Raw genomic sequence first — 72,089 nt, 5'->3', positions numbered from 1 at the left:
CTCACAGTCTTAATCCCCATTTTACAGGTGAGGAAACTGAGGCATAGAGAAGTGAAGTGACTTGCCCAAGGTCATATAGCAGACAGGTGGCAGAATTGGGATTAGAACCCAGATCCTTCAGACTCTCAGGCCCGTCCTCTATCCACTAGGCCATGCTGCTCAGATTTCTTGATGATCACAGTACTATGAAATGTGGGAAAATGAGAAACAACGGTCATTCTTCTAATAGGGAGTCAGGGAAAGGATGGGTCTTTCAAACTACAGCATTGTACAGAAAGAGAACCAAAGTGGCAGAACCACAAGCAGTCTAGGATCTATTTAATGACAAACTAATGAAAATAAAATGTTTTAAATGGTTGTCAAAGGGAAGGATGGAGAGAAACACAGAGACTGACAGGGTGGAGAGATAAAGAAAGAGGGAGTGAGGGAGAAAGAGAGAAGGAGGGGGGGAGAGACCAGAATTCATTGCTCTTTTGTCCTCTTTCCATACCTTCCTCTCATGACTGGATCTCAGTCCTACCTGTCCTATGGAAAGGAAAGTTCTCCAATAAGGCCACTCGAGGACACAATCATGCCTTGTATTTCTTCTGTATCTTCCCTAAACTATTAGGACAATGACCTGCCCTTAGAGAAGGTGCCCAGTCAGTATTGTTCAATGACTGATTAGCACCCCATGATTTCCCCTCCTTCCCTCTATCTCTGCCTGATTCTTCCCTCTGTCCCATCCGGCCCGGCACATGGCTGGGTTGTATGCTTCCATTTCCCCCATCCCTTCTTCAATCAATCAGTCAATCGTATTTATTGAGCACTTACTGTGTGCAGAGCACTGTACTAAGCGCTTGGGAAGTACAAGTTGGCAACATATAGAGACAGTCCCTACCCAACAGTGGGCTCACAGTCTAAAAGTCTTCTTCAGCAATAACCCCTGGAGTTAGCCAGACTGGGGAGCCTGTTCACGCTTCTTATGGTTAATGTGATATGTGCAAGTGCATTTAGTAATATTTTCCCTGTATTTATAAAGAAAAACACTGGGTGAAGCATCTCTTATTCTTTAAAATGCATTGCCAACCCAGGGTCTAATCTATAATTGGGAATGGAGAAACATAACCGTTTATTTTATGTGTCACAGTGAACACAAGAGAAAAATAAAGCAACAAAATGGATTGTAGCAAAAACTGAAAACAAAAATAGAAAAAACAGCATTTTGCATTCATAAGCATGTCCAGGCTTTGTCTGCTCTTTGAAAATGCATAACCATCTTGCTGTTAACTGGAAAGAGAAAAACCAGTCTCATCACTGATATGGTAACTCCCTTTAAGACTCTCGTTACAGAGTATGACCGCAACAACAATATATCTCTATGTTCCAGATACAAATTAGACACTTTTGGCTGAATTAGTTAACTCTTCTTACTTAACTTAGAATTTGTTTCTAAAACAAAATGAAAAACAATTTATCTTTTGATTATTTTTAAAGTTTTGCTCACTCTGCCTTTTGTTTGGTGATAGATAGTGCATTTTAAACACATTTGCTGAAGTTCTTCAAAAGTCTACCGTCATCCACTATTCTTTCTCCTACATTGTGCTAAAACTTAATGTAATTGACTGAGAAGAGATGTAAGACAGAAAAAGTATTCTTTGCTGATGTCTATGGTCTTTTCTGTGCCGTATTTACTTATAAGTGTAATTTTCTACCAGAAGAACTGGCTTCAGTCAGCTTTTCTGAATGATCATATTTGTGTTCGTATCTGCAAATGTAAGCTGTAGAACGAGGTAACTTAAATTGGCTCAAGCCCAGATCTACTGCAGCTACTGTGAGCCCGTTGTTGGGTAGGGACCGTCTCTATATGTTGCCAACTTGTACTTCCTAAGTGCTTAGTACAGTGCTCTGCATGCAGTAAGCGCTCAATAAATACGATTGAATGAATACAGTAAGCACTCAATAAATACGATTGAATGTAAGAATGAATGAAGATGAGCATTTTGGAGAATATTCAGATAATACAAGCCATCCAACACTGCAGACTCACTTATTGAGGCATTTAAGAGCACCATGGAGGGTTTGCATCTGAATTCTCTAATCTGCAATGGAAGACTTAACAAAATGACATCATCCATAGAAGTGATGATAAATGAATACTGGGTGTTTTGTTCTTTAATTTCCAGTAGGTTGATTCAGTTTCAATTAACTTTTTTTAATTAGCAGAACTTGATGACAGAACATTTTCCATAAAAGAAAGGCCAAAGAACCCAATTCCCTTTTCCCTCAAGCTCGAGATTCTGCATCAAGAGAGTTCCACATTTAAGACCAAAGGAAAGTGAAGAAACTAGTAATCTTCCTGGGAGGGAGGGCAGGTGCTTCTCGAAAAGAAGAATTCAGGGAAGGGATAGCGAGTGTGATCATTTTCACTGTCATCTGAAAAAGTAATCTAAACATGTAGGCTTTAACTGATCCTGTCTCTAGTTTCAGTAATAATAATAGTGGTATTTGTTAAGCACTAACTGTATTCCAAGCAAGGGCTATATTCAATGGTGCAGTAGAACTGACACAGTTCCTGTCTCCCATGGAGCTCACACATTAAAGGGGAGGCAAGCCAGTTATTGAATTGCCATTTCACAGATGAGGAAACTGAGTCAGAGAGAGAGAGAGAGACAGTCAAGCCCTTTTTTCCTCACCTCCCACTCCTTTCTGTGTCACACTGATTTGCTCCTTTTATTTCCCACCCCCAGCCTTACAATGCTTATGTACATATTTGTGATTTATTTATTCATATTAATGTCCGTCTGCCCATCTAGACTGTTAGGATGTTATGGGCAGGGAATGTGTCTATTGTTGTACTGTACTCTCTCAAGCACTTAGTACAGTGCTCCACACACAATAAACATTCAGTACATGCAAATGAAGGAATGAATGAATGAATGAAAGTGTCAGAGCCAGGTTTAGAACCCAGGTCTTCTGATTCCCGGACCCTTATTCTTTTAAGTAGGCCCCACTTCTCGGTATTTCTGTTTCGTAATTCTCAGTTTTTAATTTTGTCCTTTTTTTTGTTCTTTCAGAAGAGTGAGATAATAATAATGATGGCATTTGTTAAGCACTTACTATGTGCTAAGCACTGTTCTAAGGTAAGCAGGTTGTCCCACGTGGCGCTCACAGTCTTAATCCCCATTTTACAGATGAGGGAACTGAGGCACAGAGAAGTCAAGTGACTTGGAAGGAGAAGCTTAGGGCATAAGGGATCACATCATCAAGGCTTCAAGCTAAGGGAACGCTAGGGTAGTAAGTGAGATTGTAAGTCCTGAAGAGCCCAGTGATATGGAAAAAGAACAATAATTTAGGATACATCTGGTTAGAAAGGTCTACTGAGTAGTGAGCAGAGAAGATACGTTACTAAAAATGCAAAACAACATTATGAAGAGCAGCATTCCGTGGTCCATGCTCAGGTGAGATTCTCAAAGAGTGTTCCTGACTTCACGATGGAATTTTAATAGTTTTATTCAAAGTCCTTTCATTAGCACGATCCAATGCTTTGTATTGTATTATATCCTTTAACTTTGGTAAAGAAGTTCAGCACTTTTTCTAGTTCAAAAAACACAGTGGGTCATTTAAATTAAACCTAGGAAGCTGACACTCTACTCTTTATATCCTTTTTATTATGTTCTTTTGGAAATCACCATTTCTGAACTTCAATATGCAGTTTTCTCTAATTGGAAGTAAAAGCAAAAGCAATCCCACAAAGCAATATCTAGACGCATCACTTAGAAGCATGGGGTTACATTTCATTATGGTTAATTTAGAAATTGCATTTAGTCATAAAGAAGTAACATGTTGAGCGCTGGCACAGAAGAGCCTGGTATTTGAAGAGAAACCCTGAAGTGCCCGCAGTGGATTACTGATGGAAGAGGTTTAAACTCTCGAGTAACCGCTGTGTTTTGGGCACATGACTCGAAAACATTTGGGAATCTGTTATGGGTTCTATAGTAGAGTAACAGACTCTCTGTCGTGCCAAGCCATCTGGAAACTCCCTTCCCTTATAATCTTTGCTCTTATCTGTTTCCTCAATTATTGGTATAACAATAACACGCCACACACCTCACTCCTCTAACAGCTTTCTGTCTGCTGATCTCTTGCCTAAGTCCTGCCTCTAGCCTGAAATGCCCTTGCTCTTTATATCTGGCAGACAATTACTCTCCCTTGCCTTCAGAGTCGGAGTCAGAGGACGTGGGTTCTAATCCCGGCTCCGCCGCTCGTCTGCTGTGTGACTCTGGGCAAGCCGCTTAACTTCTCTGTGCATCTGTAAAATGGGGATTAAGACTGTGAGGCCCACGTGGGACAAGCTGATCACCATGTATCCCCCCAGCACTTAGAACAGTGCTAGGCACAGAGTAAATGCTTAACAAATGCCAACATTATTATTATTATTATCATTATTATTGTATCTACCCCAGTACTTAGAACGGTGCTTGGCACAAATACCATTATTGTTATTATTATTTCCTCCTAGAGGCCTTCCCTGACTAAACCCTCATTGTCTTTTCTCTAATTCTCTTCTGTGTCACCCTTGCATCTGGGTGTGCACCCTTTATTCACCCCTCCCTCAGTCCCGCAGTACTTATGTACATAGCTACAATTTATTTATTGAGATTAATGTCTGTGTCTCCCTCTAGATTGTAAGCTTGTTGTGGTCAGGGAACATGTCTACAAACAGTGCTATCTTGTACTCTCCTAAGTGCTTAGTACGGTAAACTGCATTCAGTACACTTACAGTACACTAAATAAATGTGATTGGCATGTTCCATATTTAGTTCTGGAAGGAGAAGATTGGAAAGGGGCCCGATCAGTTGACAAAAGCATAAAATGGTTACATAAAATAAACACAAAATTGTTGTTCACCAAATCCTGTGATGTCAAGATAAAGAAGTACTCACTAAAGATTGTTGGGGAAAGCCCCCAAAAGAAAGCTGTCTTTATCCTTCGGACGATAAATATACAGATTTGTAAGACAGGAAGTGTTTGCAGGCCATAAAAACCTGAGAGCACCTTGGCTGAGTCTGTGGACAAGTGACTCATAATAATGGGTTATGAGAGGGAAAGTTAGAGATATCTTTGGGATTTTTGTCGAAATCTGTTTGGGATAAAGCCAGAATTCAGTGTGAAATGTTATTTTTTTAAAAAAATGGCTCTGCCTCTTTTAGGCTTCAAAGGATGTCCTTTGACTTGGCATTTGGTGAATAGCATTTTTTTTCCTTGTGTGTAAATCAGTTGTGTTCAGTCTTCTATATGTGAGACATGAACATGCACAAACACATACACACATTTTGAGGACAAAAGAAACTTTTGGCTATGTCATCTAACATCTCAAGTAACATTTCTGTATTTGTCCATTTTTCCCTCTAGTAACTAATTCTGGACCTTCGGTCTTTGCATTTTTCCAAACCTCTCTCTACCCTATTGTTATTTTTCACAACAAAATTTATTGTGTGAGCTCATGTGGGAAGGGACTATGTCTAACAACTCCATTATATTGTAATAATAATAATAATAATAATAATTTTGGTATTGTTAAACTCTTACTATGTGCAAAGCACTGTTCTAAGCACTGGGGAGGATACAAGGTGATTGGGTTGTCACGTGGGGCTCACAATCTTAATCCCCATTTTACAGATGAGGTAACTGAGGCCCAGAGATGTTAAGTGACTTGCCCAAAGTCACACAGCTGACAAGCGGAGGAGCCGGGATTTGGACCCATGACCTCTGACTCCCAAGCCTATGCTCTCTCCACTGAGACACACTGCTTCTTTGTACTCACCCAAGCACTTTGTACAGTGCTCTGCACACAGTAAGTGCTAAATAAATACAACTGATTGATTGATCAAACACATTCCATGCATTTATCCCTGTTACAAAATGAGGTGTTTAGGTTGTTTTGCAAAACTTCAATCATACTCCTCCCTCAGTTTTTGCTTTCCAGGCTGAAGAATCTTATTGATTCTTGGACTATCCTTATAAAGATCATTTTCTCCACCGAAATCCTATATAATGAGACAAAACCCACCATTGCAACTGTTTGGGGAAAAAAAAGGTAGCGAACATTGGCAAGCATTTGCACATCTAATAAATGCTGGAATTTAAGTTACATTTTTCAAACAAATGTTTGTTTTGCTTGAGTCACATGATTACCAAGAGATGGGCTGGCAGATGCAAAGATGAGGCAATTTTTCAGTTTCCAGCCAAATTTCCAGTCTCCCTTTTGTCAATTTCACTTTCCCCATTTTTGAATTAGTTGGAAATGCTTTCTAGGCACTTGGGTATGAGTAATCCCATTTCATAATTCTATTCAAGTCCCCCATGTAGATTTACAAGACTACTTCAGAAAATTAGAATAACTTAGCCAAAGTTTAGAAAATTGGAAGTCCTGTACAACTGATTGGTCAGAGCTGAGAGGATTCATTTCCTAGCCACATCATCAGTATGGCAAGGTAAAAAATAATGCATTTCCTAAATATTTGCTCAATGGATATCAGCCAACCTTTAGCAAAATCTCTGAGTAAAAATGCTTGCCTCGTTTGACGTAAAAAAAACGTTGAATAATGGACAATCCCAGGTGAGGAATATTCATTCAGTCGTATTTACTGAACACTTACTGTGTGCACTAAGGAGAGACAAGACAGGAGACAGGTGCCCATCTGGATTTGCTTAGGCTCACCAGCCTGGGAGTCAAAAAGTCATGGGTTCTAACCCCGGCTCTGCCACTTGTCTGCTGTGTGACCTTGGGCAAGTCACTTAACTTCTCTGTGCCTCAGTTACCTCATCTGTAGAATGGGGATTAAGACTGTGGGCCCCACATGGGACAACCTGATTACCTTGTATCTACTCCAGTGCTTAGAACAGTGTTTGGCACCTAGTAAGCACTTAATAAAAGCCATTATTCTTGTCTGTAAAATGGGGATTAAGTCTGTGAGCCCCACCTGGGACAACCTGGGACAACCTGAATGCCTTGTATCTACTCCAGTGAACCATTCAGCTAGAGCAAGAGATGCTTGACTGGGAGCAATCTTAGGTCATAATGGGACGCTGCTGTGCCTCCGAAAGTCTATAAATAAGATAAGATTATTTATTTCTTCTTTTTGGGATACTCATTTCTCTACCTCAAAGGAGAAACAGCTTGTATTTGGATTGAAAACTTTCCCACCTGCCTGGAAGCAGTTACAATACCTGCGGTGTAACCTACAAATGGTCCACTTTAACGGCACCAGTAGACTATTAACCTCTAAAAATAAATGCAGGTTGGAAAGTTTATTTCCCCCATAGAAAGAAAAAAAAAATCAATAAGAACTTGGATTCTATCTGTGAGCTAAAGTGCTTAGCCTGCTAAATAAAGCTTATCTCATAGAATATGACAGGCTATACCAGACTTAATGGGTCAGGCCTGAAGTCTGAACAGATCTTGCTTCTCATGTCAATGACCCTGGAGAAATGCTAGCAGTTAAACCACTGTGGCATAAAAATGAAGAATGGAAAATATGAGAAAATATAATTTCAGGTCATTAATATTGGGTGCACATCTATACGTAACGCTATATTCATATGGGGAATATGTACATATATACGAAGTCCTGGGTTGGGTGAATGGGAGAGTAGTAGATCCAGAGAAAGGTGGTTTGAACAAGATTTGTCTGCATTTGTTACCTCAATAAGAACATATTGAGTATTGTTAGGATCTCGGATCTTGGTGTTTGTCTGCAGGAGAGACTACAGGAGAACCTCTGAGAGCTGGGGAGATGTGTGGACCTGACAAGCCACATAAGTGGGAGGAAACACTGTGTCCTAAGACTTCCTGCAGCCAGACCACGTCGGGGGGTAGTAGACTAGTCCCTAAAAACCCCTACACCTTGGGGAAGATGCCACTATTTCAGCCATAGGATGGTAATGGCAACAGTGGGTGTGGGCACTTGGGGAGCACTGAACAGATAATGTCCCCAACCTGCCTTGGAAGAACAGAAAGGGGGTTTTAAGATTGACAGAATCCAGACTTTTCCAGATTGACTCTGGATTTTGGCTGGGATTTAGGGCTAGGAACCTTCAGGAAAGTCACACAGCACCATCCTGCTTCTTGGTTGGCACCGGAGTCCAGTGAAAAGAAAAAAAAGTTGAGTTCATGGGACTGGGCAGGGAGGGAATGTGGCGGGGATCAATGGAGATTATAATGGACTGTGTACTCCTTGAGGGCAAGGATCATGTGTACCAACTCTATTGTGTGGAGTCCCTTGTTCAAATTGGTGAAAGGTTGATACTGCTTAAGTTTGGGGCCATGCCATCTAACTTACAGTCTAGAGGAGGAGACAGTGTGCTCTGTACAAAGTAAGTGCTCAATAAATACAATTGAGTGACATAAATAAATTACGGATACGCACATAAGTGCTGTGGGGCTGAGAGGGGCATGAATAAAGGGAGCAAGTCAGGATGATGCAGAAGATAGTGGAGGAAAAGGAAAAGACGGCTTAGTCAAGGAAGGCCACTGGAAGGAGTTGTGCCTTCAATATGGCTTTGAAGGGGACAGAGTAATTGCCTGTCAGATATGAAGAGGGAGGGTATTCCAGGCCAGAGGCAGGTTGTTGGTGAAAGGAGGTCTGTGGTGAGACAGATTAGATGGAGGTTCAGTGAGTTGGTATTAGAGGAATGAAGTGATGGGCTGGGTTGTAGTAGTGATGTGAGGTGGGAGGGAACAAAGAGCTTCTGTTTGATGTGGAAGCATCTAGGCAACCACTGGAGGTTGCTTTGGAGAGAGAGGGGCCCTACTGAGAGCTCACCTACTCCAGGAGGCCTTCCCAGACTGAGCCCCTTCCTTCCTCTCCCCCTCGTGCCCCTCTCCATCCCCCCATCTTACCTCCTTCCCTTCCCCACAGCACCTGTATATATGTATATATGCTTGTACATATTTGTTACTCTATTTATTTTACTTGTACATATCTATTCTATTGATTTTATTTTGTTAGTATGTTTGGTTTTGTTCTCTGTCTCCCCCTTTTAGACTGTGAGCCCACTGTTGGGTAGGGACTATCTCTATATGTTGCCAACTTGTACTTCCCAAGCGCTTAGTACAGTGCTCTGCACACAGTAAGTGCTCAATAAATACAATTGATGATGATGATGATGATGATGAGACATGGACTGAAGGTTTTTTTAGAAAAATCATCCCGGCAGCAGACTGAAGTATGGACTGGAGTGGGGAGAGACAGGAGACAGGGAGTTCAGAGAGGAGGCTGATACACTAATCAAGATGGGATCAGGGAAGTGCTTGGATTAACATAGTAGCAGCTTGGATGGAGGGGGAAGGGCAGATTTTGACAATGCCGTGAAGGTTGAACTGATAGGACTTAGTGATAGATCCAACGTAATCGATTGAATGTGAGAGAGGAGCCAAGGATAATGCTGAGGTTATGGGCTTGGGAAACAGGAAGGATAGTGGTACTGTCTACAGTGATGGGAAAGTCAGGGGAAGAACATTATTCTTCAACTGTAATTTCAGTGTGTTTAACCCAGACTGAACTAGCTTCTCGATGAGCATTTGTTTCCGTAGGAGGCCTAGGCTATTTGAAAAAGCATGGGCGGTGGAATTTCATTATGCATGCTCCAGTTCTTAAAAGTTTCTCCTATTTTAGAGTTGAGACAAGCACACCATGAACAGTACTGCTAGATATAAACAAAGAAGTGTTTATTTAGGGGCCCACCAAAACACATCTTATTTAGTGTACCAGGTTTCCATAACAATTACAAATAGGGGATTCACAGTGGATTTTAGAAATATCTCACATGTAAACGTAAATGGCAGCTGCAACTATGAAATGCACAGCACATATATTTACAATCCTGGCTTTACTGGTGGGAAAGACTTATGTTTTGGCTCTTAGTAATTTTAGCTGTGTTTACTGAAATTTCCTATATGTTTTCTCCTTTTTTTAACACCTTATAGTGAAACCCTCAAAAAGTTGTAATTCATAACTTGTTTTGGAGTTCAACTGAGAGGTAATAAATAATACAACTATTCCATTCATTATCTTCCTGTTTTTAACTGGAATAATAGCTAATCAATTAAATACAAAATAAACCAGATTATCTAATTGTGTTACATTGGGGAGACCTGTCTCATGTTCCCTCAAATAGATAACAGGTTTGACCTGCCTAGTCATCATTTGATTGACAAGATTTTTTTTTAAGCAGCGTCCTTTGGAAATTGAATAATAGCTCACAAGTAACACCGATGAAATGTTCAATCAATCAATCAATCGTATTTATTGAGCACTTACTGTGTGCAGAGCACTGTACTAAGCGCTTGGGAAGTACAAGTTGGCAACATATAGAGACAGCCCCTACCCAACAGTGGGCTCACAGTCTAGAAGACTAGATGATATATGTATATATGTATATATGTATGTACCAGTATATATGTATGTATGTATGTATATATGTTTGCACATATTCATTACTCTATTTTACTTGTATGTATTTATTCTATTTATTTTATTTTGTCAATACATTTTGTTGTGTTGTCTGTCTCCCCCTTCTAGACTGTTAGCCCGCTGTTGGGTAGAGACCGTCTCTATACGTTGCCAACTTGTACTTCCCAAGCGCTTAGTACAGTGCTCCGCACACAGTAAGCACTCAATAAATATGATGGAATAAATGAATGAATGAATGAAAATGGGGATGAAGACTGTGAGCCCCCGTGGGACAACCCGATCACCTTGTAATCTCCCCAGTGCTTAGAACAGTGCTTTGCACATAGTAAGCCCTAATAAATACCATCATTATTATTATTTATACAGCAGTTCCCAGGTGAATATTGCAAACATAGTCAATCATGTTTACAATATTTAATTTGATCTACTTGTCAGAGTAACACCTTATCGTGGCAGGAGAGTTTGTATTTGCTGATGAAGCTTAGAGCTACGCCATATACAGCTACCCATAATGGAAAGGTCTAAGCTGAAGAATTAGACAAAGTTGATTCATCTGTGCTGGGCAGCAGTGGTATGGGAAAGAAACTAAAGCTGATGATCATTCGTTCATTCATTCATGCAGTAGTATTTATTAAGTGCCTACTGTGTGCGGAGCACTGTACTAAGCACTTGGGAAAGTATTCTATAGCAATAAAGAGTGATAATCCCTGCCCACAACAAGCTCACAGTCTAGAGGGAGGGAGACAGATATCAATACAAATAAACAGACATCAATATAAATATGTAAATTTACAGATATATACATAAGGGAGTAAGGGTAAGACAGTAGGGGGTGGGAGATGAGGAAAAGTGGGGCTGAGTTTGGGAAGGCCTCTTGGAGGAGGTGAGCCATCAGTAAGGCTTTGAAAGGTGGGAGAGTCATTGTCCGGCAGACTGGAGGAGGGAGGACATTGTAGGCGAGATGTAGGATGTGGACCAGGGGTCGGTAATGAGACAGGTGAGATAGAGGCCCGGTGAGAAGGTTAGCACCCGAGGAGTAGTATGTGTGCACTCGGTTGTAGAAGGAAAGAAGCGAGCTGAGGTAGGAGGGGACAAGGTGATGGTCTGCTTTAAAACCAATGTGAGGAGTTTTCGTTTGATAAAGAGGTGGATAGGTAACCACTGGAGATTTTGGAGGAAGGGGATGACACATTCTGAATGTAAGAATTGATCAAAGACAAAGGCGGAGTCAAATTTATATTGCATGGAAGAAAGCAGTGGTAAACCACTTCCATATCTTTAGCAAGAAAAGTCTATAGAGACACATACCAGAATGACCTTATGACAGAGGATGGGATGTACTGAAGAGGGTGTGACCATGGAGTCGAACTCAACGGCATTTGAAGAAGTTGTCAGAGTGCTAGGATGTGACTGCCAGTGTAGAGAAGTGAGATCCCTGATAGTTTTAGTGTTTATCAAGTTATTTCCTCTGTTAAGCACTGATCCAAGCTTTGGAAGAGATAAAATATGTTGTACTGTACTCTCCCAAGCATCTAATACAGTTCTCTCTGTACACAGTAAGTCCTCAGTAAATACCATCGATGATGATGATAATCAGATTGGACTCAGTCTCTGTCCCACTTGGGGCTCACAATCCAAGAGATAGGAAGACCGTGAGAGCGTTCTTATCATATAATAATAATAATAATAATAATAATAATAATAATAATAACAATGGCATTTATTAAGTGCTTACTATTTGCAAGGCACTGTTCTAAGCTCTGAGGAGGTTACAAGGTGATCAGGTTGTCCCACAGGGGGCTCACAGTCTTCATACCCATTTTTCAGATGAGGTAACTGAGGCACAGAGAAGTGACTTGCCCAAAGTCACACAGCTGACAATTGGCGGAGCTGGGATTTGAACCCATGACCTCTGACTCCAAAGCCCGGGCTCTTTCCACTGAGCCACACTGCTTCTCTGATATTTACGACATATATATATATATATATATATATATATATATATATATATATATGATATATATTTATATACGGCAGCCAAAACTATAAAATACACAGCACGTGCATTTCACACATAACACATAGTAGTCTGGGTAGTAGCTCCCTCAATAGTTCTAAAATCGCCCAGGTTGACTGATCTTGCAGAACAGAAAAGCAGCGTGCCCAAGGGGAAAGAGCATTTACCTGGGAGACAGAGGACCTGGGTTTTAAGTCTGTTCTACCACTTCCCTGCTGTATGAATTTGTGCATTGTGCTTCAGTTTCTTCATCTTTAAAATGGGTGGAAAATCCGTGTTCTCCCTCTCTCTTGGACTAATGTAGGTCTTGGAGCCTCATGTAGGTCAGAGACTGCCCAAACTGAATTACATGTATCTATGCCAGCACTTAAGACAGTGCTCAAGTGCTTAAGACAGCACTCCAGATAATATAGTCACAGAAACAGAGCAAGTGTTAGACATCTCCTGAGTAAATTGTCCCCTTCCTTCCTCTCCCCCTCGTCCTCCTCTCCATCCCCCCATCTTACCTCCTTCCCTTCCCCACAGCACCTGTATATATGTATATATGTTTGTACGTATTTATTACTCTATTTATTTATTTATTTTACTTGTACTTATCTAGTCTATTTATTTTATTTTGTTAGTATGTTTGGTTTTGTTCTCTGTCTCCCCCTTTTAGACTGTGAGCCCACTGTTGTGTAGGGACTGTCTCTATATGTTGCCAATTTGTACTTCCCAAGCGCTTAGTACAGTGCTCTGCACACAGTAAGCGCTCAATAAATACAATTGATGATGATGATGATACTTGTACTTCCCAAGCGCTTAGTACAGTGCTCTGCACACAGTAAGCACTCAATAAATTCGATGGAACGAATGAATGAATTACATAAGCTAAATTTCGATGAGAGACTTTGGGAGAGATTCTCTGGACTCATCACTGAAACTCAAACTTTGAGGGAAATATTAGGAAAAGGATCAGGTCCTGGGGTGACGTGAGAGACAAGGAGACAAAGGAAGATTTAGAGTTGTTAATTCTGTCTTTGGAGTGGTACTATTATTTTCCTCCACTCCAGTTCCCTAGTTGAAGTATATGTTAACATTGAGGATGTTATAAAAACCGTGAAGATTTTTTTTTGCATGTGTGTTTTATAGGACTTTTTTAAAATTTAAAAATGGCAAAAGTTTCGGGGTATTTCAGTTCAGGCTTAAGCATCTGTGTTCTCTGTACTCAATTTTGACCATTACTCAGTTTAAAGCATAGTATTTTATCTTTCTAGGAGACAAACCTGTTGTTTCCCTGTTTCACATGGACTTAATAATGCATGCCTTTTTCAAGCTGCATTGTGTTAAGTTACAGTGATGGAAAAGTAATGAGTGACAAAAACAACTCAGAAATAAGATGTTTTTCAATAAAAGTCTGTTGTGTCACATAGTTTTCCAAATTATCACCAAAACAACACTTTAGAGAAACATGTTATTATTAAAGAAAGTTCAAGATCCTAAACAATAAATCAAAAGAAAGAATCCTTGTAGATGATAATGCATTCTTGTTCAGATAGTAAAATTGATGTCAACCCTTTAATGGTTCTTCTAGAATAACAAAGGTAAATGCTTTGCTAATATAATACAGTTTTAACTTTCTTGAATTCTATTTGCCCTGTTTGGAAAGGAAAATAATTCTTGAGGACAAAACTTGAATCCTCTGTAATGCACAAATACTGACCATGAATTGTGTCCAATAAATAGAGAATCTAAAGTGCTTTATTATGGGAGAATATCATCTATAAAGGGCTGGTTTATTCACTGGCTAAACCAGGTCTTCATTTTATTTGAAGAATCATTACTGTATTTAGAAAATACATGAAATGCCTAGAAATGTGAATACTTTTGTTGCTTATAATTAGGTTGCAGGTGTGATTTTTCCTTACCCATTTTCAAGTTTATTTTAATTATCAATCTTCCCCATATTATCATCATTTATTTTGAAAGAGTCTTTCTGGCAGATGAGCTGGCTTTAAAAAGTCATTTTTGGCAGGAAAGTGATCAAGGAAGGCATGATACAAGTCTTCTATTACCATCATATTGATTTCAATTATGCATTTATCTTGTCAGAGTTCAAAATGAAATTAACTTCATTATTTTTTCCTAATCAATTGCTGTGTGTTACTTTCACTTCTGTTTCTTCCATCTATCTAATCGCTAGAAGTACTAGGAGCAAATAAATTTACTTCTCTTTAATAACACACTGAAAAAAACTAATGAGAACTTTCTACTCTTCCTGTTAATCTTTAAATTTAGGATTTAAGGATTCTAAATTACCCAAGATTGAGCTTGGGCTACAATTTTGGAAGACATATTTCTACGACTTCTAGTGACTATAACTTACTTTGAACTGCCCAAGTCTATAGATACGGTTATCCACAACTGTTTGAGCAAGGACTGATTACTGGATTGCATTTATTTCTACTCCAAACTACTACCATAGAAGTTGTCTTTAGGAACATAAATTAATTAGCAAAATTTAAGGTCATTTCTCTCAGCGTGGGAAGTTTGAGGGGAAAACTGCCTGGTTCAAGGGCTTCATTTATCCATATCTAAACTTGTCTCCTCACGGATAAATACACATCTTCCTCTTGGGACATACCTAATCCTGGGAGAATTTCCAGCAGAACCACTGTCTCAAAAAAGGAACTGACCTCGAAAATCATGGATCTCCTTCCTGCCACCAAATATTCCTCTTCTTCTTCTCCGTTCCCTAAAGCACTCAGGAAATGACCATGCTCTAGGACACACTTAGAGTGTCTCTTCTGCTAAATCATAAGCTCCGGGAGGCTACCAACTCTACTGAACTCTCCCAAATGCTCTGCATAAAGTAGTGTGCAATATGTTCTACTAATTGTTATTTCTAGACATTCTAGTTTATAGAAATAGGCTGTTAAAGATTCAGGTAGCTATTTTCCAGGACACCGGCCGATACTTCTTACCCAAACTACTATCCCCATGTAAGACTTCCTATTCAGCCTAGCACATAATAATGATGGCATTTGTTAAGCACTTACTGTGTACAAAGTACTGTTCTAAGCGCTGGGGGGAATACAAGGTGATCAGGTTGTCCCACGTGGGGCTCACAGTCTTAATCCCCATTTTACAGATGAGATAACTGAAGCTCAGAGAAGTGACTTGCCCAGGGTCACACAGCAGACATGTGGCGGGGCCAGGATTAGAACCCATGACCTCTGACTCCCAAGCCCATGCTCTTTCCATTGAGCCACAAACTCTTGCCTTGATTATCATGCATTCTCTGACATTAAGTGCAAATTAATTGTATTAGGGTATGGCCCTTCTTGGTCACCTGTTGACTTTCTTAGAAATATTTTATATCAATCTCAAGTATTCAGTCCAAAACTTCACACTTCCCAAAGCTTTAAATACTCAATTTTGGAGACAAAACAATGGTGACCTGCCAGATAAAACTAATACAAAATACATATTTTGTGTAATTTTAAAGGATTATGTCTTCCAAATATCCCATTAAAATGCACAGTGATTCAGGTGGTGAGAGCGAAAATGTTGATCCTTTAGTCCAGAAATTCATTCAATCGTATTTATTGAGCACTTACTGTGTGCATTCATTCATTCATTCATTCAATCAATTGTATTTATTGAGCACTTACTGTGTACATAGCACTGTACTAAGAGCTTGGGAAGTACAAGTTGGCAACATATAGAGACGGTCCCTACCCAACTGTGGGCTCACAATCTAGAAGCACTAGAAGTACAGAGCACTGTACTAAGCTCTTAGCATTAAATGTGCTATGTTGACTTTCTGACCATGACATACTTAAAATGGATTTGTAAATTGACTTAAACCCACTTTGACAGTAAAAAATCTTAAAAATCAAACCGCTCCCCCCGACTTCAAAGCCATGCTAAAATCGCATCACCTCCAAGAGGCCTTCCATGACTAAGTCCACATTTCCACTAATCCCTCTCTCTTCTGCATCACTTAGGCATTTGAGATTGTACCCCATAAGCATTTGATATTCACCCCACCTTCAGTCCCACAGCACTTATGCACATATCTTTAAACCCTGCCAATTCGCTACCTGTAATCTATTTCAGTCTCACCTTTCTAGATTATAATCTCTTTGTGGGCAGTAATTTTGCCTACCAGTATTATGCTCTCGCAAACTCTTAGCACTCTGTACACAGTAAGCACTCGCTAAATACTAATGATTGATTGATTGAAGAGAAACCAGAATTTCTATAACCAGTGCACACCGTAAGCGCTCAATAAATACGATTGAATGAATGAATGAATTCACCTAAGCAGTTCTGTGCATCTCCACTAAGCATTTTGATATCCACCCAATCCCACAGCACTAACGGACATATCCTTAGTTTCTGTTGTGGAGCCCTAAAACAAATCAAGTCGCAGGAACACAGCACAAGGTTCTTTTTATTATTATTCTAATATTTAATACAGATCTGTATAGGTGAGGATGGGCATAGTCTGTTGCCCTAATATCAGGCTTAACCTCATCACAGAGGGGTGGAAGAGGTAGCTAGTTATGTCCTGTGTGATGTTCTTTCACACCAACCACAGATTTCAATTAAGTGTTGCTCTCCAGTTTTCTTAACTGACTGGTTGTGGCTGAAATTGCCAGGGGAAGGATGCAGCTGAAGTATGATTTAGGAAAACAAGGTAATTTAATGAAAAATGGACACTGGAAAAAAAATGGAGTAAGGCTAGTTAAGAGTTGGTTTCCACACTGTTACTTCCACAATCTGTAATTTATTTTAAAGCTCTTTCCTCTGCTAGATTGTAAAATCCTTGTGGCAGGGATTGTTCGTAGCCTATTTTATTCTCCCAGTTACTTAGTACAGTGCTCTGCATGTGATAATTGTTCAATAGATAATTATATTAGCAACAAAAACAGTAATAATAATTGTATTTAAGTGCTTACTATGTGCTACGCACCGTATTAGGCACTGGAGTAGATCCAAGCTAGTCAAATTGGACACAGTTGGAGGGTGTTTGGGTATTGGGTAGTTATTGAATAGATATAAGTGACTGGAAGATTGATTCTTGGTGTACTTAGTGACACCAGCATAGAGGTCTTGGAAACTACTGTATTTATTTACATTTATTACACTACCTTTTTGCATAATATTACATGGGAAATTAATTACAACAGTCAGGGGAGCAGGAGAATTAAGAGGAAGAAAAAAGGAGGAGGCAAGGAGGGGCTAAGGAAGAGGATGGTAGGAGCACACACCACTTCACTTCTCTGATCCTCAGTTCCCTCATCTGTAAAATGGGGATTAAGACTGTGAGCCCCATGTAGGACATAGACTATGTCCAATTTGATTAGGTTGCATCTATCCCAGGATTTAGTAAAGTGGCTAATTCATAGAAAGCACTTAACAAATATTTATTTAAAAGTACAGGGAAGCTTATAAAAAATTGAGTATACCTATTATATATATACATATTTATATAATAATATAATAATAATGGAATTTATTAAGCACTTACTATGTGCCAAGCACTGTTCTAAGCGCTGGGGGTGATCAGGTTGTCCCACCGGGGCCTCACAGTCAATCCCCATTTTACAGATGAGGTAACCGAGGCACAGAGAAGTGAAATGACTTGCCCAGAGTCACACAGCTGACAATTGGCGGAGCCGGGATTTGAACCCATGACCCCTGACTCCAAAGCCCGGGCTCTTTTCACTGAGCCATGCTGCTTCTCTACACACACACACACACACACACACACACACACACACACACTCTCTCTCTCTCTCTCTCTCTCTCTCTCTCTCTCTCTCTCTCTCTCTCTCTCTCTCTCTCTCCCTCTCCCTCTCCCTCTCCCTCTCCCTGTCCCTCTCCACACACACACACACACACACACACACATATAAGTAGGCTGAGGATGGGCATAAATATATGATGCATGTAGTAAAATAAAATCAGCGAACTCTCCCAGTAGGGGAGCTTAGTTTAGGGAGACAGACATTAATATGAATAAATAAGTCATTTATAATTACTTATTATGACACCCTTTGTATGCTGAAGGAAAGAGGAGCTCCCTCTGCAAAATGAGGCCTTACCCAGAGACTCAAGGAGTTGGTGTTGATTTCTCACTCTTTTGTCCTTCCAGTAATGAGAGGGACGTGTTTTCCTTCAACTTAGGTAGTTTGTGTTCTAGGGTTGACAAAATATTTGTCACTAGCCATCTGCCTTCTCTATTTACTGCAAATGGAAGCTTAATATTTCAGCATAAACAGTCATCTTGAAGAGAATGATTTGCATTCCAAAATATGCCTCCTAAACAGATCACCTTCTCCTTAAAGAAGCCCTCACTGTGGATAAAGTGGCACCACTTTTTTTCCATCACAAAGAATCACTTACCATTTGTCAGTTGATACGATTCTGTTTAACTTCACCCAGTTGGAAATGTCAATCAATACTTGCTTCTACACTATGGGAAAATATGTAATGACAGTTAAATAGAGATCATTTGGAAGACTGCTTCAAATGCATCATTGTTTTCATTTTCTTTTAATTCTAGCACTGTTGTTTAAAATGACCCTTGATGGTGTCAGGCTTTTCTGTATGTGAAAGAAATGTCCATAATCACTTAAATTCCATCAGAAAATAGGTGACTTCCTCCAGTTACGCTTTTATGTATTCAAAGTACTCTCCTTTTATCCAGGTTTTAAATGAATGAATCTCATCAAGCAAAAGTCTTAAAACTCTTCAAAGTGAGCAGTTAGCTGTTTTGCATCAAACTCCCAGCTCTGCCACTGGCCTCTGTGACCCTGGGCAAGTAGCTTAATCCCTCTGGGCCTCAATTTCCCCAGATGTAAAATAGGAATAGATTGTGACCCCTATGTAAGACAGAGACTATTTTTGATCTGATTATCTTGTAGCTGCTCTAGTGCTTAGCACAATGTTTGGCACATAGTATAGTCTTCGCAAATACTATTATTTTTCATAACAATAACAGTAATAACTATATCTTCACATCTATTGCTATTTTTTCAGGGTGAAATACTGTTCTGGCATAGCTACACAGCTAACATTGGCATAACCAGAGAGAAAAAAAACAACCATCTGCAAAGTGCTCAGTAATTAGACTTTGCAGAAATTGATACAAAGTGTATTTTTTTCAATCCTGGCTGAAAATTGGAATTTCATAGGATTTAGAAAGTACAGGCTAGGAAGTAACTTCCTGGAAAACCATCAATTACAAAAATTGACAAATCATAGCAGATAAGACACTTTCCCTAATCTGGGCAGTATCTTACCTGCTCCAAATTCTGAGAGGTGACAATGCAAGTTTGTTAGGAAACGAAATAAAAAGGAATATGCATTTGAGGTTTCGCAAATCATTTGTCCATTTGTGGGTTATCAACTTTGAAATGCTATCGTTTACTCTTTTTCATTTGCCTCTAGGAGAGTCAATTATGGAAATAACGAGCCCAGTAATTTTCTGGGGAGGAGAGAGCAGAATACTGTAAACATTTATAGCCACAGCTAGAATACTCATGTTGAGCAGAGGGGAAGTTCTTTCTTCACCCTTGTGCTTTGTCTCTTGTGTGTAAACTCTGGTTCCTAATCAACCCTGTGCTCTTTCCATTGTACTGCTTACCTGCACTCTCTCTTGTCTTGCTTCATCTCTTGTGAGTCCTCTGTTGTTCACAATCTGCCCTGAGGTCTCTCACTTTGCACTCTCTCCTATGCAGTTTCTCCTGGAGTAGATAATAATGATAATAATAATAATAATAATAATAATGGGGTCTGTTATGCGCTTATTCTATGTCAAGCACCATTCTAAGCACTGAGGCAGATACCAGCTAATCAGGTTGGACACAGTCTCTGTACCAAAAGGGACTCACAGTCTTAATCCCCATTTTAAATATGAGGTAACTGAGGCACGGGGAAGTTGTGACTTGCTCAAGATCACACAGCAGATGAGTGGGAGAGCTGGCATTAGAACCCAGGTACTACCGACTCCTGGACTCATTCTCTTGTCCATTAGGTCATGCTGCTTTGTCAGTTTAACCCAGACCATTTTTTAAAATTGCCGTTGAGTCTTTTCCAATTTGTAGTGACTTTAAGCATGTTCTATCCATAGCGTTTTCTTGGTGTTAAAACGGAACTGTTTTATCATTTCCTTCTTCTGTGCATTCATTCATTCATTCAGTTGTATTTATTGAGCACTTACTGTGTGCAGAGCACTGTACTAAGTGCTTGGGAAGTACAAGTTGGCAACATACAGAGACGGTCCCTACCCAACAGTGGGCTCCCAGTCTAGAAGGGGGAGACAGAGAACAAAACATATTAACAAAATAAAATAAATAGAATAAATATGTACACATAAAATAGTGTAATAAATACGTACAATAAATACGTACGTACATGCAGTAAAACCTAAGTCTCTGCCATTGTCCCTGTTCAGCATTTCGATCACTTGATAATCTGCCATTGAGTCTTTTTCATGCTGCTGCTGCCCAGACCTTGCCACTTTGGCTTAGACCTTTCCATTATGGGTAACCCTGACGAGAGAGTATCTCTGAGTAGCAGAGCTCTAAGCTTCATTGGCATACACCTGCCGCGGTAAGTTGTTGATTCATAAGAGAGCACCCAGACCATAAAGAAAGACCATAAAGAAAGACATTTTGAAACAAGACAGGGATGGACCTATGGGAGAGCATGACAAAACAATTTCACAACAGTTGAGAGGCAGTTGGAAAACTATTGTCCCCTTGCCGCTTCATCTTTTCTGGCCTCTCCACTTCTAAAGATGAAGTCATTTGTTTAGCAGTTTTATTTCTGCTTTTTCAGATTTAAGCTTTAACACAACCGTCAGTTAGTCATCCCACAGTCGGTTGGGGATCCTGATTCACTCTTTGGAATCGACTAATGGTATTTATTCTGTGCAGAGCTCTGTATGAAGCACTCAGGAGAGTATAAGTGGGTACCTTCCCTCAAGGAAAACTTGCTAATTATTGCTACTAATCCACTCATAACAACTGCCCCACTTGAAGAACTACATCCTCCACAGAAAAAAACAAAACAAAACTGTGTGGAGGCACCTTTTGAAAAATGTGTTCTTCAGTTCTTGGTTTCTCTTCTTTCAGATCCATTGATTTAAAAAAGTAAATAAACATTCAAACATTCATTTTACATTTAAATATAATGTACCCTTTATTTCTGCAGACACTTTTCAGAAATCATTTAGGGTTGATACTTTTTTTTTAATGTTTCTTCATAAACTGATATTTTATTTAGAGTTTCCACGTTCTTTCAGGGAGGTCTTGATGCATTTTTTAGTCTCCAACACTTAAAAACTTTGTTGTTTTTTCCATTCGCACACTCCCTGGCGTGAACTGAAAAACAATAAGTGCTATGGTGATATATTTAGTTCACATTTCTTCCTCTTACACTCTTTACAGTCTGATATTGTCACTTGTCCAACTCACACATGCTGAAACTCTGAAAATTATTCTCAGCAGCAGCAAAACCAGTGAAGAAACATATTTCACAGGCCAGTGAACCCTTTTCTTGACTGTGATATACTCAGTCCTTTTAATCATTCTTAAGTGAAAAGCAGTGAAATATGTGAAACGCTAAGTGAAAATTGCTACCTTCAGATATAACTCTACCTACAGCCAAATAATTTTAAACACCATATGATACATTGCTCTCTTTCTGAAACAGGACAGTCAAAGAGTTGTTGTTTCCTAGCTTACGTACGCTTTTGGGAGATACATTTTTCATTTTGGATTAATTATAAAATACTGGATCCTTGTAAGCAGTGGTCTCCAACATTTTTGTGTGCTCTTTTAATTTTGTTGATGAAGTATATTTTTATCAGTCATTCTGCCTGATAAAACAGCTCAAGATCCACTAAGGTATTACATATGCATATCCAGAAAGCTGTATTTGCACATTTTCCAGTTCAAAGGCGGGAAAGCTCTGTAGAGAAGAGAAGCAGCGTGGCTCAGTGGAAAGAGCACGGGCTTGGGAGTCAGAGGTCATGGGTTCAAATCCCGACTCCACCACTTGTCAGCTGTGTGACTTTGGGCGAGTCACTTAGGGAAGGGCAAATTTTAGCTATATTGTAAAGATTGTACCAACAGGCTTTAGTAATAGATGGAATCCGTGGGTTAAATGAGGGAGAAGAGAGAAGGATAATGCCAAAGTTATGGGCTTGTGAGACAGGAAGGGTGGTGGGGGCTGCCTGCAGTCATGGGAACAAGAGGAGAAGAACAAGGTTTGGGTGGAAAGATAACCTCCTCACTGTGCCTCGTTCTCATCTGTCCCACCATTGACCTGGCCCACGTCCTTCCCCAGGCCTGGAATCCCTTCCCTCCACACATCCGCCAAACTAGCTCTCTTCCTTCTTTTAAAACCGTACTGAGAGCTCACCTCCTCCAAGAGGCCTTCCCAGACTGAGCCCCCTCCTTCCTCTCCCCCACCTCCCCATCCCCCCCGCCTTACCTCCTTCCCCTCCCCACAGAACCTGCATATATGTTTCTACAGATTTATTACTCAATTTATTTTACTTGTACGTATTTACTATTCTATTTCATTTTGTTAATATGTTTTGTTTTGTTGTCTCTCTCCCCCTTCTAGACTGCGAGCCCACTGTTGGGTAGGGACCATCTCTATATGTTGCCAACTTGTGCTTCCCAAGCTCTTAGTACAATGTTCTGCACACAGTAAGCACTCAATAAATACGAATGAATAAGTTCTGTTTTAAATGTGTTAAGTGAGGTGACAGTAGGACATCCAAGTAGAGATGTCTTGAAGGCAGAAGAAATGTGAGACGGTAGAGTGGGAGAGAGTTGAGATTTGGAGATGTAGATGCGGTTATCATCCGTATAGAGGTGGTAGTTGAAGCCATTTGGGAGAATGCGTTTTGCAAGGGTGTGGGTGTAGATGGCGAATAGAAGGAGAGCCCGAACTGAACCCTGATGGTCAACCACAGTTTGGAGGTGGGAGGCAGAGGAGGAACGCTTCAGGAATGAGAACTGCATGAAGGAATTGATTATGGTGCTAGAGTTTGGTTCAGGGTCACTCGCGTACTCTCCTCCCAGGAAGTCCCATTTCAACTGGAAAGCGGAGTGCGGTATGAGAGGTTACCAGGCAGGAAAATTTCATCTCCATTTGACAAATGAGGTAACAAGCCTAGAGAAGTTAAGTGACTTGACTGATTCACACAGCAGGAAAGTTTCAGAGCAGGGATTAAGTCCCAGATCCTCTGAGTCCCTAGCCCATGTTCTTTCCTCTGGAATATTTGACCACTTACTGATCCTCGTTCAACTATCGTTATAAAATCCCCATCAGTCGAGCCAGTGCGTAGTCAGGTAGCATGTATTGGGCATACATGACTCAGAGTAAGTAAAACCACTAAGCTTTTCCTTGAAACTTCCCATCTTTCAATCACTTTTTAAGCTACCTAAATTAATGTAATCCAAATATCTCATTTTGCATGTGTCTGATAGGTATGTTCTGAATTAAACTGATAATCTGGTATTTACCTCATTCAGGGTTATAAAATAGCAAATTAAATTTATGAGTTGTGAAGATGGTTATTAGTTCTCATTAAATCTTTCTTATTTAAAACCTGCAGATTGCATAGTAAACCAGAAAGTCATGAAGTGACACAGGCCTCCTAACACTTTTTTTTTGCTCTCTCAGAGAAAGAGCATTTGTGCAGCAAATGGTGGGAAAGAAGAGTTGGGTAAGGGCATGGTATAGCTTGCCCGTATCAGTGTTAAGTGACCAAAATTTAGATTTCACTGTAAAAATTATTGGCTAATACCTCTACTCCTGTTTGTATTTTTAACATCTAGCAACTAACTACTCCTGGGGGAAATAAGCAACTATTATCATTGCATACGATATAGCTTCCTTCCCTATGAATGCCTCTTCCAAAGCATGCAAGCAACCTTTCCTAATCAGTAATTTGTTCTGTTAGCATTTTAATTTTAATAGAAGTTTAGAAAACACCAAATCCATACTGATAAGGTTTCGATCCTGAGCTGAAATAAAAAGCAAATTACCTCAATTAAAGGCATCTTTTTGGTGTGTGTTCTTTTTTTCCCCTTTAAATATGGCAAGACCCGCAACTGTTTTTCTATTTAAGTGGAACTTGTAAATAATGAAGTGTGGCAGAAATATCAATAATTCATGCTCAATCATGTTGCACAGGTAGTTGATAAAAGTAGAGTGCTATGTATTCATTTAGACGTACTATCTGGTAATAATACAATTTGAATCCAAGAGTTATGCTGATTTAGAAGAAGTCACCAGTTTATACAAAGCTGGGCAGGTATTGTTGCAAGTCTATTATAGTAATTTTAAAGCTTTTCAAGATAAGCTTGTGGAAATTATTTTCCAGGTAAAAGTAGTTTTATGTAAGAGAAATAAATCTCACAAGCATAAAACAATTCCTTGGATTTTTCTGTAATTATTAGTGAGGAGTCAAAACTATTGTTTCATACAATCAGACTGCATAAATGCTCTAAGATCCCAACATTAGACTAAACCTTTGGTTTCATGAGGTTGAGATTGGGGTCACTTAGCTTTATTACACCGAGCGATGTCCAAAGTCATACAAAAGTGTACGATTATGGTACGATTATGATTTATGATTGAGTTATGATTAAGATTGAGTTATATGAGTTATGATTTAATCGCTTTTACAACCTGTAAAGCACTGCAATAGAAAAATACCAAAACGGCGGTGTACAAGATGATATAGAGAGGCACTGAGGTTTGGAGCTACAAATGGTAAGTTTCATACACTGATTACCAATCATCTAGTCCTCAACTGCACGGCTATCTGAAAAATTTTTGAGGGGGGATATGGCCAGAAAAAGGGCTCATTTTAAATTAATCCCAAATTAGTTCACTCTAATTTATTTCTATCCCTGGTATAGCTTAAGCAGAGAAAAATATGTGACTATGTGAAGCGTCTTTTGTCGTGTTTCAGTGTAGTGGATAGAGCATGGGCCTGGGCGTTAGAAGGTCATGGGTTCTAATCATTCAATCATATTTATTGAGCGCTTACTGTGTTATATTTATTAGACACATAATATTTATTAGAGCACTGTACTAAGCCCTTATAATCCCAGTTTTGCCACTTGTCTGCGGTGTGACCTTGGGCAAGCCACTGCACTGACTCGCTCTCCCTAACAGGTGAACTCTGAGGATAAAATAAAGTTCATAATGAGATGTAAGTCCTTTGTAAAAAAATTTTGTATTCCGTAAATTCGAAGCATTAGTTTTGTTATTATCATCATCATTGTAGTTATTATTAGGAAAATTCAGTTCAATTAGAAATCAGTGCCTCAGATTTCTTGGCCTAGCTCCCTGAGAGCAAACTTCTGAACTGCCTAGTGAAAATGTGGGTTTTTACCGAACTGGATGTAATTATTAATAACATTTGTTGAGTGCATACTTTGTACGTAATATTATGCCAGATGTTATTATTAGGAAAATTGAGTTCAATTAGAAATCAGTGCCTCAGATTTCTTGGCCTAGCTCCCTGAGAGCAAACTTCTGAACTGCCTAGTGAAAATGTGGGATTTCACTGAACCTGGATATAATTATTAATAACATTTGTTGAGTGCATACTTTGTACGTTATATTATGCCAGATGTATGGTATTTTGCAAAGATGACCTTACTGCTCAACTTGCAATCTAACTGGGTTGCAGAATTGAAGGGCAAAATAACAAGCTTCCATGTTCTGGTGAAGGAGAAGGCTGACAGACCCCACTGGCCTATCCTTGGCTAGTTGACCTGAAAGCATAACGGCCTATGCCAGGACCATTCCACCTCCTCCAGGAGGCCTTCCCAGACTGAGCCCCCTTTTCCCTCTCCTCCTCCCCATCCCCCCCGCCCTACCTCCTTCCCCTCCCCACAGCAACTCTGTATACGTTTGTACAGATTTACTGCTCCATTTGTTTTACTTGTACATATTTACTATTCTATTTATTTTGTTAATGATGTGCATCTAGCTTTACTTCTATTTATTCCTATGACTTGACACCTGTCCCCATGTTGCATTTTGTTGTCAGTCTCCCCCTTCTAGACTGTGAGCCCGTTGTTGGGTAGGGACCGGCTCTATATGTTGCCGACTTGGACTTCCCAAACGCTTAGTACAGTGCTCTGCGCACAGTAAGCGCTCAATAAATACGATTGAATGAATGAATCCAGTCAAAGGCATTCTCGCCCATTCCCCCTCGACTGGGTAGTGTGCCCAGGGGAACCTTAATGAGCAGTTGCTGGTGAAACATTCGTCTTCCTACCACTAGCTGAGTGCATGGGAAAAGGCCCAGCCAGCAGCGGCATAATGACAAGGATGATCTTTTTCTGGACTGCCTCCATCTCCCACTTTAGGACTCAGTTGGCCCACAACAAAACGCTGCCGGTCCATGTTGGAAAAGGAACGCTCAGCGGCATCCAAGAGGTATGTCCAGGAAATAGAGAAAAATAGGAAAAGAATGTCAGCATTTATCCTGACAGCTCCCTGTGATTACACAGTCATTTAGCTCACCAAGAGCTTCATTTCCTCCCCTTTATTCTGGATTTGATCCATGTTCAACCGGTGAATAGAATGGGAAATGAGGAAGGTGCGTGAACAATTTCAAGCTTCTGGGTGTTATTTGTTACACCAAAAAGGATATGTGTGTGGACTGTCAGCTTTTGTGATAAGTTCTGGAACAGGACCTTGAGGGGCATGTGCTGGCTCTATATTTAGGGTGTGAAAATGATGCATCTGATGGTGAAATTGTACTGCTCCATGCCCATATGTGAGTGTGCTTGTGTAGGCTGATTCATAACGGACAAACCTTGATACATCTTGTGCAGCTAAATGGTCTCCTGCTGTTTTGTTACACTGCATGGTTACTTTCTCCTTCTTGGAGTCTCATTCCTTAAAGACCCCAAAGGTATCAGACAATGATCAGACAAGACTGCCAACAATGAGACTTTGGGACATACACAGTTTTTTATGGCATTTATTAAGCACTTACTATGTACAAAGCACTGTTCTAAGCACTGGGGAGGTTACTTCTAGACTGTGAGCCCACTGTTGGGTAGGGACTGTCTCTATATGTTGCCAACTTGTGCTTCCCAAGCGCTTAGTACAGTGCTGGGCACACAGTAAGTGCTCAATAAATATGATTGATTGATTACTAGGTGATCAGGTTGTCCCACGGGGGGCTCACAGTCTTCACCCCCATTTTACAGATGAGGTAACTGAGGTGCAGAGAATAATAATAATACTAATAATAATGATGGCATTTATTAAGCACTTACTATGTGCAAAGCACTGAGGAGATTACAAGGTAATCAGATTGTCCCACAGGGGGTCACAGTCTTAATCCCCATTTTACAGATCAGGTAACTGAGAAGTTAAGTGGCTTGCCCAAAGTCACACAGCTGACAACTGACAGAGCTGGGATTTGAACCCATGACCTCTGGCTCATCCATTCATTCATTCAGTCGTATATATTGAGGGCTTACTGTGTGCAGAGCACTGTACTAAGCGCTCAGCACTGACTCCAAAGCCCGTGCTCTTTCCACTGAGCCACGCTGCTTCTCTGTTCCCAACGTTTAAATTCCTCACAGCAGAACTTCATTGACCAGGTCTTCAGAGGGGAACTGGAGATGAAAGTTTACACAAATCCGTGGCCCAAGGTGTGCCAGAGCGGGGTAGCCACAAACAGGGTGGATGCAATTATTGTGGCCCTAGTGGATAGAGCACAGGCCTGTGAATCAGAAGGACCTGGGGTTCTGCCACTTGTCGACAGTCTGACCTTGGGTAAGTCACTTAACTTCCCTGCGCCTCAGTTACCTCATCTGTAAAAAGGGGAATAAGATTGTGAGGACTGTGTCCAACATGATTAGCTTAAATCTACCCCAGGACTTTGTGGAGAGCCAGCTATATCCTGCTTAGGCCTTTGTTATATAAAAACCCCTCTCCTTCACTACTTTCTTTAGCACTTGCAGATACTGTTCCCTATCCTTGAAATCTTTGAACTGTAACTGCCCCATCTTCAGCATCCTACGATAAGCCTAGTGATAATCCTCTTACCGTAATTGTGAGTACTCCGGAGTTTTGTTCTTTTTGGTAAAACATTACTTCATCTCTTTTCAGGTCCCTGTGCGGACGCCAAATGCCAGCTTCGGCGCTTGTGTCTCCCCCTTTTAGACTGCGAGCCCACTGTTTTGTAGGGACTGTCTCTATATGTTGCCAATTTGTGCTTCCCAAGCGCTTAGTACAGTGCTCTGCACATAGTAAGCGCTCAATAAATACGATTGATGATGATGATGATGAAGAAGCAATGAAAACAGAAACGTTTGGGGCTAAGCGAGTCACCAAAGATGACTGACTTTATTTACAAGTAGCTGTCTTTTTCGCAAACATGTTTATCAAATTCCGTTAGCTCTTAAATGATAAGGACAAAGTACATTAAGAAAGAACATTCTGTTTTCTTCTCCAAGATCTGGAGTGCAGCTGTAGGGCGGGTCCTTGCCACGTCCTATCATATCCTTAGATGGCCTTGCCTTGCAAAGGCCTAAGCAGGATATAGCTGGCTCTCCACAGGACTTACTGTAACACCTGGCACATAGTAAGTGTTTAACAAATACCATTAAAAAAAAAAAAAAAGAATAAAAAGAGCAAGAAACCCTTTAAAGACACAATGAAGCAAATCTTCAGGCGCTGTCGCCTAGCAGTGGACACAGCAGGAGACAGATCAGTCCTGTACAACCGTTCAAATTGGATGATTTACAGTACATTCCTCAAGAAGAATGTATACCAAGAATGTACACACCCATTTACACATTTCCAAGATTAACCACACAACTGACAGCGTAGCCTTCAAACAAAAGTGCATATGGAAGCAAATTGGAAACAAATCTAAGCAAGAACCATCTGCTGTTTTGTTGCCATTTCAGTAACTTGATACTTTAGAAATGACAGAAATTACCCCATTAGATTGCCAGCTCCTTCTGGGAAGGGAACATACCTTTGTTTTATGCTTCTCAAACATTTAGTACAATGCTTTGCTCTCAGTGGACAATCAATAAACGCTACTCTTACTGATACTGTTACTACTTCTACAATTACTACTAATTAATTAAACAATTGTGTTTATAGAGGGCTTGCTGAGTGCAGAATACTGTTCTAAGCCCTTGAGAGAGTACCATGAGAATACCATGAGACTGTGAGAACTTGTATTTCCCAAGTGCTTAGTACAGTTCTCTGCACACAGTAAGCACTCAATAAATACGAATGAATGAATGAATGAATGAATGAATGAATGAGAAGAAGCGTGGCTCAGTGGAAAGAGCACGAGCTTTGGAGTTCAGTGGTCATGGGTTCAAAATCCGGCTGCACCAATTGTCAGCTGTGTGACTTTGAGCAAGTCACTTCACTTCTCTGTGCCTCAGTGAACTCATCTGTAAAATGGGGATGAAGACTGTGAGCCCCCCATGAGACAACCTGATCACCTTGTAACCTCCCCAGAGCTTAGAACAGTGCTTTGCACATAGTAAGTGCTTAATAAATGTCATTATTATTATTATTATTACTATGCAGTAGATTCTGTAGACCCATTCACTGTCCACGTGGAGAAGCTTAATCTTAGCAAATGCTAGACAAAATTCCAGAAATGCTTATGGAAGAAGCTGTAAAATATAGTAAGGGTCACATTTGGGGTTTCTGAAGGGCAGAATGGAGAAGAGGGTTCATCAGGCAAGTTTTAAAATATAAATGAATGAGTAGCAGCATGGGCTGGCCGATAGAGCAAAGGCCTCGGAGTTAGAGGACCTGAGTTCTAATCCTGCCTCCTCCTCTTGTCTGCCGTGTGACCTTGGGCAAGTCACTTAGCTTTTTTGTTCCTCAATTTCCTCATCTGTAATAATAATAATGATTTATAATACTTATGGTATTTATTAAGCACTTACTATGTGTCAGGCACTGTACTAAGCACTGGGGTGGATACAAGCAGATTGGACGCAGTCCCCGTCCCATGTGGGGCTCACAATCTCGATCCCCATTTTACAGATGAGGGAATTGAGGCACAGAGAAGTGAAGTGACTTGCCCAAAGTCACACAGCTGGCAAGCAGCGGAGCCTGGATTTGAACCCATGACCTCTGACTCCAAAGCCCGGGCTCTTTCCATTGAGCCACACTGCTTCTCTAGCTTGTATCTACTCCAGGGCTTGTGGTACTTAATAAAGTGCCACGTAGTAAATGCTTAGCAAATACAGTTACAAAAAAAAAAAAGATACTGAAGTACAGCACCACCATCTAACAGGTTAGACCACTCATTTTTGGTTAGGCATTTTCAATCTTCTTCAAATAATTCCTATGAGCCTACTTAATAATAAGAATAATAATGGCATTTATTAAGTGCTTACTATGCGCAAAGCATTGTTCTAAGTGCTGGGGAGGTTACAAGGTGATCAGGTTGTCCCATGTGGGGCTCACAGTCTTAATCCCCATTTTACAGATGAGGTAACTGAGGCCCAGAGAAGTTAAATGACTTGCCCAAAGTCAGCCCTTGTGCATGGTTCTGGGCTGGATCAGTCAAATCAAATGAAGAGCATTGGGAGTATTTCAATTTGTGCATCTGCTATGTGCTATTTATGGTTCTATTTAAGACATTTTGATACTTAAAGGGGGGAGAGGAGATTCATTTATAAATAGAAAATTGGATCTAAGAGTAACTGACAGAAGGACACACAATGAAGTTGTGAAAATAAAGACCTCAGCTTTCAAAGCAAAAATTCTGTGTGCCCTTGAGGAAAGAGCACAGGTTTGGAAGTCAGGAGATCCGGGTTGTAGTCCCAGCTCTGCCACTTGTCTCTTCTGTGACCTTGAGGAGGTCACTTCACTGCTTTGTGCCTCAGTTTCCCCATTTCTAAAAATGAGGTTTGAATATCTGCTCTTCCTCCCACTTAGACTGGGAGCCCCATGTTGGGCAGGGGCTGTCTGACCTAATTATCTTGTTTCTAGCCCAAGGCTTAGTATAGTGCTTGGCAATTAGTAAGCGCTTAAGAAATGCCATGATTGTCATTCATATAACCAGTTTTCCAAAATTTCCAAGTTATTTCCTGGACAATTTAGGTAACTAAGACACACCCATAGTGTGGGGGGTTGGTTTTCATTACCCAAGTTCTAATATGGATCTTTTAAAAGATATTTCTCTTTAAGAACACAGGGTAAATATCTGCAGCCTATTTAAGAGAGTGTTTTCCCAGGAACAGGAATTGGAGCAAAAACACATTTGGTGCCTGAAATCGCTGAAAGTGTGCTTTCTACCTTATGGCCATACCACTAATTGCCATTAGATTCTGTGAAAAGGGTCCATTTCTGAAAGTGTATAGCCGCAGTTGTTTTGGGGAAATATTTATATAAAAGCCATTTTGGCCATTTCTGGACTTTCCTAATGCTGCGTTTATTTCTAAGAATAGGCTGTGAATAAAATCGGGGTTTAAAAGCCAGTTATTTTATCCTCTTACTGGACAGACAGAGAGATTAAGGCATCTTCTTAAGATAAAAGGAAGGTAATTCCAAAATATTGGAAAACAAGTGGTCCCTTTCCCCTAGGATCACCTGTGCTCCATGGGCAGATTTTGAATGGCTCATGAAAGTAGAAAGCAATGCTTGACCTCTCCTTGGCAGGAAACACATACCCTACCGAGGACATTTGACTGTGGAGTGGAAGGGCCATTCTGAACCCTAATTTATTACTTCATTTTGGCTCGATTGAACTCCTGTTTTTGTAGGGCAGAGATGAGTGGTCAAGAGAAAAAATGTCAAGGGCCTAATACGCTTTTCTCTGTACTGTACGCGTACAATAACTGTGGGCGATACATATAAAATAAAACTGAAGGCCAACAGTCTATAGTCTTTGCCTCGGAGTCAGAAGAGAGAACAGTGGAGGTCAGGATGTCAGTAAGATGGGGCTTAGAGAGAGTTAATTCTGCCACTTGTTATCAAGCTGTCTTCTTCCCATCCAGGCATGTACTCACACTTTCTATCTGTCAACTCTGTGCTGTGGATCCCCTTTTGACATTACAGTATGAATTCAACATTTCTCGGCCTCACTTATACTCAGTTTTAGAACTTCTGTTTGTTTCCATACTTTCTGAACCATAGTCCCACGTGCTTCCCTTAATGCTCTTAACCATAGTCTTATATGATTCTAACCCCAGCATTCTTTTTTCAGAGTTTTCACACTTGGAGACAATTCTGCAAAGTTTATACGATTTAAACAAACACCTCTCTTCCCCACCTCAACCTTTGAAGTGCTTTCATTGTCTTGAATATAATTGATAAGAATATTTTCCTCTCCTCCCCATCCCTCCATCTTCCTTCCCCGCCTCCTTCCCCTCCCCACAGCACTTGTATATATTTGTACAGATTTATTACTCTATTTGTACTCTAACTTGTACTTCCCAAGCACTTAGTACAGTGCTCTGCACACAGTAAGTGCTCAATAAATACGATTGATTGATTGATATTTATTTTACTTGTACATATTTACTATTCTATTTATTTTGTTAATTGCATGTTTTGTTTTGTTGTCCGTCTTCCCCCTTCTAGACTGTCAGCCCGTTGTTGGGTAGGGACCGTCTCTATATGTTGCCGACTTGGACTTCCCAAGTGCTTAGTACAGTGCTCTGCAAACAGTAAGTGCTCAATAAATACGATTGAATGAATGAATGAATAATAATGTGGTATTTGTTAAATATTTTACTCTGAGCTAAGCATTGTACTGTACTAAATGCTGGCCTACGTACAATAGAAGATAATCCAAAGCAGCTTTTGTCTCACATGGGGCTCACAGTCTAACATTCATTTCAGGTTAATTTTAGATAATGACAAATCTCTAGTGTTTTAGCACAAGATGACTTTTTGCTAAATGGGATGTGAAAAAACAGCAATTGGATAGTAACTATAATACATTTAATTCAAAATTAGAACTATATACTCACTATATTATTTGAACAATAGCTATATTTATCAAAGTTATCTTTTTCATATTTATATTATTTTGATCAGTGTTTTGGATCTTGGGTTTGCATTAATGCACTTGACATCATTCCCTAGGGGAAAACTATACTTGCTTTATTCATCTTGCATTTGATTATCTAGTTTCATGAAATAAGTTGTGGGTTATTTTTCTCTTTCATTCACTCATTCAATCATAGTTATTGAGCGCTTATTATGTGCAGAGCACAGTACTAAGTGCTTGGGAAGTACAAGTCGGCAACGTATAGAGACGGTCCCTACCCAACAACGGGCTCCAAAACTTGTTCCCCATATTCATTTATTCATTCATTCATTCAGTCGTATTTATTGAGCGCTCACTGTTTACTGAGCACTGTACTAAGCACTTGGAAAGTACAATTCGGCAACACATAGATACACAACGGGCTCACAGTCTGGAAAGGGGAGACAGACCATATGAAACCCAATTGTGTGAGCTCTCTGTCCTTTACTCTCTCTAACTTAATAAAACTAACTGTGGTATTTGTTAAGCTCTTACTACATGATAAACTATGTTCTTAGTGCTCGGGTAGAAACAGACAGTCCCTATCCCACTTGGGGCTCCCATTGTAAGGCCGAGGGAGAAGAGTTGCTTAATTCCCATTTCACAGGAAAGGAAACTGAGGCATCAAGACGTTAAATGACTTGCCCAAGACTGCACAGCAGACAAGTGATGAGGTGGGATTAGAATCCAGGTCTTCTGTCTCGCAGTCCTGTATTTCCTGTGGTTTTTTTCCAATGCGTCATGTGGCTTCTGGGAGATAGGCCATACATAAACAACCCTAATTACAGAGTAATCTGTAGGTATAGAGAGACCTGTCCACAGTTGAGGGGAAGGCTGGGAAGAATAAAGATGGAGAATTGGCATGTCAGAAGCTATTTGCATGCTTGGGGCTCAATTCTACTATTTCTTGTGACTACTAGGGTGCAGACGTAAAATGCTTAATAACTGCTGAAAAAAGTCTAGCAACGTGAAAAAATTGCATTTTGTATAGCTTCGTGTCGATCAACAGTACACATCATTATGCACTTTCTAAGTTAATAGCTCTTTCATTATGTGCCTTGTTTCTCTGAGAAAAAGAATTGAGAAAATCACAAGGTTAAACTCCCGGTATGGAGTAGAGCTGAATATGTGAGCTAATTAACTATTTTTAATCAGTGTTCTGAAGAAGGAAATGGAAAAATATCCTGCCTGGATTTCAATTAGTTTATTTTCGTCTTTACATTTTTTCCCAATTGTGTATTTTGACTAAAACTTGCAGCTTAGTGCAAGTATTTTTCTCTCCCAAATGTTTTAATTATCCTTTTTCTTCTGGTGTTGCCAATGAAACATATTGCTTCGTATAGGCCAGCTGAATCACCTAAAACCATAAAGATAATCTCGTTATCTGCCTGTTGCTTCATTTAAAGGTAATAGACAGGCAATACGCACCCAAAACTAAAGCAAAGCCGTAAATAAAGAGATCATAGAAATGCATTTTCTTTGTTGTAACATTTCCACAGCTTGCAGAATGTAATTAGATGGACATCAGAGAAACGAAGGAAATGGAAAAAAGCCTCCGGCGTGCGAGCAAACATCGTTTCCATTGCTGTGAATCTCACCCTTTTCCTCATCTGCCCTTGCTGATGTACAGCCAGGTAGCGTGCTTTGTAAATGGGGAATTACAAAACCAAGTTGGTTTCCCGTTTTGTTATCAACCGGCATTTATCTCCCTTCCTTCTGTGGCTGCTTTGAGACACTTCTGTCATTTTTGTAGGAGCAGGTTTCCCTGGTGAAGGCAAAGAAACTGGCATCACATTTTATGTTTTAACATCCTTTTTGACATAATGAACATCTCCTCTCGATGTTGCTGAATCAGCACTGGGAAGGATCAAAGATTGAACGGTCTTTAATAGCTTAAAATCACCCTTGCCATTACCTTGTCTGTTGCATGAGACCTTGAATGTTACAGGCTACGAACGTTTGGTAGAAACATTACTCAGAAACAGCGCTGATGAAACCTAAAGAAGTGTAAATCACTTGACAAGACATGAGGAACAATGGTTGTTATTTAATTTTTTTCCCCAAACTCGGAGTCTAAGTGTTCCAGGTTCAGTGGTTCAAGAGCATGGATATCATCTATAGTACATTATTTCAGACATGCTAACTTTAAGCCTAGAAGAGTTCTGTAAATATTTTGCAACTGAAGCATTTTTCAACCATGTCAGGATGCAGGGAACAGTGGGTGATAAAGACATGATATATTTTTCTTCTTTCCATGTAAGAAAGAACTTTTGGTGTTTACATTTCCTGAAAGTTTTTTTGTTATTAGGATCATGCAAACTCTTTTTCTTTTTCTAGGAGAAATAGGCCTTTCTTGATTTGCTAACACCAGGCAAGTGTGCCTATTCATTCATTCAATCGTATTTATTGAGCGCTTACTGTGTGCAGAGCGCTGTACTAGGCGTTTGGGAAGTACAAGTTGGCAACGTATAGAGACGGTCCCTACCCAACAATGGGATCACAGTCTAGAAGGGGGAGACAGACAGCAAAACAAAACATGTGGACAGTGGTCAAGTCATCAGAATAAATAGAAATAAAGCCAGATGCACATCATTAACAAAATAAATAGAATAGTAAATATGTACAAGTAAAATAAATAGAGTAATAAATCTGTACAAACATATATGCAGGTGCTGTGGGGAGAGGGAGAGGGAAGATAATTATAATAATAACAATGATAACTGTGGCATTTGTTAGGTACTTTCTATGTGCCAGGCACTGTCCTAAGCACTGGATAAGATACAAATTTATCAGGTTGGACAGAGTCCCTGTTCTACGTGGGGCTCAAAGTCTCAATTCTCATTTTGCAGATGAGGTAACTGAGGCTCAGAGAGGTAAATTGACTTGCCCAAGGTCACAGAGCAGACAAATGACAGAGCCAGGATTAGAGCCCATGATCTAACTCCCAGGCCCGGGCTTCTCCATGATGTACAACCTCCAATTAGGATAAAGGACAGGGATTGTATTTTCAGAATCCTCATCTATCTGACCTTGTTGGAGGAATGGACTTAATCAGTCCCTCAATTAATCAAAATGATGTATTGACCAATGTGCAGAGCACTGTCCTAAGCACTTTGAAGAATGCAGGAGAATCAGTGGTCATGATCCCTGCCTTCCTGGAATTCATATCTACTGAGAGGTAGATACTAAATTGCATATCTGCTGTGAGAGAGAAGGAAAAGGGAACAATCACAGGACTCAGTGCTTCATTCATTCATTCAATCGTATTTATTGAGACTTACTGTGTGCAGAGCACTGTTTCAGTAACAATATATAGTGCTTTCCACATACTTCACAAATACCAAAACATTATTGTATCAACACCCTCATTAGTCTCTCCACTTCCAACCCCTTTCTCCTCTAATTTGTACTGCACAGTTCTATCTGGATCATCTTCTTGAAGCATCGCTTTGGAAAACATCTCTCCACTCTTCAAAGTCCTATATTGAGTTCCCATTTCCCTTCCCGTCAACCAGGTACCTCATGATTGCCTTCAAAGCTCTCTACCAACTTTTCACATTTTACATATCATTCTGTAATAATAATAGTAGCACTTGTAGTATTTGGTAAGCGCTTACCACTGTACTAAGTACTGGGGTGGATACAAGCAAATAGGGTTGGACACAGTTACTGTCCCGTATGGGGCTCAGAGTCTCAATCCCTGTTTTACAGATGAGGTAACTGAGGCCCAGAGAAGTGAAGTGACTTAATAATAATAATAATAATGGCATTTATTAAGCTCTTACTATGTGCAAAGCACTGTTCTAAGCGCTGGGGAGGTTACAAGGTGATCAGGTTGTCCCAAGGGGGGCTCACAGTCTTCATCCCCGTTTTACAGATGAGGGAACAGAGGCCCAGAGAGGTTAAGTGACTTGCCCAAAGTCACACCACTGACAATTGGCAGGGCTGGGATTAGAACCCATGACCTCTGACTCCAAAGCCCGGGCTCTTTTCCACTGAGCCACGCTGCTTCTCATATGCATATGTTCATCAGTCAATCAGTCAATCACATTTATTGAGTGCTTACTGTGTGCAGAGCACTGTCCTAAGCACTTGGGAGAGTACATTATAACTGAGTTGGTAGAGGTGTTCCCTCCCACAACAAGTTATACCATTCCTCAGCACTCGTGTATGTTTATTCAATGTACTTTCAATTACAAATTTTGATTCTGCTAGCTGTAAATAATTTATGTCTTTCTCCCCCCTTAAAATGTAAACTCCTCATTAGGCACTGTTTTTAGTTTTATACTTCTTGAAGCACTTAGCAGAGTGCACTGAATCCAGAGGGTGCTCAACAATTATTATTAATACTACTACCTAGTGCAATGTTTTGCCCAGAAGAGACACTAGATCCATAGTGATGATGCTGAAGATGATGATGGTATAATTTTTCCAGGATGATTAATGGAAGAGGACACATATTCTTAGGTAAAATGATGAAATATTTTCATCATACTGGTCACCTACAGTGTGGGAGAATATGTAAACTGACCAAGCTTTAAAGAAAAGTGGCTCTTTTATCACACCTATTGTGAGGAAAACTAATAATGGTGATACCAATAATAATAAAGTGTACCATTTATTAAGTACCTACTGTGTGTTAAGCCCTGGGATAAATGCAAGATTATGAGATCAGGTTAGACCCTGTCCCCTCCTGGATTAGTCAATCATATTTATTGAGTGTTTATTGTGTTCAGAGCACGGTATTAGAGCTTGGGAGATACAATATAAGATAAACAGACACATTCCCTGCCCAAAATGAGCTTACAGTATAGAGGGGGAGACAGACATTAATATAAATAAATAAATTACAGATCTATATATAAGTACTGTGGAGCTGAGAGGGGGGATGAATAAAGGAAGCAAGTCAGGGCAACACAGAACGGAGTGAGAGAAGAGGAAAGGAGGGCTTAGGGAAGACGTCTGTGAGGAATTGTGCCTCCAATAAGGCTTTGAAGTGGGGCAGAGTAATTGTCTATTGGATTCAAGGAGAGGGAGGGCATTGCAGGCCAGAGATAGGACATGGGTGAGAGGTCGGCAGGGAGATAGATGAGATTGAGACCCAATGAGAAGTTTAGCATTAGAGGAGTGATCTTATCTCAAATTTATAGATGAGGAAACTGAGGCTGAGAGAAATTGTGACTTTCACAGCTGGGATTATAACCCCGGTCTTCTGAATCCCCGTCCCATGCTCTTTCAACGGGGCCATGCTGGAGGAGACATGTGTGTGTACTGAGCACTATTTTCATAGCCGTTTTTAACTGATGGAAAACATGACATGGTCATGATGGACAAAATTAATAATAGTAGGATTAACAAGAAGAAACGGTATGATAACATTTTTGATGGCCACAATCGATATTTAATACAAATGCTTTGGTAAAACTATTCATTCATTCATTTAATCCTCTTTATTGAGCACTTCCTGTGTGCAGAGCACTGTACTAATCACTTGGTAATTACAATTCGGGAACAGATAGAGACAATCCCTACCCAACAATGGATTCACAGATGTTATGCCCCACAGCAAAGTTACGTATCACACAAATTCTAGGAACATTAAAAAGAACTCATAAATTCTAGACTTTAAATCCAACTGTAATAGGAACACACTGGAAGACTGACCAGACCTCACGTTTGTTTGTATAGAGAAATCAAGAAGACTGTTTTTCTTCAAAGAGATCTCATTTTACTGTCTTTTGGAATTGGAAATATGGAAATGTAGAAGAAATAGAAAAGCCACGCATAAAATCATTTCCTCTCCAAGTGATTGCCATTTAGGTTTCTGCTTTTGCAAAGTTGCAAGGAAAGTAATGCTGCCCTTTTTCTGTTCTCACCCCAGTGATTTACCCACTCCCCATTCCCAGTCCTTGAGTTTCCTACCTCATGTCTCCTTTCACCTCATTGCAATCTCCCGACCCTTCCCGTCTATCTTTGCATTAGCAATTGATTTGTTTTATGAGTTCACCTGAGAGTTCACCTGAGACTTTATCACACTGGGTGCTGATGCTGACGTCCTGGCTGCTGTCCAGAGTTACAAAACTGGGAAGAGTGGTCTGAACTGGGGTGAGATGAGCACAGGGGAAACAGGCAGTGAGTGGATTGTAGCCAGAGCCAACAAAGTTTGGAAAACCTGGTCTTGACCAGGATGACTACAAATTCACCACCAAAAGACAAGTAAATATAGGCTTTACTTCCGTGGACCTGAAGGACATAGACATAGTATTGGTTCATCTTTCAAAGCAAATTTAATTCTTGAAATACTATCTTATTTGAGACTCACTGATTAAGATTAATATGAAGATTAAGTGTTGACACATTAGGTAAGCCATAAAACTCCAAGTTAAAAACGTCCAGGGTCTAGGGCCATCTGTTTTTTTTTTCCCCAAAAAACATGCTTTTTGGTAATACGATCAAGATATTGATGCTATTGATGCATGCCTACGTGTTTTGTTTTGTAAAGACAAGTAAATGTAGGCTTTGGCCACTTCCATGGACCTGAAGGACATAGGCATGGTATTGGTTCATCTTTCAAAGCAAATTTAATTCTTGAAATACTATCTTATTTGAGACTCACTGATTAAGATTAATGTAAAGATGTGTTGACACATTAGGTAAGCCATAAACTTAGTACAGTGCTCTGCACACAGTAAGCACTCAATAAATACGATTGAATGAATGAAAGAACATTTACTATGTGTCAAACACTATTCTAAGCCCTAAGGTAGATACAAGTTTATCAGATTGGACACAGTCCCTGGAACACAGGGGGCTCACAGTCTAAGTAGGAGGTATTCAATAAATGCCATTAATTGCCTATTGATGAGTAGGGCTTAGTTACTATTTTATAGTGGAGGAAACTGAGGCACAGAGAAGTTAAGAAACTTGCCCAAGGTCACACAGGAAGGAGCGGGCAGAGACAGGATTAGAACCCAAGCCCTCTCACTCTCAGATTCGTGCTCTTTCCACTATCCCAGCGTGGCTCAGTGGAACGAGCACAGACTTTGGAATTAGAGGTCATGGGTTCGAATCCTGACTCCACCACATGTCTGCTGTGTGACCTTGGGCAAGTCACTTAACTTCTCAGAGCCTCAGTTACCTCATCTGTAAAATGGGGATGATGACTGTGAGCCCCACGTGGGACAACCTGATAACCTTGTATCCCCCCCAGCGCTTAGAACAGTGCTTTGCACATAGTAAGCGCTTAACAAATGCCATCATCATCATACCACATTGCCCTTAATGATGAAATGCATGATGGGATTAAGATGTTTCAAACTTAGTTTAATCCTCTTTTTGTTAAAAAAAAAAAACCAACAACAAGCAAACAGATTCCTACTGTTTTCCAAGATCTAAGGGGACACAGTCTTCTGGCCAAGTAGTTGCAGTTGAAAGTATGCCAATATTGCTGAATCAAGTCACGCGTTTAGATCTTATCTACAGAACAGGAAGCAGTCACTATTTAGCAAATTATCTACTTTAATATACCGATGAAGAAGAAAATTATGCCCTCGGTTGGGAAAGGTCTTTGATAATTTGAAATTCTCCACTTTATCCTTCTACTCTGATCAAGCAACTGAATAGTTGCTAAACTCCCTCCTCCCTTTTGTGTTATTTCAGTCCCGCTATAGTGTCAGGTCTCTTCTTGCCTATGTCCCAGCTCCCGAAACTGAATTTCAGATATCAGTTTTCATTGCTTTTCTTGCAAGTCCAGGAAAGAGATTGTTTATGTCTCCTACCTTTAAAACAGTTTAAAAGTTCACTGCGTTATTTTGGTACTATTTCATTTGATAGTAATGCCTATCTTTTACAAGCTAGTAGTCATACCTATTCATCCAAAGCAGTGTTGATATTCAGAAAACTTTGGGTAAATAATGCACATTTATCTTGGCTACTATAGGGTATGTGATGACAGATTTAGACAGAATTAGTGACTCTCTGTAAGACTGTTTTATCTACGCAGCCTGAACACCAGGTGTGCTGGACAGGAACCTTCCTTATGGGATTTTGGTTAAAACGGAACCTTTTTATGAAAATCAATTTAGATAGAGTACGCTTTCTTGGAATAGGAATAAAATTGTGTGTTTTGGATGAGCTACTCATTCAGAGAGGATAATGATTCTGGGAAGAGCTTAATTTTCAGGAAAAGTTATTTTAATACAGATTGGGCAACTATAAGACAAGAATGGCAACTGCAGGATTGCAAAAAAAAACAATTTGTTTTACCTGTTGTCGGGTAGGGACCGTCTATATATGTTGCCGATTTGTACTTCCCGAGCACTTAGCACAAGTAAGCGTTCAATAAACACGATTAAATAACTGAATGGTAGTTATTTTTTTTTACCAAAATTCTTAATGGCAGCGATTCCTGGGATTTCCTCCTGCTGATAACATGTCCTCTCCAGCCCAGGCAAAAAACATTTATCACTGGCTTGGGCTAACAGAGGTCTGAAGATCCCATCATTTTATTAATGTAGTAATTGTCATTTAAGAGGGTTAATATCCAAGCAAGAGATAATAGGGCGAGTTGCATTTAGTGCTGGAAGATGATATATATTTATGGACATTTAGATGAATGATAATCAATTAGATTGTGTCTCACACTATTGCAAGGAGTCGACATGAGTAAGATGCATGACCACCAAAGCATGTATTTGACCCAGTGTTTTAATTATCATTAGCCATTTTAGGAAACAAATTTAAACCTTTAATAAAGAAACAATGCTAGCCCATTTTGACTTTTTTAATGGTATTTGTTAAGGGCTTAGTATGTGACAAGCACTGTACTGAACACTGAGGTAGATAGTAATAGTAATTGTGACATTTGTTAAGTGCTTACAATAATAATAATAATAATGGCATTTTTAAGTGCTTACTATGTACAAAGCACTGTTCTAAGTGCTGGGGGGGATTCAAGGTGATCAGGTTGTCCCATGTGGGGCTCACAGTCTTAATCCCCATTTTACAGATGGGGTAATTGAGGCTCAGAGAAGTTAAGTGCCTTGCCCAAGGTCACACAGTAGATATGTGGCAGAGCCAGAATTAGAACCCATGACCTCTGACTCCCAAACCCGGGCAATTATGTGTCACTGTACCTGGGGTAGGTACAAGATAATCAGGTTGGACATAACCCATGCCCTGCATGGGGCTAAGTTTTAATCACCATTTTACAGATGAAGTAACTAAGGCACAGAGGTGTTAAGTGACTTGTCCAAGGTCACCCATCAAGCAAGAGGCAAAGCTTTGATTAGAACCCAGCTCCTTCTTACTTCCAGGCCTGTACTCTATCCACGAGGCAACACTGATGCTTCTGGAAATCATTTCAGTCCTTGCAGAAGAGCATAATGAGTAGGTAATTAATACATAGTAAGAGTCTTTCTTTGCAAAATATTATAATTTTCTTTATCCTAACAAGGAATCAAAAGAAGGGAGTACCATCTGCAAGATACAAAATAACGTTTGGGTGCACAGAATATTTTCTGACAGGTACAATATAGGTGACTTAGAGCATTCTGTTTAGAACAATAGGTGAACTATCATTTCCACAATTATCCTTGAAGTCAAGAAGGAAATTTCTAGTAAACAAATTAAATTTAATTTAGGTGTGGAAGTGGCAAGTTAATACATGTGATATTAATGTAATATTAATATAATGTTAATACATGTAATGTAACATGCACATGTCTAACAGGTCATGGGTTCAAATCCTGGCTTCACCACTTGTCAGCTGTGTTACTTTGGACAAGTCACTTAACTTCTCTGTGCCTCAGTTCCCTCATCTGTAAAATGGGGATGAAGACCGTGAGCCCCACGTGGGACAACCTGATCACCTGGTATCCTCCCCAATGCCTAGAACAGTGCTTTGCACACAGTAAGCACTTAACAAATGCCATTATTATTATTATTATTATTATTATTATGTATTCCAAATCTTTTTCACACTCCTCATCAACTTATATTTTAGTATAGTTAGGTGATACAGCTCTGTTCCCTGAAAATGCACCAGTTCTGGACTTCCACTTCCTTTATATTAGGTTTTTCATTCACGTTTCAGGTTCTAGAACATACTAGGTGCATGGTCTCTATATGTTGCCAGCTTGTACTTCCCAAGCGCTTAGTACAGTGCTCTGCACACTGTAAGCGCTCAATAAATATGATTGATTGATTGTCCAAATATTTCCTAACATAGTGTTGTGATGACCCAGCCAAGAGGAAAAAGCCTCAATTGTATTTTCAACACAGTCTTATAGATATCTCTTAAATATCTGATGCAGAAAGAAATATTTGATACCACCAGCATCTGAATTTTCCTTGCCCCATAGCAGGGCATTGGAGAATTTCATTGTTTGGAGAAAGTCTTGTGGACAGATAACCTCTACCTAGTCAACACTTTGGGCAAGTCACTTAACTTCTCTGTGCCTCAGTCGCCTCATCTGTCAAATGGGGATTAAGACTGTGAGCCCCCCGTGGGACAACCTGATCACCTTGTAATCTCCCCAGCGCATAGAACAGTGCTTTGCACATAGTAAGTGCTTAATAAATGCCATTATTATTATTATTATTGAATGAATGAATTTGATTCCAGGCAAAGCAGCATTGTCTAATGGATAGGGGATGGGCCTGGAGGTTAGAGGGACCCAGGTTCTAATCCTGACTCCACCACTTATCGGCTGCGACTTTGGGCAAGTCACTTCACTTTACGGTGCCTCAGTTCCCTCATCTGCAAAATGGGGATTAATACTGTGCTCAACCTGTTTGACGTGTACTTACACCAGCACTTAATACAGTGCCTGGCTCCTAATAAGGGTTTACTACGATTAACAACGATCCAGATCATACAGATTAAAGGAGAACCAATTCATCCCTCTAGACTGTAAGCTCGTTGTGGACAGGGAATGCGTCCGTTATAGCGTACTCTCCCAAGCTCTTAGCACAGTGTTCTGCACACAGAAAGTGCTCAATAAATATGATTTATTGATTCACTGATTGATCGAAATCACATTCAAGATTTCCTGTTCCGTTTTCCATAAATCACACGATACTGAACGAATGGCATTTCATAGGAGATGGTTCATTTTTCCGTAGGTGAATAGAAGTCAGATGCATCAATCAATCAATCATATTTATTGAGCGCTTACTGTGTGCAGAGCACTGTACTAAGCGCTTGGGAAGTACAAGTTGGCAACACATAGAGACAGTCCCTACCCAACAGCAGGCTCACAGTCTAGAAGGGGGAGACAGAGATTTCTAGGTCCTATTTCTAGGTCAGAAGAAAGTTGGAAAAGTGGATCAAAACTGTTCTTAAAGTAATTACACTACTGCCCATGCTCAGTTGCACAAATTAATATTTAAAGATAGAACCAATTCAAAGTGAACTTGAATTAAATGAAGGTATTATATCACAAACTGGGTAGATGGCTGGCAATCTATCTGATATGCAAATGTGAATCTATAAATATAACATACTGTGCATTCAAAAGATGGATACAATATAAAGCTCTTAAACCCAAATAACAGACCATCCACATGTTAGATAAAATAGCACGAGAGGAAGATTATATTATAAATAATGTAATATACCATAATAGCTTTAGGAGATATTTATGGATGGAATTAGTATCTCCTGCCAGCAAGAGAATAAGCTGGTGGAAATATTCAAAGAACCCCAAGCTTCACGGTAGAGATAGTTGTTAGTTTCCTAATGAGGAATGGCATTAAACACATCTAATTGGTATTGAACCAACCTATCAATTCCACTCACAACTAGATGAACTGATTCTCATTGTACCGGAGGAATTTTCTGAAACACTGCTCTGCATTGTTAAAATGATGAAGAGAGTCACATGGAGCCTATTCAAGTCTGGAAAAGTCTGGGAACACTGTTTCACTCTTTCCCCAACCTGCCCTGGGCCCTAACTCCAAATGGCTCTAAATCAATCAATCAATCAATCAATCAATCATATTTATTGAGTGCTTACTGTGTGCAGAGCACTGTACTAAGCGCTTGGGAAGTACAAGTTGGCAACATATAGAGACAGTCCCTACCCAACAGTGGGCTCACAGTCTAAAAGGGGGAGACAGAGAACAAAACCAAACATACTAACAAAATAAAATAAATAGAATAGATATGTACAATTAAAATAAATAAATAGAGTAATAAATATGTACAAACATATATACATATATACAGGTGCTGTGGGGAAGGGAAGGAGGTGAGGTGGGGGGACTCTAAAGTCTAAAGGACTCAAGTGCTTAGTACAGTGCTCTGGACACAGTAAGCGCTCAATAAATACAATTGAATGAATGAATGGAGTAGTCCAGAATGTATAGGTGCATACCCGTACTATGCATCCAAAAGTAACTAGGCAGAAGAATGGTATTTATTGAGCGCTAACTGTGCGCAGAGCATTTGTACTATGCACTTTGTGGCTACAATACAACAGAGCTGGTAGACACATTCCCTGCCCACCAAAATTTTGCAATCTAGAGGGGAGACAGGCAGTAATATAGATAAATGATTTGTAGTATACTTCCCAAGCGCTTAGTACAGTGCTCGGCACACAGTAAGCGCCCAAGAAATATGATTGAATGAATGAATTAATTAATAGTATAGAGGTAATAATAATAATTATGACATTTATTAAGCGCTTACTATGTGCCCAATAAATATGATTGAATGAATAGTATAGAGTTAATAATAATAATAATAACAATGACATTTATTAAGTGCTTACTATGTGCAAAGCACTGTTCTAAGCACTGGGGAGGTTACAAGGTGATCAGGTTGTCCCACACGTGGCTCACAGTCTTCATCCCCATTTTACAGCCGAGGTAACTGAGGCACAGAGAAGTTAAGTGACTTGCCCAAAGTCACACAGCTGACAGTTGGCGGAGCTGGGATTTGAACCCTGCACACAGGAAACACTCAGTAAATTCAACTGATTGAAGTTATATATTTCCTAACTATGATGTTGTGTATACTCTATACGAACTACAAACTGGGAAAACCTGTGCCTGCTTCAGTTCACTTCCCAGTTCATTAACAAGCATGTGGCATGAACAGCTGAGGCTCAGACAGAGGAATTTGGGAAGTGAAGGGCGATAATCTTCCTTTTTTTCACTCGTAATAAAATGAGGATAGTTTGGTAAGGCTTTCTAGATGTGACTGTGGAGAGTCCAGCCGGGAAATCAGGACCTTCGATCCCCATTTCCTGGGGAAAATCCAATATTAAAAATACCACCAGAAAAAGGAAAATTAAACTGCAAACAGAGGCAGTCTCTTAAAAGCACACTGTCAGTCAGCAGTCGGTTTAGGTGAACCATGAAGTCCCACCAAAGACCTTGAGTCAGTCATCCAGGAGGTGCTGAATTCCGATGACGGTGCTCTCAGAGCAAACATGCGTGGATCTGGGGAACGGATTATGGACTCGTTTGCAGAGTCAGCACAGCTTTACAGGCTGATGTGTTATGGATAATAAGCCTGCGGGAGACCAAGGTCATTTCCTAGAATTCCCCAAGGAAGACTGTACATGAAATGCTTTTTTTTTTTTTGTCAGCACAGAGCTGAAGGCTGTCGCTGAGTTTGGTATCTGGGCAACACACTTCTGCCCACTGCAGTAGGTGTTACCACTGGAAAATTGAACAGATGGGGACTTTGGTGGGCCAGCCTATCTGAACAGTCGAACTGTGTCGTACTAGAGAATATTTGGGCATAGCTGGAAAGGTGATCTGTTGTTTGGGATTTTGCACCTCTAGACTGAAGTAAGCAGTACTGACAGGATGAAAGTGACAGCTTTGCTTTGAACACTAACCTTTTCTTGTAATTGTGTCTTGATGGCCAACTAACACCTTCACCCAGGGCTAGAACATAAAGTGGTGGGAAAAGTCTGGGAGTGGAGAAGGTGGAGCAAAACACAATACCCCAAATGTAGTAGAAAAGAAAAAGCACATTCAAAAATTCCAGCGAATATTTATCCTTTTATGCCCACTTTCTTACCCACTAATTCCTGCGTGTAAGGACTTTACCAACTTTGTTACATCAGATTTTCCCAAGCACTTAGTTCAGTGCTGTGCCCACAGTGAGCGCTCAATAAATATCAGTGATTGATTGTTTGATTTATAGCACTCTTAAAATCCCACATCCTCCAACAAGACCGATTCCTATCTCCTAAGGCTTAAATTGATTAACTGATTGATTGACTGGGGCTGGAGTGAGTATCAAAGTGCTTAATCATGGGGAGAGCTGTGAAAAATTGGATTCAGTGGGGCCCTCAGCAGATGGCGTTCCAGGTTTGCGGAAAAGGCTGGGAGAGGACCGAGGTAGAAGAATCTTGGTACTGTCTCCCCCTTTTAGACTGTGAGCCCACTGTTGGGTAGGGACTGTCTCTATATGTTGCCAATTTGTACTTCCCAAGCACTTAGTACAGTGCTCTGCACATAGTAAGCACTCAATAAATACGATTGATGATGATGATGATGATGATGGAAACCAGCAAGCCTAAAATGTGACTTCCTTTCATTCATTCGTATTTATTAAGCACTTACAATGTACACACAGCACTGTACTAAGTGCTTGGGAATATACGATACAACAATAAACATTCCCTGCCCACAATAAATTTGCAGTCTAGAAGGGGAGGCTTGAGAGTGGAAGAGCTGTGAAGAGAGGGTGGGATAGGCAGGGATTTGGGATACTGCTAATTCCATTCACTGGCTCCGATCCAACTCCAGTGAGCCTTACGGGACTTCGGTTCACAGCTTTTATTTAAGTATCTCAGTCGGTTACTTCCCCTACTAATTGATTTTACTGTTTGTCTCCCTCACTAGATTGTGAACTCCTTGTAGGCAGAGAGTGTTTACCAACTCTACTAGGTAGTACTGGCCCAAAGCTTAATACAGTGCTCTGCAAACAGTAAATGCTCAATAAATACAACTGATTGACTGTACACAAATCAATCCCAGGACTGAATTCCAGGAACACTTGGGACAAACAAAGCAACGAGGCTGTCATTAAATAAACATTCCTTAAAAATAGAGTCTCAAGTTCTGAAAAGGAGACTTAGAACTTAAGAAGTTCTTTCTTTTGTTTTAATGGTTTTGCAGATTTTTATTTAGGGAGATGCGTCATCACTGGCCTTTTGAAAAAACCTATGAGTACTTGGGGAAATATTTTTGAGGTTAGTAGAAAGAAGAGGTCAAATCAGTGTAAATTGTTCAAAAATGCGTGGATCAGTTAATTTTGTATTGTGATTTGTAATTAGTACTTTTTGAAACCTTAAGTGAGATGATTAGCAAGAAAATGAAGTGGTGATATCAACCTCCTAAATTAGCATAGTACACAGGACCCAGGCATGGAAGATAGTAAACTCTGAGAACTTCATGCTGGGAGAGTTAGGATGATAATTCAAGGTGAAAATTTAGAAGACATAGTGTTATGACAGTGACTTTGTACTTCCCAAGTGCTTAATACAGTACTCTGCACACAGAAAGCGCTCAGTAAATATGATTGATTGATTGATTTTGGGAACCCTATGGGAATAATTGGCTAGCTAATGTATTAAGCCCCTTGTGGGCAGGAAATGTGTCTTCCAGCTCTGTTGTATTGCACTCTCACAAGTACTTAGTACAGTTTTCTGCATATGGCAAGTGCTCAATAAATACCACTGATTAATTGGATTTAAAAATGCATTTACATCAAACCTTGTTAAATCATGCTTCTAAGCGGAAAGCTGCTAAGTTACTTGTGACTAACATTGATGTTAAATAGCAATCAATCCATTTAAGTGATAATTCTGTAACTTGAATATACTATCCGCTCCTTCATTTTGTTGACCACATAACACACCTTTTAGCTATTCAACATCACCCTGAAAAGGAAATGAGAAGAAGAGACTTTTTTTGACAATCTTCAACTGTAATTAATACAGTAGGAGAGAGCCTAAATTAAATTTTGGGGAAAAAATGAAATGAGTGTTTGATATTAAGCCCTGTGGGACACAAATTACTCATCTAAAGGAGAAACTCAAGGGATTTAGAAATTAATGATATTTCAAAGTACAGTTAATAACCCTAAACAGGAAACAGCATGCAAACTCAAAAATCAGAACAAAGAGACTATTCATAAATAGGAGTACAATCCCATGTAAAACCAGTGGATGGCAAGTTCACCTGGATTCAGTCTTCTCACTTGTCTTGTCATATCTTCCTGCATTTTTTTTCACCTGTGTGGCTTAGTATGAATAGTTTGGTGCTATTTTTATGGCTGTATGATTCTATATGTGTACTGGAATATCCTGGAAAAAAATTCTTGTTTGGTCCCACTAAATGTTATCGTTATTTGAAGTGTTTCCTGCAGAGAGATAGTTTATGCACTATCAATTCCACTGTGACCCTCGGATGGGAATTCTATGTTTGTGAATAAACAGGTAAAGAGAAAGTCTCTGAAAGTGAGCTGAAATTAAGAGACATCGTATCTGAGAAGCAGCGTGGCTCAGTGGAAAGAGCACTGGCTTGGGAGTTAGAGGTCATGGTTTTGAATCCCGGCTCCACCACTGGTCAGCTGTGTGACCTTGGGCAAGCCACTTAACTTCTCTGAGCCTCAGTTCCCTCATTTGTAAAATGGAAATAAAGACTGTGAGCCCCACATGGGACAACCTGATTACCTTGTATCCCCCCAGCGCTTAGAACAGTGCTTTGCACATAGTAAGTATTTAACAAATACCATCATTATTATTATTATTATTATCTGTGACTAGAATGTGCACTGTACTTTTGGGGGAGGGTTAATAAAGAAAAAAGCAAACAGTTGTTCGTTAAGATTACAGGCTAAGGTTTAAGGTTAAAATAAAGGTGATCAGTCAACTAACAGGTGGGATACAGTTCCTGTACCACATGGGGCTAACAGTCTAAGGTGAAAATATTCAATCCCCTTTGTGCAGATGAAGAAACTGAGGTACCTACAATCTTATTTACTGCCCACTTACTGCGTGCTCTGCACTCTGTACTAAGAGTACAGTATAACAGAGTAACACTGTACTGTACTAAGAGTACAATATAAAAGAGTTGGTAGACACATTCCTTGCCCACAATGAGCTTACAATCTAGAGGACACGTAGAGGTTAAGTGACTTGCTCAAAGTCACATAATGGGCAAGTACCAGAGCCAGGATTATAACTTTTGTGTGTCCAACTTTTCCGTGATTGCTCTATTCCAGCTCACTTCTGTGGCAAGTTGATTGGAGAATTATGTCAGTCCAAATCACCTGGGGCAGTAAAGGGAGTCTGAGTTTTGGAGGAATGGGATTTTATTGCCAAATTGTGTCTATCAGTAGAGTCATTCAGTATCAGAGATGTACTACTCTCTCAGCTGTCCTGAGCTGCTTGTGTTACTGGAACACAATACCAAAGTTTCCATCATCTATCTTCCTTTACATGTCCCTGTCTGCTCCTCAATAGCTCCTTCACCATCATCCCAGCTCCTGCTCTCCCATCTCTTCTCTGGACATCCCTGTTATAATTTGTATTTTCGACTATAGTCTCTGTGCAGTCGAGGTCATGTCGAGGAGAGATTTAAATAGCGCTAAGTACATTGATGTCTACTAGGCTGTTCCATTGTGGGGCTGTTTTTTCTGGTGAACTAGAAAGAAATCACTCTATGTAATCCAGTGGGTACTTCGTTGGATGGGCATCACCTTGAGGTGACAAGATAATCCTGAGTTAGCTGAATGCCATTTCAGGGGCTGGTGTAAACGTTGTAAGAATACTTTGTGGGGGAAGCGAAGTGGACAGAGGAAGAAGCACTCCGAGTACAACCCCTATGACTTGTGTTATTCAGTTCTAAACTTCAGTAGAGATAAGGGGACATTAGGATGAGTTAGAAAATCTATTGAGATCCCTTTTAGCCGTTCATCTAAGCCCCACGCTACTGCACACCCAGGCTTACATGTCAGTGCAGTACCACTTTTAGGATTTAAGGGTCTCCAGTTGGTGATTTTGCATACCACATGAGCAATAATTCTGTAGTACAGCAGGCTGAGCCATATGGACAACACCAGGATGTTTACTAATTCAGCTTGCCTCTCTCGTTGCAGAAAGAGAGGAAATGAGGAGTTCCTTTTCTTTAAATCTGGCTGAAGCTCCGAGGCACTTGGCTGAGACTTCCCCCATTTGAAATGGTGGTTGCCACTGGCAGAATTCTAGGTAACTAAATGGTTGCTGGCTCTAATCCCAAAAAGTCCCAGCCCCCGTTGCTTTTGGAATGCACAATAGAAATACGAGACGTGATCCACCAGGGATCCAGGGCTCTCATCTGGAAGGAAGAAATGAGTTTCATTCATCTGCCTCATCTCCTTTATGACTTCACAAAGGACCTATCCAAAATTGAGGTGGTAATGGTGTGGTAGGAGAAACAGAGAGTTGACTTAATAATAATAATAGCATTTATTAAGTGCTTACTATGTGCAAAGAACTGTTCTAATAATAATAATAATAATGGCATTTGTTAAGTACTTACTATGTGCAAAGTACTGTTCTAAGCACTGGAGGGGGATACAATCAATCAATCAATCATATTTATTGAGCACTTCCTGTGTGCAGAGCACTGTACTAAGCACTTGGAAAGTACAAGTTGGCAACATATAGAGACGGTCCCTACCCAACAGAGGGCTCACAGTCTAGAAGGGGGAGACAGAGAACAAAACAAAACATATTAATAAAATAAAATTAGAATAGATATGTACAAGTAAAATAAATAGAGTAATAAATACATACAAACATATATACATATATACAGGTGCTGTGGGGAAGGGAAGGAGGTAAGGTGGGGGGATAGAGAGGGGGAAGAGGGGGAGAGGAAGGAGGGGGCTCAGTCTGGAAGGCCTCCTGGAGGAGGTGAGCTCTCAGGGCCTTCCCTTCAAGGCCCTACTTCCTGATCACATCAAGGTGATCATGTTGTCCCACGTGGGGCTCACAGTCTTAATCCCCATTTTACAGATGAAGTAACAGAGGCACAGAGAAGTGAAGTAACTTGCCCAAAGTCACACAGCTGACAGTTGGTGAGGCCGGGATTAGAACCCCTGATCTCTGACTCCGAAGCCCGTGCTCTTTCCACTGATTCATGCTGCTTACCTGTCTGAAGATTCAAATTCCTGACAAATGAGAGGGAAGGTCGAAATTTCTAATATCACTTTTGATAACATTTTTAATTTTACAAAATATGTTGCCGATTAGCTAGAACTAAAAGTCCGTAATTTTTTTCCACAGTAAAACAATCACATTTATCAACACTTAAAAGTTCATTAGCAAGGTAATTCTCTGTGGAATTGCAATGCTCATTCAAACTGTCCAACAGACAATTCCTGAACTAAGTGTCAGATTGAAAATGATAACAGATAGCACTCTGGTGTGTTTTTTTTTTTAACTTTATTTTGATTTTTTTTTATTTGAATGCTATTTCCATGTAAAATTAAAGAGTAAAAAGGATGATTTCAAACCTACTAATGAACATCAATTAATTATAATGACTAGAACAAGTGCTTAGGACAAATGCTTGGCACATAGTAAGTGCTTAACAAATGCCATCACAAAAAAAAAAGTGAGAGAGACTGGGACTCTGAAAACAGCCCTGTAGTAGCAAGGAGGACTTGTTCAATTCCTCTTCTTTCCTTCACACTCCTCCCTGTTGAGGATGGAAATGATTATATACCCCACACTTGATTAGACCAATGGAAGACAGGACTCAAATCTATGAGTAAAGTCAAGGAATGAACCACAGCCCTTACACGATTTGACTTTCAGAAATTAGAAACCCCATGGCCCACATTCCTCTAGACTATAAGCTCCTCCTATAAACTAAACTCTTTGTAGATCGGGAACGTGTCTGTTATAGTGTACTTTCCCAAGCTCTGCAAACAGTAAGTGCTCAGTAAATATGATCAAATGACTCTGGAAGGGAGACATGATTTCCCAACTTGTAGGAGGAGAGGGCTGTATTTCACTGTTGTCCCAGAGAAAAGAGGTAAATGACTAAAAGACGGTAAAGACTTATTTATTTATATTAGTATCTGTCTACCCCTCTAGACTGTAAGCTCGTTTTGGGCAGGGAATGTGTCTGTTTATTATTATGTTATACTCTCCCAAGTGCTTAAGTACAGTGCTTTGCGCACAATAAGCATTCAGTAAATACAACTGAATGAATGAATGAAGGAAGGACTTAAAAGATTTGATTCTTATGAAAAAAAAAACCCAAAAAACAAAACCAGAAACTTATTAGTTTCTTTATCCCAGCTGGAGTAGCTCTTATCTCTGCAAATGATTACAATGCTACCATGTCAATCAGTTGTATTTATTGAGCACTTAGGTGGTACAAAGCACTGGGCTAAGTGCTTGGGAGAGTATAGTATAATGGATTTGCCAGACATGTTCTCTGCCCACAAGGAGCTTCAATTCCTCTTCTTTCCTTAACAATCCTCCCTGTTGAGGATGGAAATGATTATATACCCCACACTTGATTAGACCAATGGAAGACAGGACTCAAATCTATGAGTAAAGTCAAGGAATGAACCACAGCCCTTACACGATTTGACTTTCAGAAATTAGAAACCCCATGGCCCACATTCCTTGTTTCTTGTTTCTCCTATGAGCTGGGAGAGAAACTGCCTGGCCCCCACCAAATTGGGACTTCTCAGATGTCCCTGCTTCAGCTCCTGAACGATCAGGAATCAATAGCAGCAGCAGCATAATGAAACTCTTACCATCAGACTGGTGGCTTCCCCCTGAAAGAGTGTCCACCCAAATCCACCCCGTAAGAACTTCCCATAGCCCTTGCTCCAGGAGACTGTAGACTGCAAGCTTCTTGAGAGCAGGGAGCCTGTTTAGCAGCTCTGTTATACTGTACTTTCTCTAAAGCACTTAGTGCAGTGCTCTGCACACAGTAAGAACTCAATAAATTTGATTGATTGGAAGGATCAAGAGACACTTGTGGCATGAGACGTTCTCCACTTTCAGAATATTAGAAAGGTTGTTGCTATGGTTATTCATTCATTCAATGGCATTTATTGAGCGCTTACTGTTTGCAGAGCACTCTACTGCTTTCACAGTTGGACTCTGAGCTACAAGAAGCCTCAAGCTCCTTTCATTCTGTGTACCTTATTGCTCTTGTTTTACTGCTTTCTTTTTATGTTGTTATTTTATTTTTATTGTTTGACCTTTCTATAAGGGTCCATTCCCATCTTTCTTTTCCCCTATTATTCTTGGATTGTGAGCCCTCTGAGCGCTAGGAACTGCCTTTAAATTCTTCCCATTTATTTTTTGCCCACTTAGTACACTGCTTTCCTTCACTAGATATTGTTACTGGTATTACTAGTACTACCGCAGCGTGGCTCAGTGGAAAGAGACCGGGCTTTGGAGTTAGAGGTCATGGGTTCGAATCCCAGTTTCGCCACATGTCTGCTGTGTGATCTTGGGCAAGTCACTTCACTTCTCTGAGCCTCAGTTACCTCATCTGTAAAATGGGGATTAAGACTGTGAGCCCCACATGGGACAACTTAATCACCTTGTATCCCTCCAGTGCTTAGAACAGTGCTTCGCACATAGTAAGCACTTAACAAATGTCATTATTATTATTATTATTATTATTATTAGAACAGTGATTTGCACATAGTAAGCACTTAATAAATGCCATTATTATTATTATTATTATTAAGTCAACTCTCTGTTTGCACATAGTAAGCACTTAATAAATGCCATTATTATTATTATTATTATTATTAAGTCAACTCTCTGTTTCTTCTATCACACCATTACCACCTCAATTTTAGTAATTATTAATAATAATAATAATTATTATTATTATTATTACCACTTCAACTACTGCCAGCGCTACTACCATGTAACCAGGCTCGAGGGGAAACGTTCGAACTTGGGATACCCACTGCATTCATCCAAACGTCCGCTTTCCAGGCCCTTACATATTCTTCTCTCTCATCCTGTCTCTTTCCTCACCTGTCCTACCCCTGTTGTGGTTGTTGTTCCAGCCTAGAAAGAGTTCAGCTGTGTCCAGCAGTTTCCAAGGCTGTGGGAGGTGAGGACATTGGCATGGAAAGAGACCCCAGACTTTCACCCTCCTCGCCCCTTCATCTGAGTCTGATAGACAACACCTCATTCTTTGAAATGGAGTAAGAGGGAGGGGAGCAGTACAGGAAAAGGGCAGAGAAAGATTGAATTGAATCCCCGGATTCTTTGAACAATGGTTTTCAACTTTCTAAATGTCCAGGAATGTGAAGATTCAGATCCACTTTGGCTTTTCTGTTTACAAAGCAAAGTGAACCAGAAAGATCTGTGAGTAAATAAGATTTCCAGCCAGCCTAAACATTGATCCTCATGATATTGGCCTTTTAGCTCTCTCGCACTGTGTTTGTTTATTTATTTCTGCAAATTATTAACTCCAATCCACCATTGTCTGGAAGTGTGAAACTTGAGTATTATATAAAGTGAAGGAGAAAGAGGATTAATTTGTGATCTTGACCTTTGATCTTCGCAGAAACAGAAGCATTTTTTCCCCTGTCCTGACCTGGGAGTTAACTAGCAAGTGGAAACAATTTATTTTATTACAAGAGCAGTGCACCGTATTGCTAATTCAAAACAGTTATTTCTATAACCTCAAGGGTGAAATCCTGATTGGATTTGAAACCTGACCCTCCTCTTCTCCCTGCTTCTTCATGGATTTCTCTGTTTTCACTGGAATCTGGGAATCCAAATTCAATTTTCTAACCTAGACACTAACGAAACAAAACAGGATCTCAGAATGTGCTCTGTAAAAACACTCATTGAGATCAATAGCATTCTGCTAACATACACTGAGTAATTGTCTGTGTACTTTTTTAAATCAGATTTCACTCACTTCACAGATAGTTCAATTATACTGTACTTCATTATTTCCTCAGAGAATAGAGAGAGCCATGGAACAAAATTTTTAAATCACCTTGATCGAATCAGCTAAGAAATACACTGAAATTGAGCTACCTAAAGCACTGACCTTGAAAAGCCTTTCTCTCTCCCTGTTTAATCCTATTCCATTAAATTTTATTCCCTAATTATTTACTTGCTGTTGAATTCCCTCCGATTTTCTTCTCTTTCAAACCTTTCATTCACCTTTGTCACGTGAAAAAGTCGACAGGCAGCAAATATGCCTTCTTCCCGATAATGAAATGTTGCTTTAAATGAGAAAGTCAGCATGATTCTGCCCATAGCTTTGTAGTTCGTCAGAGTGGTAGTCCTGCTGCTTGGGAAACTTGCCAACTTGTACTTCCCAAGCGCTTAGTACAGTGCTGTGCACACAGTAAGTGCTGAATAAATACGATTGATTGATTGATTGGGGAACCCAACTCTGAGCGAGGTGATGCAAAGTGGCAGCAGATCTTCCAGCACTGGTGATGGCCCCAGATGTCTTCCACAATGGCCTGCTGCGGAAGGCAGCGTGGCCTAGGGGGAAGAGCATGACTATGAGCTTTTTGTGGGCAGGGAATGTGTCTATTGTTATACTGTACTCTCCCCAATGCTTAGTACAATGCTCTGCACACAGTAAGTGCTCAATAAATATGACTGGCTGATTGATTGACTGAGCATGAAACTAAGAGTGAGCAGACCTCAGTTCTCAACCCAGCTCTGCCAGTGACCTGCTGGGTGAATTTGGACAATTGGCTTACCTTCTCTGTGCCTCTGTGGAGATAAAATACCCTCTCTCCCTAACTCTTGGACTGTGAGCCCCATGTAGGACAGGGACTGTCATTATCCGCAATCCTAACTGAACTAACAGCAGTTAAGGTCAGTGTTTGGCACTTAGTAAGCCCTCAACAAATAATATAATGAATTAGCGGTTCTTGTATGAAGCTCACCCTATTAGATTCAGGCTGGTAATCTGATCCAGGTTTCTTATGAGGATGCTGGCACTTTCAGGATCTCATAAAACAGCATTTTTAGCTTCCAGCAGTCTGTTCTTTCATGTCTCCTATGAGGTCTTTCTAGCAGCTTTCTGATTAACTCAGTGTGACCTTTTCCCAAACCTGCTCCAAAGCTTCATTGGACAGGTGACTTTCCCTTGAAAGACATAGGCACCATAAACTGAAATCTCTAGGTTCATTCTGGGCAGAGACTACATCTACCAACTCTGAGGTAGTGTATTTTCCCAAGCCCATAGTATAGTGCTCTGCACATTGTAAGCACTCAATAAATATTATGGATTGATTGATAAATTGATTAATAATAATAATAATAGCATTTATTAAGCACTTACTATGTGCAAATCACTGTTCTAAGCGCTGGGGTGGTTACAAGGTGAACAGGTTGTCCCACGTGGGACTCACAGTCTTAATCCCCATTTTATAGATGAGGGAACTGAGGCCCAGAGAAGTGAAGTGACTTGCCCAAAGTCACCCAGCTGACAAGTGGCAGAGCTGGGATTTGAACCCATGACATCTGACTCCAAAGCCCGTGCTCCTTCCACTGAGCCATGCTGCTTCTCAGCGGGACTATGTTCTTACCTAGGGGGACTATTAATGGGTTTCACTTTTTATCTCTACCATCTCTTTGTGGATGATTCCCAAATCTACATTTCCAGCCCTAATCTCTCTCCTTCTCCTCAGTCTTGTATTTCCTCCTGCCTTCAGGACACCTTGGATGTCCTGCCAACACCTCAAACTTATCATGTCCCGAAGAGAACTCCTCATATTCCCACCTAAACCCTGTTCTCCCCTCGAAATTCTGATCACTGTGGACAGTACCACCCTCCTCCCTGCCTCAAAACCTAACAGCGTGGTGTTATCCTCGACCCATCTCCCTCATTCAACCCGCACATTCAATCTGTCACCAAACACTGGAGGTTTAAGCTTCACAGCATTGCAAAAATCCATCCTTTCCTTTCCATCTAAATTGCTACCACATTAATCCAGGCCCTTATCTTCTCCCATCTTGATTACTACATCAGCCTACGTTCTGACTTCCTTGCATCCTATCTCTTCCCACTTCTGTCCATACTTCACTCTGTCGCCTGCATCACTTCTCATCAAAACATTTTGGTCCATTTTCCCCTATTCCTTAAGAACCTCCAGTGGTTGCCTATCCACCTCTGCATCAGACAGAAACTCCTTACCGCAGACTTTAAAGTACTCAATCTCCTTGCCCTCACTTATCTGCCTGCTTTCCTACTACAAACCAGCCCACCTAATCTAGTCGTCTAATGCCAACATGTTCACTGTCCCTTGATCTCATTTACCTAACAACTGCCTCCTCACCCACATCCTGCCTCTGCCCTGGAACACCTATTTATGTCTAAAAGACGATCACTCTCCCCACCTTCAAAACTTTATTAAAAGTACATCTTCTCCTAAAGGCCTTCCCTGACTAAGCCTTCATTTAATCTTGTCCCTTTCCTTTCTGTCACCCATGCACCTGGATTTGCACCCTTTATTCACCCTTCCCTTGGCCCCATATCCAGTAGTCCACTTAAACACATATCAGTGTCTGTCTCCTCCTCTAGATTGTAAACCTGTTGTGCGCAGGGAACGTATCTACCGGCTCTTTCACACTGTGCTCTCCCGAGAACTTTATACAGTGTTCTGCCCACTGTAAGTGATCAATAATTAGGATTGATTGAATATACGAAACAGAGGCTTTGAGGAGCAACTGGCTTTTAAGTCGTTTTGACCACCATGTGGCAGCAAAATCCCCCAAATAAGAACCCCCTTAAAAACGAACAGCAGCGGGAAGCATCACTGTCGTATTGCACATGTCCGTTTGGTTTTCGACCTGTAGAAATAGCTACAAACTGGGCCTTAAGGAGTGGGACCAAGGTGTGCCGTGAAACTGGAAATTCTTCTGTCCACGCGATCGCCAGCATGCCACTCCCTTGCGGACATTTCTTCCAAACCTACGAAAGAGGACCACTGGGAAGGAGTCTGACAGGCAATCAATCAATCAATCGTATTTATTGAGCGCTTACTGTGTGCAGAGCACTGTACTAAGCGCTTGGGAAGTACAAGTTGGCAACATATAGAGACAGTCCCTACCCAACAGTGGGCTCACAGTCTAGAAGAGATCTCTGTCTCTAGGAGCAACAGGCATTACTGCGCCGGAGAATGCTGTTGTGTTTGAAATAGGGGAGGATAAGGGAGGGATGATCATTATTGTGACAGTTTGGAGTGATCTCATTCAGTCGATCATATTTATTGAGCACTTACTGTGTGCAGAGCACTCCCAGAAAGGGGCTTCCCATGGAGGGGAATGAGAGGAGTTGGAAGAAGCAGAGCTGCTTTCTGATTCAGCTGTTTCACCCTCTACTAGCTACCCTTACCTTGCCACGAGGGAAAACCCAGTTGGTGAGCTAGTAAACACCATGTTTTAGATGGGTCGTACTTTTCATGCAGTAAGAATACAGCGAACAACTGCTCAACCTTAATGCTTATGACAGTCAACCAGATGGATACCTGTTGTCTTGCCTCCGACAAATAAATACCCACCCAGGGGATTTGAGAGGAGGCCATCTCTGCTGTAGCTGTTTCCTTAGGCTACACAATAATCTGGCAGTCATTTCCTTTGTCTGCTTGGAGGTTACAAAGGGTAACAGTTATAATTGTGAATTTTCTTAAGCACTTACTATCATTACTGTTATTAGTATTATTACCATTCTTACTGTTATTTTTATTGTATTTTTGAGTGCTCACTGTGTGTCAAGCATTGGTCTTGGCACATAGAAGAAACAGCGTGGCTCAGTGGAAAGAGCCCAGGCTTTGAAGTCAGGGGGTCATGGGTTCAAATCCCGGCCCTGCCACTTGTCAGCTGTGTGACTGTGGGCAAGTCACTTCACTTCTCTGTACCTCAGTTCCCTCATCTGTAAAATGGGGATAAAGACTGTGAGCCCCCCGTGGGACAACTTGATCACCTTGTAACCTCCCCAGTGCTTAGAACAGTGCTTTGCACATAATAAATATCATTATTATTCTAGACTGTGAGCTCGCTGTTGGGTAGGGACTGTCTCTATATATTGCCAACTTGTACTTCCCAAGCGCTTAGTGCAGTGCTCTGCACACAGTAAGCACTCAATAAATACGATTGAATGAATGAATGAATGAATGGTCTAAGTGCTGGGGTAGACAGAAGTTAATTAGGTTGGATACAGTCCCTGTACCTCATGAGACTCACAGTCTAAGTAGAAGGGAGAAAACATGTAGCATTCCCAATTTACCCGTGAGGAAACTGAGGCAATGAGGACTGAAAGGTGAATCTTATGAAAATGTGGAAGACTTTTTTTTGCATTTTTAAAAAATGCACTCAAAATGCAAAAACATATTTCTTATGAAGTTCTTAAATATTAAAATTCTCCAGGTCCTTCTTTTGACAGTCTCTGACCTTTTAGCTTATCTATACCTAAAATGCATCTTGCCTATCAACCAAAGGTTTAATCGCTTTCTCATTTCAGATATTGAAAGAATGATTCCATCTATATCAAGTAAAGGTCATCTTTCTTGGAAATATAGATTATTCACCTGGAGGTTTTAAAGAAGCAGAAGCTGAAGAGCCAGCACTGTACAAGCTTCTCTCTCACCTCTCTTTCAAACTAATGAGTAGCAGGAGAGAGGATTAATAGTAATTATACCTAGATTTCAAGGACTAAGTTTCAAAGTGCAGCATCAATTTCAGGCTGCCAGATCTAAATGTTAAAAAAGAAATCAAGTGTTCATATTTGCCTATGTTTTATTTTCAGTAGTTCTTCGTTTATATTCCATTTGAAACAGAACAGAAGGATTATACATAAAACTAGGTTCTATCCATAATCTATTTATTTTGCCTCAGTGTCTCTCCCCTCTAGATTGTGAGCTAGGAACATATCTAATTCTGCTGTACTTAACTCTCCATAGCGCTTAGTATGGTGGTTATTAAGCATTTATTATGTTCCAGGCACTTTACAAAGAGCTGGGCTAGAGACAAGGTAGTCAGATTGGACACAGTCCCCCAAGCGCTTAGTACAGTGCTCTGCACACAGTAAGCACTCAATAAATACGATTGAATAAATGAATGAATCCTTCACGGGGCTCATGTCTTAACCCCCATTTTACAAATAAGCTAATAGAGGCAGAGGGAAATGAAGTGATTTGCCCAAGGTCACACAGCAGACAAGGAGTGGAGGCAGGATTAGAACCCAGGTCTTCTAACTTCCAGGCCTTGCTCTATCCCGTAGGCCACATGGCTTCTCAATTCATTAATAATAATAATACTAATGATAGCATTTATTAAGCTCTTACTATGTGCAAAGCACTGTTCTAAGCGCTGGGGAGGTTATAAGGTGATCAGGTTGTCCCATGGGGGGTTCACAGTCTTCATCCCCCATTTTACAAATGAGGTAACTGAGGCCCAGAGAAGTGAAGTGACTTGCTCAAAGTCACACAGCTGACAATTGGTGGAGCCGGGATTTGAACCCATGACCTCTGACCCCAAAGCCCGTGCTCTTTCCACGGAGCCACACTGCTTCTCCAAAGTTTATCTAAACTCACTAATAATCCTACATTTTTACCTAGGTACTACCACACAAGGCAGACATATTTAAGTTCTGTTTCCCTAGCTCATGCTGTGGTGACTGGAAAGAATTAACAAGCCTACACAGGAGCATCTAGCTTAGGCATTCATTATGAGTTCAGCAGAGGGGAGTTTTCGTCACCCTAACCTTCCTTTTTATTTATTTATGTACATATTTATTTGATTTACAAAAATGGTATTTGCTGAGCTCTTAACCTTCCCTCTGTACACTGTACTCCCTAGTCAAATGCACACTGACATTCATTCATTCATTCAATCAATCAGTCGTGTTTATTGAGTGCTTACTGTGTGCAGAGCACTGTACAAAGCGCTTGGGAAGTACAAGCTGGCAACGTATAGAGACAGTCCCTACCCAACAGTGGGCTCAATGGTATTTATTGAGCACTTACTGTGTGCAGAGCACTGTATTAAGCACTTGGGAAGTACAAGTCGGCAACATATAGAGACGGTCCCTACCCGACAGCGGGCTCACAGTCTAGAAGGGGGAGACAGGCAACAAAACAAAACACGTAGACAGGTGTCAAGATCGTCAGAACAAATTGAATTAAAGCCATATGCACATCGTTAACAAAATCAATAGTATTCATTCACTCATTCAATCGTATTTATTCAGTGCTTACTGTGTGCACTGTACTAAGCACTTGGGAAGTACAAGTTGGCAACATGTAGAGATGGTCCCTACCCAACAGTGGGCTCACAGTCTAGAAGTAGATATGTACAAGTTAAATAAGTAGAGTAATAAATCTGTACAAATATACATACAAGTGCTGTGGCGAGAGGAAGGAGGTAGGGCGGAGGGGATGGGGAGGAGGAGAGGGAAAAGGGGGAAAGCTTCCTGGAGGAGGTGAGCTCTCAGTAGGGCTTTGAAGGGAGGAAGAGAGCTAGGTTGGCAGATGTGTGGAGGGAAGGCATTCCAGGCCAGGGGAAGGATGTGGGCTGGGGGTCGATGGCGGGACAGGTGAGAACGAGGCCCAGTGAGGAGGTTAGCGGCAGCAGAGGTTCTCCCCCTGTTAGACTGTGAGCCCACTGTTGGGTAGGGACTGTCTCTATATGTTGCCAACTTGTACTTCCCAAGCGCTTAGTACAGTGCTCTGCACACAGTAAGCGCTCAATAAATATGATTGTTTGAGCGGAGGGTGCAGGCTGGACTGGAGAAAGAGAGAAGGAAGGTGAGGTAGGAGGGGGCGAGGTGATGTATCCAGGGAGCCCCTGTACAGGGGGAAAGAATTTACTCTCCATAGGCCCAGGCTCTCAGGCACCCTACTTTGCCCCCACATTTGCAGGTTGGCCCGAGTTCACCGAAGGCAAGATGGACTAAGCTAATCAGGGCAGAGACCAAGGCCACAGTCCATGTTACCAGAATATTTCCCAGCTCAAGCACAGGATATCCTTTAAGATACAGAGTTCTCTTCATCAGTCATGGCCTGAGTGAAGTGGACCCTTGGTGGAAGGAACTGTGGAAGAAGTAAAGGTAAGAATAAACTGAAAGATTTTTCTTGGGACGATGGAACTGCCAAAGATCATTTAAAAGAAAATTGGGAAGGGTACTCTTATGTGTATTTTTTTAAAGAATCCCACGCAGCATTATTTTCAAGAATAGCTCAAGCTATCATAAACATCTTTTTAAAGTATAACTAAGCAACTTTCATTGTTATGACTATAATTAACAGTGAAAAGGTATGATTGAGGTGACTTTGAGATTTTATAAATATTTGACGGAAGCAATGTAAATGTTTGGGGTAGGTATTATTTTCTTTCTGCAGTTTCCAAACTTTTCGGGCATCCAGGAGTCGGAAGAAATATGCAAATATTTAGTAAATAGTCTGTTAAATTAGAGGAAGACAAATCTTTAACTCACCATGAGGCTCATGAAATTCACAGCACTGAGATGTTCCAGATTAATGCTAATCTGTTTTTATCATCAATCCCAGCAGGAAAGCAAAAAAGGTGTTTTGTAATCAAGATAGAAAAGTTTCTTTGTATTTCTAATTGGTATCCACTACTCCTAGGTTAGAATGTGTAAACTAAAATGTTGGGTCTTGGGGTAATAATAATAATAATAATAAGCGCCAGGGAGGTTACAAGGTGATCAGGTTGTCCCATGGGGGGCTCACAGTCTTCATCCCCATTTTACAGATGAGGTAACTGAGGCCCAGAGAAGTTAAGTGACTTGCCCAAAGTCACACAGCTGACAGTCGGCAGAGCCAGGAGCTGAAGCCATGACCTCTGACTCCAAAGCCTGGGCTCTTTCCACTGAGCCACGCTGCTTCTCTTTGGATGTGTTTTGAGGTGTTGACAGAACATCCAGGTAGAGATGTCCTGAAGGCAGGCAGGTAGTTCTTTTAAGAACTCCCATATCTCATAGTTCATCTTTCAAAGGCTCACCTAGAATCTAAAATTCAAGACAAATGTCCCTATGTAAAAAATAAGAAAATGACTAATTTTTGATCAAATCAACTACTGACACCGTCCTCCTTTGGTTCTCCTCCTACCTCTCTGACTGCTCTTTCTCAACATCTTTTGCGGGCTCTTCCACTACCTTCCACCCTGTGACAGTGAGGGCTCCTCAAGGCTCTCAATTCTAGGTTCCCTTTTATTCTCTATCGACACCCACTCTCTTGGAGAGTGCTCCCCCTCCATTTCTCCCGGGAAGATGGAGTTTTGTAAGTCATCATCATCATCATCATCAATCGTATTTATTGAGCGCTTACTATGTGCAGAGCACTGTACTAAGCACTTGGGAAGTACAAATTGGCAATATATAGAGACAGTCCCTACCCAACAGTGGGCTCACAGTCTAAGAGGGGGAGACAGAGAACAAAACCAAACATACTAACAAAATAAAATAAATAGAATAGATATGTACAAGTAAAATAAATAAATAAATAGAATAATAAATATGTACAAACATATATACATATATACAGGTGTTGTGGGGAAGGGAAGGAGGTAAGATGAGGGGGATGGAGAGGGGGACGAGGGGGAGAGGAAGGAAGGGGCTCAGTCTGGGAAGGCCTCCTCCCCTTTGGCCTTTGGCACCTGTATATATGTATATATGTTTGTACATATGTATTACTCTATTTATTTTACTTGTACATATCTATTCTATTTATTTTATTTTGTTAGTATGTTTGGTTTTGTTCTCTGTCTCCCCCATTTAGACTGTGAGCCCACTGTTGGGTAGGGATTGTCTCTATATGTTGCCAACTTGTACTTCCCAAGCGCTTAGTACAGTGCTGTGCACACAGTAAGCGCTCAATAAATATGATTGATTGATTGATTGATTGGAGAACTCCTTTACACCCGTGGCTTTACTTTCCATCTCTCCACTGCTTCCCACCCTCTGACAGTGAGGGTTCCTCAAGGCTCAGTTCTAGGTGCCCTTCTATTTTCCACCTCTCCCCACTCCCTTGGAGAACTCATTCACTTCCACAGCTTCAATTACCTCCTGCCCTGACGTCTCTCTCCTTCCTTGCAGTCTCACATTTCCTCCTGCCTTCAGGACATCTCTACCTGGATGTCCTGTCAACACCACAAAACACATCCAAAACTGGACTCATCTTCCCACTCAGTACACACAGTAAGTGCTCAATAAATACATTGAATCAATGAATGAATGAACCCTGTCCTCCTCTGTCTTTCCCATCACTGTAGACAACACCACTAACCTCTCTATCTCATAGACACTCAACCTTGGTGTTGTCCTCAGCTCATCTCTCATTCCATCTTCATGTTCAATCTGTTACCAAATCCTGTTGGTTCTACCTTCATGACACTGCAAAAATCCGCCCTTTCCTCTACATCCAAATTGCTACCATGCTGATCCGCACACTTGTCCTACCCCTTGTTGACAACTGCATCTGCCTCCTTGCTGATCTCCCAGCCTCCTGTTTCTCTCATCATCATCATCAATCGTATTTATTGAGCGCTTACTATGTGCAGAGCACTGTACTAAGCGCTTGGGAAGTACAAATTGGCAACATATAGAGACAGTCCCTACCCTCTCTCCTCCTGGAGAGAAGCAGCATGGCTTAATGGCAAGAGCACGGGCTTTGGATTCAGAGGTCATGGGTTCAAATCACGGCTCCGCCAAATGTCAGCTGTGTGATTTGGGGCAAGTCACATAACTTCTCTGGGCCTCAGTTACCTCATCTGTAAAATGGGGATGAAGACGGTGAGCCCCCCGTGGGACAACTTGATCACCTTGTAACCGCTCCAGCACTTAGAACAGTGCTTTGCACATAGTAAGCGCTTAATAAATGCCATTATTATTATTATTATTATTCTCCCCACTTCAGTCTATACTTCACTCTGCTGCCAAGATCATTTTTCAACAAGAACGTTAAGACCATCTCTCTTCTTTCCTCACGAACCTCCAATGACTGCCCATCCACCTCTGCATCAAACAGGAACTCCTTGGCTTTGGCTTTAAAGCCGTCAATCAGTTCTCCCCATCCTATCTCACCTCATAATAGTAATAATGACAGCATTTATTAAGCGCTTACTGTGTGCAAAGCACTGTTCTAAGCGCTGGGGAGGTTAACAAGGTGATCAGGTTGTCCCACGGTGGAGCTCACAGTCTTCATCCCCATTTACCAGATGAGGTGACAGAGGCCCAGAGAAGTGAAGTGCCTTGCCCAAAGTCACACGGCTGATAAGTGGTGGAGTCGGGATTTGAACCCATGACCTCTGACTCCAAAGCCCGGGCTTTTTCCACTGAGCCACGCTGCTTCTCCATTGATCATTGATCTCCTACTACAGTCCAGTCCAGTCTGAACACTCTACTCTTCTAGCGCCAGTTTACTCACTCTGCCCCGATGTCATCTGTCTCATCACCGAACACTTTTCCATATCCTCCCCCTAGCCAGGACCTCCCTCCACCTCCATAAATGCCAGACTACTGGTCTCTCCACCTTCAAAGCATTATTAAGGTCACATCTCCTCCAAGACCCCTTCCCTGATTAATCCCTCTTTTCCCCGGCTCGATCTCAGCGTGGCTCAGTGGAAAGAGCACGGGCTTTGGAGTCAGAGGTCATGGGTTCGAATCCCAACTCCACCACATGACAGCTGTGTGACCTTGGGCAAGTCACTTAACTTCTCTGAGCCTCAGTTACCTGATCTGTAAAATGGGGATTGATTGTGAGCCCCACGTGGAGCAACTTGATCACCCTGTATCCCCCCCAGTGCTTAGAACCATGCTCTGCACATAGTAAGTGCTTAACAAATGCCATCATTATCATTATTATTATTATCTCCCTTCTGTGTCATCTGTGTGCTCGGATCTGGGACCTTCGGGCATTTGATAATCGCCCACTCTCAACTCCACAACACTTAGGAATATATCTTACCCCCCCATCTTACCTCCTTCCCTTCCCCACAACACCTGTATATATGTATATATGTTTGTACATATTTATTACTCTATTTTACTTGTACATATCTATTCTACTTATTTTATTTTGTTAGTATGTTTGGTTTTGTTCTCTGTCTCCCCCTTTTAGACTGTGAGCCCACTGTTGGGTAGGGACTGTCTCTATATGTTGCCAACTTGTACTTCCCAAGTGCTTAGTACAGTGCTCTTCACACAGTAAGTGCTCAATAAATATGATTGATTGATTGATCTTTAAATTGTATGCTATAAATGACCTATTTATTCATATTTAGAGAAGCAGCATGGCTCAGTGGAAAGAGCACGGGCTTTGGAGTCAGAGGTCATGGGTTCAAATCCTGGCTCCGCCACTTGTCAGCTGTGTGACTTTGGGCAAGTCACTTAACATCTCTGGGCCTCAGTTCCCTCATCTGTAAAATGGGGGTTAAGACCGTGAGCCCCCCATGGGACAACCTGATCACCTTGTAACCTCCCCAGCGCTTAGAACAGTGCTTTGCACATAATAAGTGCTTAATAAAATGCTATTATTATTATTATTATTATTATTTATGCCTGTTTCTCCCTCTAGTCGAGGGAGAAAACTGCTTCTAGTGAGAAGCAGGGGTGTCTAGTAGTTGGAGTGCCTGCCTGGAAGTCCGAAGAATCTGGGATCTAATTCTGGCTTCTGCACTGGTCTGTGAAATGGGATTCATTACCTATTCTCTCTCCTACTTAGATTGTGAGCCCTGTGTGGGATAAGGACTGTGTCTAACAGTATCATCATCATCATCAATCGTATTTATTGAGCGCTTACTGTGTGCAGAGCACTGTATTAAGCGCTTGGGAAGTACAAGTTGGCAACATATAGAGACAGTCCCTACCCAACAGTGGGCTCACAGTCTAAAAGGGGGAGACAGAGAACAAAACCAAATATACTAACAAAATAAAATAAATAGAATAGATATGTACAAGTAAAATAAATAAATAAATAGAGTAACAAATATGTACAAACATATATACATATATACAGGTGCAGTGGGGATAATAAACATTATCTTTCCCAGTGTTTAGAACAGTGCTTGACACCTAGTAATCACTTAACAGATATCATTATTGTGTCATTACAGTTATTAAATCCCTCCGGAGGTACAGGAGTGCCAGTTGCTCTGAAAAATCTTCGAATTTGAAACACTAAAAGTTTGAGAAGGAAACAAGATAAAATGAAAATGCAAGCACACACCCTTCTCCATTCTTACCTTCTAATTTGAGAGCACTCTGATGCACAGGGTGCTTAGAATACATCAAGTGTTGCTTGAAGTGTCTAGTGGAAATATTGGCTCACTCAAATGTAACGGATGATATCCCACTGTGCTCCTTCCTTCCCCAGGACAGTTATAATTAAATTAATCTCACTGCCGAAACAACAGCACAATGGGTCCAAAACTAGTAAACCTTTAACAATCTGACAATGAATTAGCAACCCGACTACTGCATCACAGTAGTTGTAGCAGCAATAACATCTGGGATTTAAGGAGAAAAGATGAAAGCAGAGCAGAGAAACATGTTGTTGCTTAATTGCTCTGTGGACTTTTTCGATAGTGCAGAATTGTTTCGAACCACTTTAAGTAAATCACCCAGCATATGGTTTGTACTAAATATAGAGTCTCCGAGGTACTCTAACCACTACGCGTGTTTGCTACACAGGTGTCTGAGCTTGGACTTGTCATAAGGACAGATGGGACTGTTCAATTTATCAGTTTTATCGGTGGAGGATGGGCCTTGGGAGGGCCACGGATGGGTTTGAAGCAAACTCTCTGTGTGTAGATAGCCTTCCTCCACAAATAGCAGGGTGCCTGAGTGGTAAGGTTGTCGACTTTCACATCAAATGAGGATGATAGATCTGATGACAGGAAACTGTCATCTTCTGAAAATGACATCATCACTTTAATTATCTAAAAATACAGCAAAATCTACTGCTAAAGTATAGTACTGGGAGCCAGGAGACTTAGGTTCTATTCCTGAGTCTGTCACTTGTCTGCTGTGCGACTTTAGGGAAGTAATTTACCTTCTGTGTGCCAGTTTCCTCATCTATAAAGTGGGGGTGAATACCCATTCTCCTGTCTCCTTAGATTGTGAGCCTCATGTGGGACAGGAGTTGTGTTTGATCTGATTATCCTGGATTTACTCCAGTGCTCAGCACGTAATAATCATCTAACAAAAACCACACATTATATTATCCACAAAGGCTGTACATATGTCCTGGGGATTTGAAGAATGAGTGAGTGAATTTAATCAGTAAACATTAGGCCTAAAAGCGAAAATGTGTGGTTTTCCTTCTTGTAAACAGGTTAGAATCTAGCTCCTCAAGTTCCAGCAAGACTTTGCCCAGCAAACGTGCTATCATGGAGTGAAAGGCTCTATGAAGTTATGAGTCTGTTTCTGATGCGCTTAAAACAGTGCCAACGCTTAGAACAGTACTTTGCACATAGTAAGTACTTAATAAATGCCATTCTTCTTCTTATTATTATTATTATGAACTCACACTTTAAAGAAAAAAGCCGTCTGTGAGCAGACCCTGTTAGTGTATATGAAATAGGAACAAAAGTGATCTTCCCCCTCCCCTAATCCCAACTGATCCCCCAATTAATTCACCTTACCTCAGCTATCCCTCACCCTTAGGACCTGTGTTATATTATGTATGCATTTATTTATTTGTACATTCAATTATTTATTCAGCTATTTCATCATCCTATATTTGTACTACTTCCTGCTTCTTTGTGTGTGTCTTTCTTCCTGCTCCCATTACTTATAAAGTATTTTTGTCTGTCTCCTCCTTGAGGCAGGGAATATGGGTTTTGCTTGCTTCTGCTCTATTGTCCTAAGCCTCACACTAAGACTGGATTACCAGAGGGACTAAAGGGGCTGTCCCCTCCATTGCCCCGGTCAACAGAGATGAGAGAAGCAATTGTGCTCCTTCTGCATCTTGCAAAATGGTACTTCTTGGGGTGTTAGGATAATAGACCATCTCAAAATGGCTGCCATGGATATACAACATCATAAGAAAAAGGAGGTGCAGGTTGGCCTGCAGTTTCCACTGCCTGAGCCCTCCCTCTGCCCTCACTTTAATGCTGTACATGTCTGGGGGCTTTTTTTAATATTTTCTATTCTTCTCAAAGATAAGGCAGTCGATGGATTGGTGTAGATCGTGTGAAGCCGCACTTGTGGGGCTCAGTTATGCCCCCAAGGTGCTGCCCCAGATCTTCCACCACTGTCATTTCTTCCTCTCACACCTACACACACACCTTTCCAGCTCAGCACAGTCCCAGGGACGAGCCAGCCCATGACCAACAGGGAAGCCTGGTTAGCTCTAAAGTATACACTGCCCTTTGGCAGGAAATGAGCAGCACCAGAGAGGAGACTCTACATTGTCCCATGTCACTCCAGAAGTCAGTGAAGTGGCGGCTTCTCTAGGAGCTGATCCACTCATTCCTCAGTTCCCCCTTGTGCCCTCGCTTGCTGGGGCTGTGGGCGTTGTTAGCCCGGGCCCTGCACCATTTGAGTGGACTGATGGATGTGGCTTGCTGCTGTAAATCTCCCATCCTCCCACTGCTGCTACCACTTCCTCCACCTCCTTCCTCTCCCTCTCTTCCTCTTTCTTCTCCCTCTCCTCCTTCTCTTCCTCCTTCTCCTACTCTTCTTCCTTCTCCTCTTCCTCTGAGCTTTTTATCTCCCCTGAAAGCATCACAGTGACTCAGAGTATACTAATATAGTTGATTTACTTGGTTGAGGGAGTTTTTTTTTTTAAGTAGACAGTGAATAGAAAAGGGGAAAGGAGAGTTGGTATTGTTTAGAGGGTGATTGGGAAGTTCATTCATTCACTCATTCATTCAGTCATATTTATTGAGGGCTTACTGCGTGCAGAACACTGTACTAAGCTCTTGGAAAGTACAATTTGGCAACAGACAGAAACAGTTCCTACCCAACAACGGGCTCAGAGTGTAGAATTAGAGAGAAAGGAAACAAAGTCAGAAATCTCTTACCACAGTGGCTCATTACCTGGTTGGGGCTGGGGGCTGAGATGTCGTGCTCCTGAACACTGGGAGGAGGATACCCATGCTGGGGAGCATCTTCACATCTCCTCATCAGCCACAAAGAAGGAGTAACTGGCAGGAATCACCTGTTCAGGATGGCTCCTGGAGAGTTTCCAGTACTCTACCAGTCTCGGCTATGGAAAGGAGAATCAAGCAGAGGCATACACATCCCATTCCTAGCTTGGGCGGTGGCTAGCCAGTGGAAGGAAATCTGCTACAAGTCAAAATGTGCCTATGGTGGGAACAGCAGCAGCATTGGAGAGAGTCGAAGGCGGAGTCTCAAATTTACTGCTCGGAAGAAGACAATGGTAAACCACTTCCAGATTCTTCCCAAGAAAATTTTATGGATACATTACCAGGATGATAGAAGATGGAGGTGGTGCCTTCTGGGAGAGATGTGTCCATGGCATCGCTATGGGTTAGAGATGACTCAACAGCATAAGACAAGACAACTG

The 72,089-nt window shown here is 40.8% G+C and overlaps 1 long non-coding RNA gene across 1 annotated transcript; it reads right to left on the bottom strand.

The window, feature by feature from the left end:
- Positions 1–18,870: 18,870 nt before the first annotated feature.
- Positions 18,871–68,867, bottom strand: LOC119933001. The gene is made up of 3 exons (XR_005452524.1): positions 68,800–68,867; positions 20,114–20,213; positions 18,871–18,940 (listed from the first exon to the last, which is right to left on the bottom strand). It is a non-coding gene; the product is annotated as an uncharacterized LOC119933001 (long non-coding RNA).
- Between the last annotated feature and the right edge of the window lie 3,222 nt (positions 68,868–72,089).

The sequence above is a fragment of the Tachyglossus aculeatus genome, chromosome 10 (genome assembly GCF_015852505.1).
Source record: "Tachyglossus aculeatus isolate mTacAcu1 chromosome 10, mTacAcu1.pri, whole genome shotgun sequence".
Classification (NCBI taxonomy): Eukaryota; Metazoa; Chordata; class Mammalia; order Monotremata; family Tachyglossidae; genus Tachyglossus; species Tachyglossus aculeatus.
Note: the sequence above shows the minus strand (reverse complement) of the source record. Positions and strands in the feature narration are given on the sequence as shown.